The following is a 67,808-nucleotide window of genomic DNA, read 5'->3' on the forward strand; positions in this document are numbered from 1 at the left end:
CGGCCGCCCCGAAAGGCACTCGGAGCCTCCCCAGCCACCCTAAAAGGCACTCGGAGCCAGCCAGGCCGCCTCGAAATGCACTTTGAGGGGAAACAGCCACCTCGAAAGGCACTCGGAGCCTCGCCGGCCTCCCCGAAAGGCATTCAGAGCCTCGCCGGCCGCCCCGAAAGGCACTCGGAGGCGACCCAGCCGCCCCGAAAGGCACTCGGAGGCAGACCGGCCGCCCCGAAAGGCACTCGGAGCCGTCCTGGCCGCCCCGAAAGGCACTCGGAGCCGTCCTGGCCGCCCCGAAAGGCACTCGGAGCCTCCCCGGCCGCCCCGAAAGGCACTCGGAGCCTCTCCGTCCGCCCCGAAAGGTACTCAGAGCCTCCCCGGCCTCCCCGAAAGGCACTCGGAGCCTCCCCAGCCGCCCCAAAAAGGCACTCGGAGCCTCCCCGGCCGCCCACAAAGGCACTCAGAGCCTCGCCGGCCGCCCCAAAAGGCACTCGGAGGCAGCGCGACCGCCCTGAAAGGGACTCGGAGGCTTCCCGGCTGCCCCGAAAGGCACTCAGAGCCTCCCTGGGCGCCCCCAAAGGCACTTGGAGGCGGTCCGGCTGACCCGAAAGGCACTGGGAGGCGACACGGCCTCCCCAAAAGGCACTCGGAGCCTGCCCGGCCGCCCCGAAAGGCACTCGGAGGCGGCCCGGCCGCCCACAAAGGCACTCGGAGCCTCCCCGGCCGCCCCGAAAGGCACTCAGAGCCTCCCCGGCCGCCCCGAAAGGCACTCAGAGCCTGCCCGGCCGCCCCGAAAGGCACTTGGAGCCTGCCCGGCCACCCCAAAAGGCACTCGGAGCCTCCCTGGCCGCCCAAAAAGGCACTCGTAGGCGGCCCGCCTGCCCCAAAAGGCACTCGGAGCCTCCCCGGCCACCCCGAAAGGCACTCGGAGGCGGCCCAGCCTCCCCGAAAGGCACTCAGAGGCGGCCCAGCCTCCCCCAAAGGCACTCGGAGCCTCCCCGACCACCCCGAAAGGCACTCGGAGGCGACCGGCTGCCCCGAAAGGCACTCGGAGCCGGCCCGGCCGCCCCGAAAGGCACTCGGAGCCTCCCCGGCCGCCCCCAAAGGCACTCGGAGCCTCCCCGGCCGCCCCCAAAGGCACTTGGAGGCGGTTCGGCTGCCCCGAAAGGCACTCGGAGGCGACACGGCCTACCAGAAAGGCACTCGGAGCCTCCCCGGCCACTCCGAAAGGCACTTGGAGCATCCCTGGCCGCCCCGAAAGGCACTCGGAGCCTCCCTGGCCACCCCGAAAGGCACTCGGAGACTCACCGGCCTCCCTGAAAGGCACTCGGAGGCAGCCCGGCCACCCCGAAAGGCACTCGGAGCCTCCCCGGCCGCCCCGAAAGGCACTCAGAGGCAACCCGGCTGCCCCGAAAGGCACTCGGAGGCAGACCGGCCTCCCCGAAAGGCACTCGGAGGCGGCCCGGCCTCCCTAAAAGGCACTCGGAGCCTCTCCGGCCGCCCCGAAAGGCACTCGGAGCCTGCCCGGCCGCCCCGAAAGGCACTCAGAGCCTCCACGGCCGCCCCGAAAGGCACTCGGAGCTTCCCCAGCCACCCCGAAAGGCACTCGGAGCCTCCGTGGCCACCCACAAAGGCAGTCGGAGCCTGCACGGCCGCCCCGAAAGGCACTCGGAGCCTCCCTGGCCGCCCCGAAAGACACTCGGAGCCTGCCCAGCCTCCCCGAAAGGCACTCGGAGCCTCCCCGGCCGCCCCGAAAGGCACTCGGAGCCTCCCCAGCCACCCTAAAAGGCACTCGGAGCCAGCCAGGCCGCCTCGAAATGCACTTTGAGGGGAAACAGCCACCTCGAAAGGCACTCGGAGCCTCGCCGGCCTCCCCGAAAGGCATTCAGAGCCTCGCCGGCCGCCCCGAAAGACACTCGGAGGCGACCCAGCCGCCCCGAAAGGCACTCGGAGGCAGACCGGCCGCCCCGAAAGGCACTCGGAGCCGTCCTGGCCGCCCCGAAAGGCACTCGGAGCCTCCCCGGCCGCCCCGAAAGGCACTCGGAGCCTCTCCGTCCGCCCCGAAAGGTACTCAGAGCCTCCCCGGCCTCCCCGAAAGGCACTCGGAGCCTCGCCAGCCGCCCCAAAAAGGCACTCGGAGCCTCCCCGGCCGCCCACAAAGGCACTCAGAGCCTCGCCGGCCTCCCCAAAAGGCACTCGGAGCCTGCCCGGCCGCCCCGAAAGGCACTCGGAGGCGGCCCGGCCGCCCACAAAGGCACTCGGAGCCTCCCCGGCCGCCCCGAAAGGCACTCGGAGCCTCCCCGGCCGCCCCGAAAGGCACTCAGAGCTTGCCCGGACGCCCCGAAAGGCACTTGGAGCCTGCCCGGCCACCCCAAAAGGCACTCGGAGCCTCCCTGGCCGCCCAAAAAGGCACTCGTAGGCGGCCCGCCTGCCCCAAAAGGCACTCGGAGCCTCCCCGGCCACCCCGAAAGGCACTCGGAGGCGGCCCAGCCTCCCCGAAAGGCACTCAGAGGCGGCGCAGCCTCCCCCAAAGGCACTCGGAGCCTCCCCGACCACCCCGAAAGGCACTCGGAGGCGACCGGCCGCCCCGAAAGGCACTCGGAGCCGGCCCGGCCGCCCCGAAAGGCACTCGGAGCCTCCCCGGCCGCCCTGAAAGGCACTCGGAGCCTCCCCGACCACCCCGAAAGGCACTCGGAGGTGAACGGCCGCCCCGAAAGGCACTCGGAGCCTCCCCGGATGCCCCGAAAGGCACTCGGAGCCTCCGTGGCCACCCACAAAGGCACTCGGAGCCTCCCCGGCCGCCCCGAAAGGCACTCGGAGCCTCCCTGGCCGCCCCAAAAGGCACTCGGAGGCGGCCCAGCCTCCCCGAAAGGCACTCGGAGGCGGCCCGGCCTCCCCCAAAGGCACTCGGAGCCTCCCCGACCGCCCCCAAAGGCACTCGGAGGCGACCGGCCGCCCCGAAAGGCACTCGGAGCCTGCCCGGCCACCCCAAAAGGCACTCGGAGCCGGCCCAGCCGCCCCCAAAGGCACTGGGAGGCGGTCCGGCCGCCCCGAAAGGCACTCGGAGGCGGCCCGGCCTCCCCGAAAGGCAGTCAGAGCCTCGCCGGCTGCCCCGAAAGGCTCTGGGAGGCAGCCCGGCCTCCCCGAAAGGCACTCGGAGGGGGAACGGCTGCCCCCAAAGGCACTCGGAGCCTGCCCGGCCGCCCCGAAAGGCACTCGGAGCCGGCCCGGCCTCCCCGAAAGGCACTGAGAGGCTGCCCGGCCTCCCCGAAAGGCACTGGGACCGGCTCTGACGCCCCGAAAGGCACTCGGAGGGGGAAGGGCTGCCCCGAAAGGCACTCGGAGCCTCCCCAGACGCCCTGAAAGGCACTCGGAGCCTCCCCGGCCGCCCACAAAGGCACTCGGAGCCTCCCTGGCCGCCCCAAAAGGCACTCGGAGCCTTCCCAGCTGCCCCGAAAGGCACTCGGAGCCTCTCCGGCCGCCCCGAAAGGCACTCGGAGCCTCCCCAGCTGCCCGAAAAGGCACTCGGAGCCTCCCCAGCTGCCCCAAAAGGCACTCGGAGCCGGCCCGGCCGCCCACAAAGGCACTCGGAGCCTCGCTGGACGCCCCAAAGGGCACTCAGAGGTAGCCTGGCCGCCCCGAAAGGCACTCGGAGAAGGCCCGGCCACCCCAAAAGGCACTCGGAGCCTCCCCGGCCGCCTCGAAAGGCACTCATAGCCCCCCCGGCCGCCCCGAAAGGCACTCGGAGCCTCCCCGGCCGCCCCAAAAGGCACTCGGAGCCTGCCCAGCCACCCCGAAAGGCACTCAGAGCCTCCATGGCCACCCCGAAAGGCACTCGGAGCCTGCACGGACGCCCCGAAAGGCACTCGGAGCCTCCCCGGATGCCCCGAAAGGCACTCGGAGCCTCCGTGGCCACCCACAAAGGCACTCGGAGCCTCCCCGGCCGCCCCGAAAGGCACTCGGAGCCTCCCTGGCCGCCCCAAAAGGCACTCGGAGGCGGCCCAGCCTCCCCGAAAGGCACTCGGAGGCGGCCCGGCCTCCCCCAAAGGCACTCGGAGCCTCCCCGACCGCCCCGAAAGGCACTCGGAGGCGACCGGCCGCCCCGAAAGGCACTCGGAGCCTGCCCGGCCACCCCAAAAGGCACTCGGAGCCGGCCCAGCCGCCCCCAAAGGCACTGGGAGGCGGTCCGGCCGCCCCGAAAGGCACTCGGAGGCGGCCCGGCCTCCCCGAAAGGCAGTCAGAGCCTCGCCGGCTGCCCCGAAAGGCACTCGGAGGCAGCCCGGCCGCCCCGAAAAGCACTCGGAGCCTCCCCGGCCTCCCCGAAAGGCACTCGGAGCCTCGCCGGCTGCCCCCAAAGGCACTCGGAGCCTCCCCGGCCGTCCCGAAAGGCACTGGGAGGCGACCCGGCCTCCCTGAAAGGCACTCGGAGGCTCCCCGGCCTCCCCGAAAGGCACACAGAGCCGGCCCGGCCGCCCCGAAAGGCAGTGGGACCGGCCCAGCCGCCCCGAAAGGCACTCGGAGGGGGAACGGCTGCCCCGAAAGGCACTCGGAGCCTCGCCGGCCGCCCCGAAAGGCACTCGGAGGCTCCCCGGCCTCCCCGAAAAGGCACTCGGAGCCTCCCTAGCTGCCCCGAAAGGCACTCGGAGCCTCCCCGGCCTCCCCAAAAGGCACTCGGAGGCGGCCCGGCCACCCCAAAAGGCACTCGGAGCCTCCCCGACCTCCCCAAAAGGCACTCGGAGGCGGCCCGGCCTCCCCGAAAGGCATTCGGAGCCTCATCGGCCGCCCACAAAGGCACTCGGAGGCGGCCCGGCCTCCCCGAAAGGCACTCGGGAGGGCCGGCCGCCCCGAAAGGCACTCGGAGCCTCCCCGGCCGCCCCGAAAGGCACTCGGAGCCGGCCCGGCCTCCCCGAAAGGCACTCAGAGCCTCCGTGGCCACCCACAAAGGCACTCGGAGCCTCCCCGGCCTCCCCGAAAGGCACTCGGAGGCAGCCCGGCCGCCCCGAAAGGCACTCGCAGCCTCCCCGGCCTCCCCGAAAGGCACTCGGAGCCTCCCTGGCCGTCCACAAAGGCACTCGGAGCCTCCCCGGCCGCCCCGAAAGGCGCTCGAAGCCGTCCCGGCCGCCCGAAAAAGACACTCGGAGCCTCCCCGGCATCCCCAAAAGGCACTTGGAGCCTGCCCGGCCGCCCCGAAAGGTACTCGGAGCCTCCCCGGCCGCCCCCAAAGGCACTCGGAGCCTCCCCGGCCGCCCCGAAAGGCACTTGGAGGCGGTTCGGCTGCCCCGAAAGGCACTCGGAGGCGACACGGCCTACCAGAAAGGCACTCGGAGCCTCCCCGGCCACTCCGAAAGGCACTTGGAGCCTCCCTGGCCGCCCCGAAAGGCACTCGGAGCCTCCCTGGCCGTCCACAAAGGCACTCGGAGCCTCCCCGGCCGCCCCGAAAGGCGCTCGAAGCCGTCCCGGCCGCCCGAAAAAGACACTCGGAGCCTCCCCGGCATCCCCAAAAGGCACTTGGAGCCTGCCCGGCCGCCCCGAAAGGTACTCGGAGCCTCCCCGGCCGCCCCCAAAGGCACTCGGAGCCTCCCCGGCCGCCCCGAAAGGCACTCGGAGCCTCCCTGGCCGCCCCGAAAGGCACTCGGAGACTCACCGGCCTCCCTGAAAGGCACTCGGAGGCAGCCCGGCCACCCCGAAAGGCACTCGGAGCCTCCCCGGCCGCCCCGAAAGGCACTCAGAGGCAACCCGGCTGCCCCGAAAGGCACTCGGAGGCAGACCGGCCGCCCCGAAAGGCACTTGGAGGCGGCCCGGCCTCCCTAAAAGGCACTCGGAGCCTCCCCGGCCGCCCCGAAAGGCACTCGGAGCCTGCCCGGCCGCCCCGAAAGGCACTCAGAGCCTCCACGGCCGCCCCGAAAGGCACTCGGAGCCTCCCCAGCCACCCCGAAAGGCACTCGGAGCCTCCGTGGCCACCCACAAAGGCAGTCGGAGCCTGCACGGCCGCCCCGAAAGGCACTCGGAGCCTCCCTGGCCGCCCCGAAAGACACTCGGAGCCTGCCCAGCCTCCCCGAAAGGCACTCGGAGCCTCCCCGGCCGCCCCGAAAGGCACTCGGAGCCTCCCCAGCCACCCTAAAAGGCACTCGGAGCCAGCCAGGCCGCCTCGAAATGCACTTTGAGGGGAAACAGCCACCTCGAAAGGCACTCGGAGCCTCGCCGGCCTCCCCGAAAGGCATTCAGAGCCTCGCCGGCCGCCCCGAAAGGCACTCGGAGGCGACCCAGCCGCCCCGAAAGGCACTCGGAGGCAGACCGGCCGCCCCGAAAGGCACTCGGAGCCGTCCTGGCCGCCCCGAAAGGCACTCGGAGCCTCCCCGGCCGCCCCGAAAGGCACTCGGAGCCTCCCCAGCCGCCCCAAAAAGGCACTCGGAGCCTCCCCGGCCGCCCACAAAGGCACTCAGAGCCTCGCCGGCCGCCCCAAAAGGCACTCGGAGGCAGCGCGACCGCCCTGAAAGGGACTCGGAGGCTTCCCGGCTGCCCCAAAAGGCACTCAGAGCCTCCCTGGGCGCCCCCAAAGGCACTTGGAGGCGGTCCGGCTGACCCGAAAGGCACTGGGAGGCGACACGGCCTCCCCAAAAGGCACTCGGAGCCTGCCCGGCCGCCCCGAAAGGCACTCGGAGGCGGCCCGGCCGCCCACAAAGGCACTCGGAGCCTCGCCGACCGCCCACAAAGGCACTCGGAGCCTCCCCGGCCGCCCCCAAAGGCACTCGGAGCCTCCCTGGCCCCCCAAAAAGGCACTCGTAGGCGGCCCGGCCACCCCGAAAGGCACTCGGAGCCTCCCCGGCCACCCCGAAAGGCACTCGGAGCCTCCCCGGCCGACCCAAAAGGCACTCGGAGGCGGCCCAGCCTCCCCGAAAGGCACTCGGAGCCTGCCCGGCCTCCCCCAAAGGCACTCCGAGCCTCCCCGACCGCCCCGAAAGGCACTCGGAGGCGACTGGCCACCCCGAAAGGCACTCGGAGCCGGCCAGGCCGCCCCGAAAGGCACTCGGAACCGCCCCGGGCGCCCCGAAAGGCACTCGGAGCCTCCCCGGCCGCCCCGAAAGGCACTCGGAGCCTCCCCGGCCGTCCACAAAGGCACTCGGAGATCCCCAGCCGCCCCGAAAGGCGCTCGAAGCCGTCCCGGCCGCCCCAAAAAGACACTCGGAGCCTCCCCGGCATCCCCGAAAGGCACTCAGAGCCTGCCCGGCCACCCCGAAAGGCACTCGGAGCCGGCCCGAAGACCCCAAAAGGCACTCGGAGCCTGCCCAGCTGCCCCGAAAGGCACTCGGAGCCTCCCTGGCCGCCCCAAAAGGCACTCGGAGGTGGCCCAGCCTCCCCGAAAGGCACTCGGAGGCGGCCCGGCCTCCCCCAAAGGCACTCAGAGCCTCCCTGGCCGCCCCAAAAGGCACTCGGAGGCGACCGGCTGCCCCGAAAGGCACTCGGAGGCAGCCCGGCCGCCCCGAAAAGCACTCGGAGCCTCCCCGGCCTCCCCGAAAGGCACTCGGAGCCTCGCCGGCTGCCCCCAAAGGCACTCGGAGCCTCCCCGGCCGTCCCGAAAGGCACTGGGAGGCGACCCGGCCTCCCTGAAAGGCACTCGGAGGCTCCCCGGCCTCCCCGAAAGGCACACAGAGCCGGCCCGGCCGCCCCGAAAGGCAGTGGGAGCGGCCCAGCCGCCCCAAAAGGCACTCGGAGGGGGAACGGCTGCCCCGAAAGGCACTCGGAGCCTCGCCGGCCGCCCCGAAAGGCACTCGGAGGCTCCCCGGCCTCCCCGAAAAGGCACTCGGAGCCTCCCCGGCTGCCCACAAAGGCACTCGGAGCCTCCCCGGCCTCCCCAAAAGGCACTCGGAGGCGGCCCGGCCACCCCGAAAGGCACTCGGAGCCTCCCCGACCTCCCCAAAAGGCACTCGGAGGCGGCCCGGCCTCCCCGAAAGGCATTCGGAGCCTCATCGGCCGCCCACAAAGGCACTCGGAGGCGGCCCGGCCACCTCGAAAGGCACTCAGGAGGGCCGGCCGCCCCGAAAGGCACTCGGAGCCTCCCCGGCCGCCCCGAAAGGCACTCGGAGCCGGCCCGGCCTCCCCGAAAGGCACTCAGAGCCTCCGTGGCCACCCACAAAGGCACTCGGAGCCTCCCCGGCCTCCCCGAAAGGCACTCGGAGGCAGCCCGGCCGCCCCGAAAGGCACTCGCAGCCTCCCCGGCCTCCCCGAAAGGCACTCGGAGCCTCCCTGGCCGTCCACAAAGGCACTCGGAGCCTCCCCGGCCGCCCCGAAAGGCGCTCGAAGCCGTCCCGGCCGCCCGAAAAAGACACTCGGAGCCTCCCCGGCCACCCCGAAAGGCACTTGGAGCCTGCCCGGCCGCCCCGAAAGGTACTCGGAGCCTCCCCGGCCGCCCCCAAAGGCACTCGGAGCCTCCCCGGCCGCCCCGAAAGGCACTTGGAGGCGGTTCGGCTGCCCCGAAAGGCACTCGGAGGCGACACGGCCTACCAGAAAGGCACTCGGAGCCTCCCCGGCCACTCCGAAAGGCACTTGGAGCCTCCCTGGCCGCCCCGAAAGGCACTCGGAGCCTCCCTGGCCGTCCACAAAGGCACTCGGAGCCTCCCCGGCCGCCCCGAAAGGCGCTCGAAGCCGTCCCGGCCGCCCGAAAAAGACACTCGGAGCCTCCCCGGCATCCCCAAAAGGCACTTGGAGCCTGCCCGGCCGCCCCGAAAGGTACTCGGAGCCTCCCCGGCCGCCCCCAAAGGCACTCGGAGCCTCCCCGGCCGCCCCGAAAGGCACTTGGAGGCGGTTCGGCTGCCCCGAAAGGCACTCGGAGGCGACACGGCCTACCAGAAAGGCACTCGGAGCCTCCCCGGCCACTCCGAAAGGCACTCGGAGCCTCCCTGGCCGCCCCGAAAGGCACTCGGAGACTCACCGGCCTCCCTGAAAGGCACTCGGAGGCAGCCCGGCCACCCCGAAAGGCACTCGGAGCCTCCCCGGCCGCCCCGAAAGGCACTCAGAGGCAACCCGGCTGCCCCGAAAGGCACTCGGAGGCAGACCGGCCTCCCCGAAAGGCACTTGGAGGCGGCCCGGCCTCCCTAAAAGGCACTCGGAGCCTCCCCGGCCGCCCCGAAAGGCACTCGGAGCCTGCCCGGCCGCCCCGAAAGGCACTCAGAGCCTCCACGGCCGCCCCGAAAGGCACTCGGAGCTTCCCCAGCCACCCCGAAAGGCACTCGGAGGCGACACGGCCTACCAGAAAGGCACTCGGAGCCTCCCTGGCCGCCCCGAAAGACACTCGGAGCCTGCCCAGCCTCCCCGAAAGGCACTCGGAGCCTCCCCGGCCGCCCCGAAAGGCACTCGGAGCCTCCCCAGCCACCCTAAAAGGCACTCGGAGCCAGCCAGGCCGCCTCGAAATGCACTTTGAGGGGAAACAGCCACCTCGAAAGGCACTCGGAGCCTCGCCGGCCTCCCCGAAAGGCATTCAGAGCCTCGCCGGCCGCCCCGAAAGGCACTCGGAGGCGACCCAGCCGCCCCGAAAGGCACTCGGAGGCAGACCGGCCGCCCCGAAAGGCACTCGGAGCCGTCCTGGCCGCCCCGAAAGGCACTCGGAGCCTCCCCGGCCGCCCCGAAAGGCACTCGGAGCCTCTCCGTCCGCCCCGAAAGGTACTCAGAGCCTCCCCGGCCTCCCCGAAAGGCACTCGGAGCCTCCCCAGCCGCCCCAAAAAGGCACTCGGAGCCTCCCCGGCCGCCCACAAAGGCACTCAGAGCCTCGCCGGCCGCCCCAAAAGGCACTCGGAGGCAGCGCGACCGCCCTGAAAGGGACTCGGAGGCTTCCCGGCTGCCCCAAAAGGCACTCAGAGCCTCCCTGGGCGCCCCCAAAGGCACTTGGAGGCGGTCCGGCTGACCCGAAAGGCACTGGGAGGCGACACGGCCTCCCCAAAAGGCACTCGGAGCCTGCCCGGCCGCCCCGAAAGGCACTCGGAGGCGGCCCGGCCGCCCACAAAGGCACTCGGAGCCTCCCCGGCCGCCCCGAAAGGCACTCGGAGCCTCCCCGGCCGCCCCGAAAGGCACTCAGAGCCTGCCCGGCCGCCCCGAAAGGCACTTGGAGCCTGCCCGGCCACCCCAAAAGGCACTCGGAGCCTCCCTGGCCGCCCAAAAAGGCACTCGTAGGCGGCCCGCCTGCCCCAAAAGGCACTCGGAGCCTCCCCGGCCGCCCCGAAAGGCACTCGGAGGCGGCCCAGCCTCCCCGAAAGGCACTCAGAGGCGGCCCAGCCTCCCCCAAAGGCACTCGGAGCCTCCCCGACCACCCCGAAAGGCACTCGGAGGCGACCGGCCGCCCCGAAAGGCACTCGGAGCCGGCCCGGCCGCCCCGAAAGGCACTCGGAGCCTCCCCGGCCGTCCACAAAGGCACTCGGAGCCTCCCCGACCACCCCGAAAGGCACTCGGAGGTGAACGGCCGCCCCGAAAGGCACTCGGAGCCTCCCCGGATGCCCCGAAAGGCACTCGGAGCCTCCGTGGCCACCCACAAAGGCACTCGGAGCCTCCCCGGCCACCCCGAAAGGCACTCGGAGCCTCCCTGGCCGCCCCAAAAGGCACTCGGAGGCGGCCCAGCCTCCCCGAAAGGCACTCGGAGCCTGCCCGGCCTCCCCCAAAGGCACTCCGAGCCTCCCCGACCGCCCCGAAAGGCACTCGGAGGCGACTGGCCACCCCGAAAGGCACTCGGAGCCGGCCAGGCCGCCCCGAAAGGCACTCGGAACCGCCCCGGGCGCCCCGAAAGGCACTCGCAGCCTCCCCGGCCACCCCGAAAGGCACTCGGAGCCTCCCCGGCCGTCCACAAAGGCACTCGGAGATCCCCAGCCGCCCCGAAAGGCGCTCGAAGCCGTCCCGGCCGCCCCAAAAAGACACTCGGAGCCTCCCCGGCATCCCCGAAAGGCACTCAGAGCCTGCCCGGCCACCCCGAAAGGCACTCGGAGCCGGCCCGAAGACCCCAAAAGGCACTCGGAGCCTGCCCAGCTGCCCCGAAAGGCACTCGGAGCCTCCCTGGCCGCCCCAAAAGGCACTCGGAGGTGGCCCAGCCTCCCCGAAAGGCACTCGGAGGCGGCCCGGCCTCCCCCAAAGGCACTCAGAGCCTCCCTGGCCGCCCCAAAAGGCACTCGGAGGCGACCGGCTGCCCCGAAAGGCACTCGGAGGCAGCCCGGCCGCCCCGAAAAGCACTCGGAGCCTCCCCGGCCTCCCCGAAAGGCACTCGGAGCCTCGCCGGCTGCCCCCAAAGGCACTCGGAGCCTCCCCGGCCGTCCCGAAAGGCACTGGGAGGCGACCCGGCCTCCCTGAAAGGCACTCGGAGGCTCCCCGGCCTCCCCGAAAGGCACACAGAGCCGGCCCGGCCGCCCCGAAAGGCAGTGGGACCGGCCCAGCCACCCCGAAAGGCACTCGGAGGGGGAACGGCTGCCCCGAAAGGCACTCGGAGCCTCGCCGGCCGCCCCGAAAGGCACTCGGAGCCTCCCCGGCCTCCCCGAAAAGGCACTCGGAGCCTCCCCGGCTGCCCACAAAGGCACTCGGAGCCTCCCCGGCCTCCCCAAAAGGCACTCGGAGGCGGCCCGGCCACCCCAAAAGGCACTCGGAGCCTCCCCGACCTCCCCAAAAGGCACTCGGAGGCGGCCCGGCCTCCCCGAAAGGCATTCGGAGCCTCATCGGCCGCCCACAAAGGCACTCGGAGGCGGCCCGGCCACCTCGAAAGGCACTCAGGAGGGCCGGCCGCCCCGAAAGGCACTCGGAGCCTCACCGGCCGCCCCGAAAGGCACTCGGAGCCGGCCCGGCCTCCCCGAAAGGCACTCAGAGCCTCCGTGGCCACCCACAAAGGCACTCGGAGCCTCCCCGGCCTCCCCGAAAGGCACTCGGAGGCAGCCCGGCCGCCCCGAAAGGCACTCGCAGCCTCCCCGGCCTCCCCGAAAGGCACTCGGAGCCTCCCTGGCCGTCCACAAAGGCACTCGGAGCCTCCCCGGCCGCCCCGAAAGGCGCTCGAAGCCGTCCCGGCCGCCCGAAAAAGACACTTGGAGCCTCCCCGGCATCCCCAAAAGGCACTTGGAGCCTGCCCGGCCGCCCCGAAAGGTACTCGGAGCCTCCCCGGCCGCCCCCAAAGGCACTCGGAGCCTCCCCGGCCGCCCCGAAAGGCACTTGGAGGCGGTTCGGCTGCCCCGAAAGGCACTCGGAGGCGACACGGCCTACCAGAAAGGCACTCGGAGCCTCCCCGGCCACTCCGAAAGGCACTTGGAGCCTCCCTGGCCGCCCCGAAAGGCACTCGGAGCCTCCCTGGCCGTCCACAAAGGCACTCGGAGCCTCCCCGGCCGCCCCGAAAGGCGCTCGAAGCCGTCCCGGCCGCCCGAAAAAGACACTCGGAGCCTCCCCGGCATCCCCAAAAGGCACTTGGAGCCTGCCCGGCCGCCCCGAAAGGTACTCGGAGCCTCCCCGGCCGCCCCCAAAGGCACTCGGAGCCTCCCCGGCCGCCCCGAAAGGCACTTGGAGGCGGTTCGGCTGCCCCGAAAGGCACTCGGAGGCGACACGGCCTACCAGAAAGGCACTCGGAGCCTCCCCGGCCACTCCGAAAGGCACTCGGAGCCTCCCTGGCCGCCCCGAAAGGCACTCGGAGACTCACCGGCCTCCCTGAAAGGCACTCGGAGGCAGCCCGGCCACCCCGAAAGGCACTCGGAGCCTCCCCGGCCGCCCCGAAAGGCACTCAGAGGCAACCCGGCTGCCCCGAAAGGCACTCGGAGGCAGACCGGCCTCCCCGAAAGGCACTTGGAGGCGGCCCGGCCTCCCTAAAAGGCACTCGGAGCCTCCCCGGCCGCCCCGAAAGGCACTCGGAGGTGGCCCGGCCGCCCCGAAAGGCACTCAGAGCCTCCACGGCCGCCCCGAAAGGCACTCGGAGCTTCCCCAGCCACCCCGAAAGGCACTCGGAGCCTCCGTGGCCACCCACAAAGGCAGTCGGAGCCTGCACGGCCGCCCCGAAAGGCACTCGGAGCCTCCCTGGCCGCCCCGAAAGACACTCGGAGCCTGCCCAGCCTCCCCGAAAGGCACTCGGAGCCTCCCCGGCCGCCCCGAAAGGCACTCGGAGCCTCCCCAGCCACCCTAAAAGGCACTCGGAGCCAGCCAGGCCGCCTCGAAATGCACTTTGAGGGGAAACAGCCACCTCGAAAGGCACTCGGAGCCTCGCCGGCCTCCCCGAAAGGCATTCAGAGGCTCGCCGGCCGCCCCGAAAGGCACTCGGAGGCGACCCAGCCGCCCCGAAAGGCACTCGGAGGCAGACCGGCCGCCCCGAAAGGCACTCGGAGCCGTCCTGGCCGCCCCGAAAGGCACTCGGAGCCTCCCCGGCCGCCCCGAAAGGCACTCGGAGCCTCTCCGTCCGCCCCGAAAGGTACTCAGAGCCTCCCCGGCCTCCCCGAAAGGCACTCGGAGCCTCCCCAGCCGCCCCAAAAAGGCACTCGGAGCCTCCCCGGCCGCCCACAAAGGCACTCAGAGCCTCGCCGGCCGCCCCAAAAGGCACTCGGAGGCAGCGCGACCGCCCTGAAAGGGACTCGGAGGCTTCCCGGCTGCCCCAAAAGGCACTCAGAGCCTCCCTGGGCGCCCCCAAAGGCACTTGGAGGCGGTCCGGCTGACCCGAAAGGCACTGGGAGGCGACACGGCCTCCCCAAAAGGCACTCGGAGCCTGCCCGGCCGCCCCGAAAGGCACTCGGAGGCGGCCCGGCCGCCCACAAAGGCACTCGGAGCCTCCCCGGCCGCCCCGAAAGGCACTCGGAGCCTCCCCGGCCGCCCCGAAAGGCACTCAGAGCCTGCCCGGCCGCCCCGAAAGGCACTCGGAGCCTGCCCGGCCACCCCAAAAGGCACTCGGAGCCTCCCTGGCCGCCCAAAAAGGCACTCGTAGGCGGCCCGCCTGCCCCAAAAGGCACTCGGAGCCTCCCCGGCCACCCCGAAAGGCACTCGGAGGCGGCCCAGCCTCCCCGAAAGGCACTCAGAGGCGGCCCAGCCTCCCCCAAAGGCACTCGGAGCCTCCCCGACCACCCCGAAAGGCACTCGGAGGCGACCGGCCGCCCCGAAAGGCACTCGGAGCCGGCCCGGCCGCCCCGAAAGGCACTCGGAGCCTCCCCGGCCGTCCACAAAGGCACTCGGAGCCTCCCCGACCACCCCGAAAGGCACTCGGAGGTGAACGGCCGCCCCGAAAGGCACTCGGAGCCTCCCCGGATGCCCCGAAAGGCACTCGGAGCCTCCCTGGCCGCCCCAAAAGGCACTCGGAGGCGGCCCAGCCTCCCCCAAAGGCACTCAGAGCCTCCCCGACCGCCCCCAAAGGCACTCGGAGGCGACCGGCCGCCCCGAAAGGCACTCGGAGCCTGCCCGGCCACCCCAAAAGGCACTCGGAGCCGGCCCAGCCGCCCCCAAAGGCACTGGGAGGCGGTCCGGCCGCCCCGAAAGGCACTCGGAGGCGGCCCGGCCTCCCCGAAAGGCAGTCAGAGCCTCGCCGGCTGCCCCGAAAGGCTCTGGGAGGCAGCCCGGCCTCCCCGAAAGGCACTCGGAGTGGGAACGGCCGCCCCGAAAGGCACTCGGAGCCGGCCCGGCCTCCCTGAAAGGCACTGAGAGGCTGCCCGGCCTCCCCGAAAGGCACTGGGACCGGCTCTGACGCCCCGAAAGGCACTCGGAGGGGGAAGGGCTGCCCCGAAAGGCACTCGGAGCCTCCCCAGACGCCCTGAAAGGCACTCGGAGCCTCCCCGGCCGCCCACAAAGGCACTCGGAGCCTCCCTGGCCGCCCCAAAAGGCACTCGGAGCCTTCCCAGCTGCCCCGAAAGGCACTCGGAGCCTCTCCGGCCGCCCCGAAAGGCACTCGGAGCCTCCCCAGCTGCCCGAAAAGGCACTCGGAGCCTCCCCAGCTGCCCCAAAAGGCACTCGGAGCCGGCCCGGCCGCCCACAAAGGCACTCGGAGCCTCGCTGGACGCCCCAAAGGGCACTCAGAGGTAGCCTGGCCGCCCCGAAAGGCACTCGGAGAAGGCCCGGCCACCCCAAAAGGCACTCGGAGCCTCCCCGGCCGCCTCGAAAGGCACTCATAGCCCCCCCGGCCGCCCCGAAAGGCACTCGGAGCCTCCCCGGCCGCCCCAAAAGGCACTCGGAGCCTGCCCAGCCACCCCGAAAGGCACTCAGAGCCTCCATGGCCACCCCGAAAGGCACTCGGAGCCTGCACGGACGCCCCGAAAGGCACTCGGAGGCGGACCGGTCTCCCTGAAAGGCACTCGGAGCCTCGCCGACCGCCCACAAAGGCACTCGGAGCCTCCCCGGCCGCCCCGAAAGGCACTCGGAGCCTGCCCGGCCACCCCAAAAGGCACTCGGAGCCTCCCTGGCCCCCCAAAAAGGCACTCGTAGGCGGCCCGGCCACCCCGAAAGGCACTCGGAGCCTCCCCGGCCACCCCAAAAGGCACTCGGAGCCTCCCTGGCCGCCCAAAAAGGCACTCGGAGGCGGCCCAGCCTCCCCGAAAGGCACTCGGAGCCTGCCCGGCCTCCCCCAAAGGCACTCCGAGCCTCCCCGACCGCCCCGAAAGGCACTCGGAGGCGACTGGCCACCCCGAAAGGCACTCGGAGCCGGCCAGGCCGCCCCGAAAGGCACTCGGAACCGCCCCGGGCGCCCCGAAAGGCACTCGCAGCCTCCCCGGCCGCCCCGAAAGGCACTCGGAGCCTCCCCGGCCGTCCACAAAGGCACTCGGAGCCTCCCCAGCCGCCCCGAAAGGCGCTCGAAGCCGTCCCGGCCGCCCCAAAAAGACACTCGGAGCCTCCCCGGCATTCCCGAAAGGCACTCGGAGCCTGCCCGGCCACCCCGAAAGGCACTCGGAGCCGGCCCGAAGACCCCAAAAGGCACTCGGAGCCTGCCCAGCTGCCCCGAAAGGCACTCGGAGCCTCCCTGGCCGCCCCAAAAGGCACTCGGAGGCGGCCCAGCCTCCCCGAAAGGCACTCGGAGGCGGCCCGGCCACCCCGAAAGGCACTCGGAGCCTCCCCGGCCGCCCCGAAAGGCACTCAGAGGCAACCCGGCTGCCCCGAAAGGCACTCGGAGGCAGACCGGCCTCCCCGAAAGGCACTTGGAGGCGGCCCGGCCTCCCTAAAAGGCACTCGGAGCCTCCCCGGCCGCCCCGAAAGGCACTCGGAGCCTGCCCGGCCGCCCCGAAAGGCACTCAGAGCCTCCACGGCCGCCCCGAAAGGCACTCGGAGCTTCCCCAGCCACCCCGAAAGGCACTCGGAGGCGACACGGCCTACCAGAAAGGCACTCGGAGCCTCCCTGGCCGCCCCGAAAGACACTCGGAGCCTGCCCAGCCTCCCCGAAAGGCACTCGGAGCCTCCCCGGCCTCCCCGAAAAGGCACTCGGAGCCTCCCCGGCTGCCCACAAAGGCACTCGGAGCCTCCCCGGCCTCCCCAAAAGGCACTCGGAGGCGGCCCGGCCACCCCGAAAGGCACTCGGAGCCTCCCCGACCTCCCCAAAAGGCACTCGGAGGCGGCCCGGCCTCCCCGAAAGGCATTCGGAGCCTCATCGGCCGCCCACAAAGGCACTCGGAGGCGGCCCGGCCACCTCGAAAGGCACTCGGGAGGGCCGGCCGCCCCGAAAGGCACTCGGAGCCTCCCCGGCCGCCCCGAAAGGCACTCGGAGCCGGCCCGGCCTCCCCGAAAGGCACTCAGAGCCTCCGTGGCCACCCACAAAGGCACTCGGAGCCTCCCCGGCCTCCCCGAAAGGCACTCGGAGGCAGCCCGGCCGCCCCGAAAGGCACTCGCAGCCTCCCCGGCCTCCCCGAAAGGCACTCGGAGCCTCCCTGGCCGTCCACAAAGGCACTCGGAGCCTCCCCGGCCGCCCCGAAAGGCGCTCGAAGCCGTCCCGGCCGCCCGAAAAAGACACTCGGAGCCTCCCCGGCATCCCCAAAAGGCACTTGGAGCCTGCCCGGCCGCCCCGAAAGGTACTCGGAGCCTCCCCGGCCGCCCCCAAAGGCACTCGGAGCCTCCCCGGCCGCCCCGAAAGGCACTTGGAGGCGGTTCGGCTGCCCCGAAAGGCACTCGGAGGCGACACGGCCTACCAGAAAGGCACTCGGAGCCTCCCCGGCCACTCCGAAAGGCACTTGGAGCCTCCCTGGCCGCCCCGAAAGGCACTCGGAGCCTCCCTGGCCGTCCACAAAGGCACTCGGAGCCTCCCCGGCCGCCCCGAAAGGCGCTCGAAGCCGTCCCGGCCGCCCGAAAAAGACACTCGGAGCCTCCCCGGCATCCCCAAAAGGCACTTGGAGCCTGCCCGGCCGCCCCGAAAGGTACTCGGAGCCTCCCCGGCCGCCCCCAAAGGCACTCGGAGCCTCCCCGGCCGCCCCGAAAGGCACTTGGAGGCGGTTCGGCTGCCCCGAAAGGCACTCGGAGGCGACACGGCCTACCAGAAAGGCACTCGGAGCCTCCCCGGCCACTCCGAAAGGCACTCGGAGCCTCCCTGGCCGCCCCGAAAGGCACTCGGAGACTCACCGGCCTCCCTGAAAGGCACTCGGAGGCAGCCCGGCCACCCCGAAAGGCACTCGGAGCCTCCCCGGCCGCCCCGAAAGGCACTCAGAGGCAACCCGGCTGCCCCGAAAGGCACTCGGAGGCAGACCGGCCTCCCCGAAAGGCACTTGGAGGCGGCCCGGCCTCCCTAAAAGGCACTCGGAGCCTCCCCGGCCGCCCCGAAAGGCACTCGGAGCCTGCCCGGCCGCCCCGAAAGGCACTCAGAGCCTCCACGGCCGCCCCGAAAGGCACTCGGAGCTTCCCCAGCCACCCCGAAAGGCACTCGGAGCCTCCGTGGCCACCCACAAAGGCAGTCGGAGCCTGCACGGCCGCCCCGAAAGGCACTCGGAGCCTCCCTGGCCGCCCCGAAAGACACTCGGAGCCTGCCCAGCCTCCCCGAAAGGCACTCGGAGCCTCCCCGGCCGCCCCGAAAGGCACTCGGAGCCTCCCCAGCCACCCTAAAAGGCACTCGGAGCCAGCCAGGCCGCCTCGAAATGCACTTTGAGGGGAAACAGCCACCTCGAAAGGCACTCGGAGCCTCGCCGGCCTCCCCGAAAGGCATTCAGAGGCTCGCCGGCCGCCCCGAAAGGCACTCGGAGGCGACCCAGCCGCCCCGAAAGGCACTCGGAGGCAGACCGGCCGCCCCGAAAGGCACTCGGAGCCGTCCTGGCCGCCCCGAAAGGCACTCGGAGCCTCCCCGGCCGCCCCGAAAGGCACTCGGAGCCTCTCCGTCCGCCCCGAAAGGTACTCAGAGCCTCCCCGGCCTCCCCGAAAGGCACTCGGAGCCTCCCCAGCCGCCCTAAAAAGGCACTCGGAGCCTCCCCGGCCGCCCACAAAGGCACTCAGAGCCTCGCCGGCCGCCCCAAAAGGCACTCGGAGGCAGCGCGACCGCCCTGAAAGGGACTCGGAGGCTTCCCGGCTGCCCCAAAAGGCACTCAGAGCCTCCCTGGGCGCCCCCAAAGGCACTTGGAGGCGGTCCGGCTGACCCGAAAGGCACTGGGAGGCGACACGGCCTCCCCAAAAGGCACTCGGAGCCTGCCCGGCCGCCCCGAAAGGCACTCGGAGGCGGCCCGGCCGCCCACAAAGGCACTCGGAGCCTCCCCGGCCGCCCCGAAAGGCACTCGGAGCCTCCCCGGCCGCCCCGAAAGGCACTCAGAGCCTGCCCGGCCGCCCCGAAAGGCACTCGGAGCCTGCCCGGCCACCCCAAAAGGCACTCGGAGCCTCCCTGGCCGCCCAAAAAGGCACTCGTAGGCGGCCCGCCTGCCCCAAAAGGCACTCGGAGCCTCCCCGGCCACCCCGAAAGGCACTCGGAGGCGGCCCAGCCTCCCCGAAAGGCACTCAGAGGCGGCCCAGCCTCCCCCAAAGGCACTCGGAGCCTCCCCGACCACCCCGAAAGGCACTCGGAGGCGACCGGCCGCCCCAAAAGGCACTCGGAGCCGGCCCGGCCGCCCCGAAAGGCACTCGGAGCCTCCCCGGCCGTCCACAAAGGCACTCGGAGCCTCCCCGACCACCCCGAAAGGCACTCGGAGGTGAACGGCCGCCCCGAAAGGCACTCGGAGCCTCCCCGGATGCCCCGAAAGGCACTCGGAGCCTCCGTGGCCACCCACAAAGGCACTCGGAGCCTCCCCGGCCGCCCCGAAAGGCACTCGGAGCCTCCCTGGCCGCCCCAAAAGGCACTCGGAGGCGGCCCAGCCTCCCCCAAAGGCACTCAGAGCCTCCCCGACCGCCCCGAAAGGCACTCGGAGGCGACCGGCCGCCCCGAAAGGCACTCGGAGCCTGCCCGGCCACCCCAAAAGGCACTCGGAGCCGGCCCAGCCGCCCCCAAAGGCACTGGGAGGCGGTCCGGCCGCCCCGAAAGGCACTCGGAGGCGGCCCGGCCTCCCCGAAAGGCAGTCAGAGCCTCGCCGGCTGCCCCGAAAGGCTCTGGGAGGCAGCCCGGCCTCCCCGAAAGGCACTCGGAGGGGGAACGGCTGCCCCCAAAGGCACTCGGAGCCTGCCCGGCCGCCCCGAAAGGCACTCGGAGCCGGCCCGGCCTCCCCGAAAGGCACTGAGAGGCTGCCCGGCCTCCCCGAAAGGCACTGGGACCGGCTCTGACGCCCCGAAAGGCACTCGGAGGGGGAAGGGCTGCCCCGAAAGGCACTCGGAGCCTCCCCAGACGCCCTGAAAGGCACTCGGAGCCTCCCCGGCCGCCCACAAAGGCACTCGGAGCCTCCCTGGCCGCCCCAAAAGGCACTCGGAGCCTTCCCAGCTGCCCCGAAAGGCACTCGGAGCCTCTCCGGCCGCCCCGAAAGGCACTCGGAGCCTCCCCAGCTGCCCGAAAAGGCACTCGGAGCCTCCCCAGCTGCCCCAAAAGGCACTCGGAGCCGGCCCGGCCGCCCACAAAGGCACTCGGAGCCTCGCTGGACGCCCCAAAGGGCACTCAGAGGTAGCCTGGCCGCCCCGAAAGGCACTCGGAGAAGGCCCGGCCACCCCAAAAGGCACTCGGAGCCTCCCCGGCCGCCTCGAAAGGCACTCATAGCCCCCCCGGCCGCCCCGAAAGGCACTCGGAGCCTCCCCGGCCGCCCCAAAAGGCACTCGGAGCCTGCCCAGCCACCCCGAAAGGCACTCAGAGCCTCCATGGCCACCCCCAAAGGCACTCGGAGCCTGCACGGACGCCCCGAAAGGCACTCGGAGGCGGACCGGTCTCCCTGAAAGGCACTCGGAGCCTCGCCGACCGCCCACAAAGGCACTCGGAGCCTGCCCGGCCGCCCCGAAAGGCACTCGGAGCCTGCCCGGCCACCCCAAAAGGCACTCGGAGCCTCCCTGGCCCCCCAAAAAGGCACTCGTAGGCGGCCCGGCCACCCCGAAAGGCACTCGGAGCCTCCCCGGCCACCCCAAAAGGCACTCGGAGCCTCCCTGGCCGCCCAAAAAGGCACTCGGAGGCGGCCCAGCCTCCCCGAAAGGCACTCGGAGCCTGCCCGGCCTCCCCCAAAGGCACTCCGAGCCTCCCCGACCGCCCCGAAAGGCACTCGGAGGCGACTGGCCACCCCGAAAGGCACTCGGAGCCGGCCAGGCCGCCCCGAAAGGCACTCGGAACCGCCCCGGGCGCCCCGAAAGGCACTCGCAGCCTCCCCGGCCGCCCCGAAAGGCACTCGGAGCCTCCACGGCCGTCCACAAAGGCACTCGGAGCCTCCCCAGCCGCCCCGAAAGGCGCTCGAAGCCGTCCCGGCCGCCCCAAAAAGACACTCGGAGCCTCCCCGGCATTCCCGAAAGGCACTCGGAGCCTGCCCGGCCACCCCGAAAGGCACTCGGAGCCGGCCCGAAGACCCCAAAAGGCACTCGGAGCCTGCCCAGCTGCCCCGAAAGGCACTCGGAGCCTCCCTGGCCGCCCCAAAAGGCACTCGGAGGCGGCCCAGCCTCCGCGAAAGGCACTCGGAGGCGGCCCGGCCTCCCCCAAAGGCACTCAGAGCCTCCCTGGCCGCCCCAAAAGGCACTCGGAGGCGACCGGCTGCCCCGAAAGGCACTCGGAGGCAGCCCGGCCGCCCCGAAAAGCACTCGGAGCCTCCCCGGCCTCCCCGAAAAGCACTCGGAGCCTCCCCGGCCGTCCCGAAAGGCACTGGGAGGCGACCCGGCCTCCCTGAAAGGCACTCGGAGGCTCCCCGGCCTCCCCGAAAGGCACACAGAGCCGGCCCGGCCGCCCCGAAAGGCAGTGGGACCGGCCCAGCCACCCCGAAAGGCACTCGGAGGGGGAACGGCTGCCCCGAAAGGCACTCGGAGCCTCGCCGGCCGCCCCGAAAGGCACTCGGAGCCTCCCCGGCCTCCCCGAAAAGGCACTCGGAGCCTCCCCGGCTGCCCACAAAGGCACTCGGAGCCTCCCCGGCCTCCCCAAAAGGCACTCGGAGGCGGCCCGGCCACCCCGAAAGGCACTCGGAGCCTCCCCGACCTCCCCAAAAGGCACTCGGAGGCGGCCCGGCCTCCCCGAAAGGCATTCGGAGCCTCATCGGCCGCCGACAAAGGCACTCGGAGGCGGCCCGGCCACCTCGAAAGGCACTCGGGAGGGCCGGCCGCCCCGAAAGGCACTCGGAGCCTCCCCGGCCGCCCCGAAAGGCACTCGGAGCCGGCCCGGCCTCCCCGAAAGGCACTCAGAGCCTCCGTGGCCACCCACAAAGGCACTCGGAGCCTCCCCGGCCTCCCCGAAAGGCACTCGGAGGCAGCCCGGCCGCCCCGAAAGGCACTCGCAGCCTCCCCGGCCTCCCCGAAAGGCACTCGGAGCCTCCCTGGCCGTCCACAAAGGCACTCGGAGCCTCCCCGGCCGCCCCGAAAGGCGCTCGAAGCCGTCCCGGCCGCCCGAAAAAGACACTCGGAGCCTCCCCGGCATCCCCAAAAGGCACTTGGAGCCTGCCCGGCCTCCCCGAAAGGTACTCGGAGCCTCCCCGGCCGCCCCCAAAGGCACTCGGAGCCTCCCCGGCCGCCCCGAAAGGCACTTGGAGCCTGCCCGGCCGCCCCGAAGGGCACTCGGAGGCGGCCCGGCCGCCCACAAAGGCACTCGGAGCCTCCCCGGCCGCCCCGAAAGGCACTCGGAGCCTCGCCGGCCGCCCCGAAAGGCACTCAGAGCCTCCACGGCCGCCCCGAAAGGCACTCGGAGCTTCCCCAGCCACCCCGAAAGGCACTCGGAGCCTCCGTGGCCACCCACAAAGGCAGTCGGAGCCTGCACGGCCGCCCCGAAAGGCACTCGGAGCCTCCCTGGCCGCCCCGAAAGACACTCGGAGCCTGCCCAGCCTCCCCGAAAGGCACTCGGAGCCTCCCCGGCCGCCCCGAAAAGCACTCGGAGCCTCCCCAGCCACCCTAAAAGGCACTCGGAGCCAGCCAGGACGCCTCGAAATGCACTTTGAGGGGAAACAGCCACCTCGAAAGGCACTCGGAGCCTCGCCGGCCTCCCCGAAAGGCATTCAGAGCCTCGCCGGCCGCCCCGAAAGGCACTCGGAGGCGACCCAGCCGCCCCGAAAGGCACTCGGAGGCAGACCGGCCGCCCCGAAAGGCACTCGGAGGCAGACCGGCCGCCCCGAAAGGCACTCGGAGCCGTCCTGGCCGCCCCGAAAGGCACTCGGAGCCTCGCCGGCCGCCCCGAAAGGCACTCGGAGCCTCTCCGTCCGCCCCGAAAGGTACTCAGAGCCTCCCCGGCCTCCCCGAAAGGCACTCGGAGCCTCGCCAGCCGCCCCAAAAAGGCACTCGGAGCCTCCCCGGCCGCCCACAAAGGCACTCAGAGCCTCGCCGGCCGCCCCAAAAGGCACTCGGAGGCAGCGCGACCGCCCTGAAAGGGACTCGGAGGCTTCCCGGCTGCCCCGAAAGGCACTCAGAGCCTCCCTGGGCGCCCCCAAAGGCACTTGGAGGCGGTCCGGCTGACCCGAAAGGCACTGGGAGGCGACACGGCCTCCCCAAAAGGCACTCGGAGCCTGCCCGGCCGCCCCGAAAGGCACTCGGAGGCGGCCCGGCCGCCCACAAAGGCACTCGGAGCCTCCCCGGCCGCCCCGAAAGGCACTCGGAGCCTCGCCGGCCGCCCCGAAAGGCACTCAGAGCCTCCATGGCCGCCCCGAAAGGCACTCGGAGCTTCCCCAGCCACCCCGAAAGGCACTCGGAGCCTCCGTGGCCACCCACAAAGGCAGTCGGAGCCTGCACGGCCGCCCCGAAAGGCACTCGGAGCCTCCCTGGCCGCCCCGAAAGACACTCGGAGCCTGCCCAGCCTCCCCGAAAGGCACTCGGAGCCTCCCCGGCCGCCCCGAAAGGCACTCGGAGCCTCCCCAGCCACCCTAAAAGGCACTCGGAGCCAGCCAGGACGCCTCGAAATGCACTTTGAGGGGAAACAGCCACCTCGAAAGGCACTCGGAGCCTCGCCGGCCTCCCCGAAAGGCATTCAGAGCCTCGCCGGCCGCCCCGAAAGGCACTCGGAGGCGACCCAGCCGCCCCGAAAGGCACTCGGAGCCGTCCTGGCCGCCCCGAAAGGCACTCGGAGCCGTCCTGGCCGCCCCGAAAGGCACTCGGAGCCTCCCCGTCCACCCCGAAAGGCACTCGGAGCCTCTCTGTCCGCCCCGAAAGGTACTCAGAGCCTCCCCGGCCTCCCCGAAAGGTACTCAGAGCCTCCCCGGCCGCCCACAAAGGCACTCAGAGCCTCGCCGGCCGCCCCAAAAGGCACTCGGAGGCAGCGCGACCGCCCTGAAAGGGACTCGGAGGCTTCCCGGCTGCCCCAAAAGGCACTCAGAGCCTCCCTGGGCGCCCCCAAAGGCACTCGGAGGCGGTCCGGCTGACCCGAAAGGCACTGGGAGGCGACACGGCCTCCCCAAAAGGCACTCGGAGCCTGCCCGGCCGCCCCGAAAGGCACTCGGAGGCGGCCCGGCCGCCCACAAAGGCACTCGGAGCCTCCCCGGCCGCCCCGAAAGGCACTCGGAGCCTCCCCGGCCACCCCAAAAGGCACTCAGAGGCGACCTGGCTGCCCCGAAAGGCACTCGGAGCTTCCCCAGCCACCCCAAAAGGCACTCGGAGCCTCCCTGGCCGCCCAAAAAGGCACTCGTAGGCGGCCCGCCTGCCCCAAAAGGCACTCGGAGCCTCCCCGGCCACCCCGAAAGGCACTCGGAGGCGGCCCAGCCTCCCCGAAAGGCACTCAGAGGCGGCCCAGCCTCCCCCAAAGGCACTCGGAGCCTCCCCGACCACCCCGAAAGGCACTCGGAGGCGACCGGCCGCCCCGAAAGGCACTCGGAGCTGGCCCGGCCGCCCCGAAAGGCACTCGGAGCCTCCCCGGCCGTCCACAAAGGCACTCGGAGCCTCCCCGACCACCCCGAAAGGCACTCGGAGGTGAACGGCCGCCCCGAAAGGCACTCGGAGCCTCCCCGGCCGTCCACAAAGGCACTCGGAGCCTCCCCGGCCGCCCCGAAAGGCACTCGGAGCCATCCCAGCCGCCCCAAAAAGACACTCGGAGCCTCCCCGGCATCCCCGAAAGGCACTCGGAGGCAGCCCGGCCGCCCCGAAAGGTACTCGGAGCCTCCCCGGCCGCCCCCAAAGGCACTCGGAGCCTCCCCGGCCGCCCCGAAAGGCACTTGGAGGCGGTTCGGCTGCCCCGAAAGGCACTCGGGAGGGCCGGCCGCCCCGAAAGGCACTCGGAGCCTGCCCGGCCGCCCACAAAGGCACTCGGAGCCGGCCCGGCCTCCCCGAAAGGCACTGACAGGCTTCCCGGCCGCCCCGAAAGGCACTGGGACCGGCCAAGACGCCCCGAAAGGCACTCGGAGGGGGAAGGGCTGCCCCGAAAGGCACTCGGAGCCTCCCCAGACGCCCCGAAAGGCACTCAGAGCCTCCCTAGCTGCCCCAAAAGGCACTCGGAGGCGGCCTGGCCACCCCAAAAGGCACTGGGAGCCATCCTGGCCGCCCCCAAAGGCACTCGGAGCCGTCCCGGCCGCCCCAAAAGGCACTCGGAGACTCCCCGGACGCCCCGAAAGGTACTCAGAGCCTCCCCAGACGCCCCCAAAGGCACTCGGAGACTCCCGGGCCTCCCCGAAAGGCACTCGGAGCCTCCCCGGCCGCCCCAAAAAGGCACTCGGAGCCTCCCCGGCCGCCCACAATGGCACTCAGAGCATCGCCGGCCGCCCCGAAAGGCACTCAGAGCCTCCACGGCCGCCCCGAAAGGCACTCGGAGCTTCCCCAGCCACACCGAAAGGCACTCAGAGCCTCCGTGGCCACCCACAAAGGCAGTCGGAGCCTGCACGGCCGCCCCAAAAGACACTCGGAGCCTGCCCAGCCTCCCCGAAAGGCACTCGGAGGCGGCCCGGCCTCCCCCAAAGGCACTCGGAGCCTCCCCGACCGCCCCGAAAGGCACTCGGAGGCAACCGGCCGCCCCGAAAGGCACTCGGAGCCGGCCCGGCCTCCCCGAAAGGCACTCGGAGCCTCGCCGGCTGCCCCGAAAGGCTCTGGGAGGCAGCCCTGCCTCCCCAAAAGTCACTCGGAGGGGGAACGGCTGCCCCCAAAGGCACTCGGAGCCTGTCCGGCCGCCCCGAAAGGCACTCGGAGCCGGCCCGGCCTCCCCGAAAGGCACTGAGAGGCTGCCCGGCCGCCCCGAAAGGCACTGGGACCGGCTCTGACGCCCCGAAAGGCACTCGGAGGGGGAAGGGCTGCGCCGAAAGGCACTCGGAGCCTCCCCAGACGCCCCCAAAGGCACTCGGAGCCTCCCCGGCCGCCCACAAAGGCACTCGGAGCCTCCCTGGCCGCCCCAAAAGGCACTCGGAGCCTTCCCAGCTGCCCCGAAAGGCACTCGGAGGCAGCCCGGCCGCCCCGAAAGGCACTCGGAGCCTCCCCGGCCTCCCCGAAAGGCACTCTGAGCCTCCCCGGCCGCCCCGAAAGGCACTCGGAGCCCCCCCGGCCGCCCCGAAAGGCACTCGGAGCCTCCCCGGCCACCCCAAAAGGCACTCGGAGCCTCCCTAGCTGCCCCGAAAGGCACTCGGAGGGGGAAGGGCTGCCCCGAAAGGCACTCGGAGCCTCCCCAGACGCCCCCAAAGGCACTCAGAGCCTCTCCAGCCTCCCCGAAAGGCACTCGGAGCCTGCCCGGCCGCCCCGAAAGGCACTCGGAGCCTCCCTAGCTGCCCCAAAAGGCACTCGGAGACTCCCCGGCCACCCCGAAAGGCACTGGGAGCCGTCCTGGCCGCCCCCAAAGGCACTCGGAGCCGTCCCGGCCGCCCCGAAAGGCACTCGGAGACTCCCCGGATGCCCCGAAAGGTACTCAGAGCCTCCCCGGCCGCCCACAAAGGCACTCGGAGACTCCCCGGCCTCCCCGAAAGGCACTCGGAGGCGACACGGCCTACCAAAAAGGCACTCGGAGCCTCCCCGGCCGCCCACAATGGCACTCAGAGCATCGCCGGCCGCCCCGAAAGGCACTCGGAGCCTCCCCGGCCGCCCCGAGAGGCACTCAGAGGCGACCCGGCTGCCCCGAAAGGCACTCGGAGGCGGACCGGCCTCCCCGAAAGGCACTCGGAAGTGGCCTGGCTGCCCACAAAGGCACTCGGAGCCTCGCCGTCCGCCCCGAAAGGCACTCGGAGCCTGCCCGGCCACCCCGAAAGGCACTCGGAGCCTCCCTGGCCGCCCAAAAAGGCACTCGGAGCCGGCCCGGCCTCCCCGAAAGGCACTGAGAGGCCGCCCGGCCGCCCCGAAAGGCACTCGGACCGGCCCTGACGCCCCGAAAGGAACTCGGAGGGGGAAGGGCTGCCCCGAAAGGCACTCGGAGCCTCCCCAGACGCCCCGAAAGGCACTCGGAGGCGACACGGCCTCCCTGAAAGGCACTCGGAGCCTCCCCGGACGCCCCGAAAGGCACTCAGAGCCTCCCCGGCCGCCCACAAAGGCACTCGGAGCCTCCCCGGCCTCCCCGAAAGGCACTGAGAGGCCGCCCGGCCGCCCCGAAAGGCACTCGGACCGGCCCTGACGCCCCGAAAGGCACTCGGAGGGGGAAGGGCTGCCCCGAAAGGCACTCGGAGCCTCCCCAGACGCCCCGAAAGGCACTCGGAGGCGACACGGCCTCCCTGAAAGGCACTCGGAGCCTCCCCGGACGCCCCGAAAGGCACTCAGAGCCTCCCCGGCCGCCCACAAAGGCACTCGGAGCCTCCCCGGCCACCCCGAAAGGCACTCGGAGCCTCTCCAGCTGCCCGAAAAGGCACTCGGAGCCTCCCCAGCTACCCCAAAAGGCACTCGGAGGCGGCCCGGCCGCCCACAAAGGCACTCGGAGCCTCGCTGGCCGTCCCAAAAGGCACTCGGAGGTAGCCTGGCCGCCCCAAAAGGTACTCGGAGGCAGCCCGGCCACCCCAAAAGGCACTCGGAGGCTCCCCGGCCGTCCCGAAAGGCACTGGGAGGCGACCCGGCCTCCCTGAAAGGCACTCGGAGGCTCCCCGGCCTCCCCGAAAGGCACACAGAGCCGGCCCGGACGCCCCAAAAGGCAGTGGGACCGGCCCAGCCGCCCCGAAAGGCACTCGGAGGGGGAACGGCTGCCCCGAAAGGCACTCGGAGCCTCGCCGGCCGCCCCGAAAGGCACTCGGAGCCTCCCCGGCCTCCCCGAAAAGGCACTCGGAGCCTCCCCGGCTGCCCACAAAGGCACTCGGAGCCTCCCCGGCCTCCCCAAAAGGCACTCGGAGGCGGCCCGCCTGCCCCAAAAGGCACTCGGAGCCTCCCCGACCTCCCCAAAAGGCACTCGGAGGCGGCCCGGCCTCCCCGAAAAGCATTCGGAGCCTCATCGGCCGCCCACAAAGGCACTCGGAGGCGGCCCGGCCACCTCGAAAGGCACTCGGGAGGGCCGGCCGCCCCGAAAGGCACTCGGAGCCTCACCGGCCGCCCCGAAAGGCACTCGGAGCCGGCCCGGCCTCCCCGAAAGGCACTCAGAGCCTCCGTGGCCACCCACAAAGGCACTCGGAGCCTCCCCGGCCTCCCCGAAAGGCACTCGGAGGCAGCCCGGCCGCCCCGAAAGGCACTCGCAGCCTCCCCGGCCTCCCCGAAAGGCACTCGGAGCCTCCCTGGCCGTCCACAAAGGCACTCGGAGCCTCCCCGGCCGCCCCGAAAGGCGCTCGAAGCCGTCCCGGCCGCCCGAAAAAGACACTCGGAGCCTCCCCGGCATCCCCAAAAGGCACTTGGAGCCTGCCCGGCCTCCCCGAAAGGCACTCGGAGCCTCCCCGGCCGCCCCCAAAGGCACTCGGAGCCTCCCCGGCCGCCCCCAAAGGCACTTGGAGGCGGTTCGGCTGCCCCGAAAGGCACTCGGAGGCGACACGGCCTACCAGAAAGGCACTCGGAGCCTCCCCGGCCACTCCGAAAGGCACTTGGAGCCTCCCTGGCCGCCCCGAAAGGCACTCGGAGCCTCCCTGGCCGCCCCGAAAGGCACTCGGAGACTCACCGGCCTCCCTGAAAGGCACTCGGAGGCAGCCCGGCCACCCCGAAAGGCACTCAGAGCCTCCCCGGCCGCCCCGAAAGGCACTCAGAGGCAACCCGGCTGCCCCGAAAGGCACTCGGAGGCAGACCGGCCGCCCCGAAAGGCACTCGGAGGCGGCCCGGCCTCCCTAAAAGGCACTCGGAGCCTCCCCGGCCGCCCCGAAAGGCACTCGGAGCCTGCCCGGCCGCCCCGAAAGGCACTCAGAGCCTCCACGGCCGCCCCGAAAGGCACTCGGAGCTTCCCCAGCCACCCCGAAAGGCACTCGGAGCCTCCGTGGCCACCCACAAAGGCAGTCGGAGCCTGCACGGCCGCCCCGAAAGGCACTCGGAGCCTCCCTGGCCGCCCCGAAAGACACTCGGAGCCTGCCCAGCCTCCCCGAAAGGCACTCGGAGCCTCCCCGGCCGCCCCGAAAGGCACTCGGAGCCTCCCCAGCCACCCTAAAAGGCACTCGGAGCCAGCCAGGCCGCCTCGAAATGCACTTTGAGGGGAAACAGCCACCTCGAAAGGCACTCGGAGCCTCGCCGGCCTCCCCGAAAGGCATTCAGAGCCTCGCCGGCCGCCCCGAAAGGCACTCGGAGGCGACCCAGCCGCCCCGAAAGGCACTCGGAGGCAGACCCGCCGCCCCGAAAGGCACTCGGAGGCAGACCGGCCGCCCCGAAAGGCACTCGGAGCCGTCCTGGCCGCCCCGAAAGGCACTCGGAGCCTCCCCGGCCGCCCCGAAAGGCACTCGGAGCCTCTCTGTCCGCCCCGAAAGGTACTCAGAGCCTCCCCGGCCTCCCCGAAAGGCACTCGGAGCCTCGCCAGCCGCCCCAAAAAGGCACTCGGAGCCTCCCCGGCCGCCCACAAAGGCACTCAGAGCCTCGCCGGCCGCCCCAAAAGGCACTCGGAGGCAGCGCGACCGCCCTGAAAGGGACTCGGAGGCTTCCCGGCTGCCCCGAAAGGCACTCAGAGCCTCCCTGGGCGCCCCCAAAGGCACTTGGAGGCGGTCCGGCTGACCCGAAAGGCACTGGGAGGCGACACGGCCTCCCCAAAAGGCACTCGGAGCCTGCCCGGCCGCCCCGAAAGGCACTCGGAGGCGGCCCGGCCGCCCACAAAGGCACTCGGAGCCTCCCCGGCCGCCCCGAAAGGCACTCGGAGCCTCCCCGGCCGCCCCGAAAGGCACTCAGAGCTTGCCCGGCCGCCCCGAAAGGCACTTGGAGCCTGCCCGGCCACCCAAAAAGGCACTCGGAGCCTCCCTGGCCGCCCAAAAAGGCACTCGTAGGCGGCCCGCCTGCCCCAAAAGGCACTCGGAGCCTCCCCGGCCACCCCGAAAGGCACTCGGAGGCGGCCCAGCCTCCCCGAAAGGCACTCAGAGGCGGCCCAGCCTCCCCCAAAGGCACTCGGAGCCTCCCCGACCACCCCGAAAGGCACTCGGAGGCGACCGGCCGCCCCGAAAGGCACTCGGAGCTGGCCCGGCCGCCCCGAAAGGCACTCGGAGCCTCCCCGGCCGCCCCGAAAGGCACTCGGAGCCTCCCCGGCCGTCCACAAAGGCACTCGGAGCCTCCCCGGCCACCCCGAAAGGCATTCGGAGCCTCCCTGGCCGCCCCGAAAGACACTCGGAGCCTGCCCAGCCTCCCCGAAAGGCACTCGGAGCCTCACCGGCCGCCCCGAAAGGCACTTGGAGGCGGTTCGGCTGCCCCGAAAGGCACTCGGGAGGGCCGGCCGCCCCGAAAGGCACTCGGAGCCTGCCCGGCAGCCCACAAAGGCACTCGGAGCCGGCCCGGCCTCCCCGAAAGGCACTGACAGGCTGCCCGGCCGCCCCGAAAGGCACTGGGACCGGCCAAGACGCCCCGAAAGGCACTCGGAGGGGGAAGGGCTGCCCCGAAAGGCACTCGGAGCCTCCCCAGACGCCCCGAAAGGCACTCAGAGCCTCTCCAGCCTCCCCGAAAGGCACTCGGAGCCTCCCCGGCCGCCCCGAAAGGCACTCGGAGCCTCCCTAGCTGCCCCGAAAGGCACTCGGAGGCAGCCCGGCCACCCCGAAAGGCACTGGGAGCCATCCTGGCCGCCCCCAAAGGCACTCGGAGCCGTCCCGGCCGCCCCGAAAGGCACTCGGAGACTCCCCGGACGCCCCGAAAGGTACTCAGAGCCTCCCCAGACGCCCCCAAAGGCACTCGGAGACTCCCGGGCCTCCACGAAAGGCACTCGGAGCCTCCCCGGCCGCCCCAAAAAGGCACTCGGAGCCTCCCCGGCCGCCCACAATGGCACTCAGAGCATCGCCGGCCGCCCCGAAAGGCACTCAGAGCCTCCACGGCCGCCCCGAAAGGCACTCGGAGCCTCCCCGGCCGCCCACAAAGGCACTCGGAGCCTCCCTGGCCGCCCCAAAAGGCACTCGGAGCCTTCCCAGCTGCCCCGAAAGGCACTCGGAGGCAGCCCGGCCGCCCCGAAAGGCACTCGGAGCCTCCCCGGCCTCCCCGAAAGGCACTCAGAGCCCCCCCGGCGGCCCGGAAAGGCACTCGGAGCCTCCCCGGCCACCCCAAAAGGCACTCGGAGCCTGCCCGGCCGCCCCGAAAGGCACTCGGAGCCTGCCCGGCCACCCCGAAAGGCACTCAGAGCCTCCATGGCCACCCCGAAAGGCACTCGGAGCCTGCACGAACGCCCCGAAAGGCACTCGGAGGCGGACCGGTCTCCCTGAAAGGCACTCGGAGCCTCGCCGACCGCCCACAAAGGCACTCGGAGCCTCCCCGGCCGCCCCGAAAGGCACTCGGAGCCTGCCCGGCCTCCCCAAAAGGCACTCGGAGCCTCGCCGACCGCCCAAAAAGGCACTCGTAGGCGGCCCGGCCACCCCGAAAGGCACTCGGAGCCTCCCCGGCCACCCCAAAAGGCACTCGGAGCCTCCCTGGCCGCCCCAAAAGGCACTCGTTGGCGGCCCAGCCTCCCACAAAGGCACTCGGAGCCTGCCCGGCCTCCCCCAAAGGCACTCCGAGCCTCCCCGACCGCCCCGAAAGGCACTCGAAGGCGACTGGCCACCCCGAAAGGCACTCGGAGCCTCCCTGGCCGTCCACAAAGACACTCGGAGCCTCCCCGGTCTCCCCGAAAGGCACTCAGAGCCTACCCGGCCGCCCCGAAAGACACTCGGAGCCTGCCCAGCCTCCCCGAAAGGCAGTCGGAGGCGGCCCGGCCTCCCCCAAAGGCACTCGGAGCCTCCCCAACCGCCCCGAAAGGCCCTCGGAGCCTCACCGGCCACCCCGAAAGGCACTCGGAGCCGGCCCGAAGACCCCAAAAGGCACTCGGAGCCGTCCCGGCTGCCCCGAAAGGCACTCGGAGCCTCCCTGGCCGCTCCAAAAGGCACTCGGAGGCGGCCCAGCCTCCCCGAAAGGCACTCAGAGGCGGCCCGGCCTCCCCCAAAGGCACTCGGAGCCTCCCCGACCACCCCGAAAGGCACTCGGAGGCGACCGGCCGCCCCGAAAGGCACTCGGAGCCGGCCCGGCCGCCCCGAAAGGCACTCGGAGCCTCCCCGGCCGCCCCCAAAGGCACTCGGAGCCTCCCCGGCCGCCCCCAAAGGCACTTGGAGGCGGTTCGGCTGCCCCGAAAGGCACTCGGAGGCGACACGGCCTACCAGAAAGGCACTCGGAGCCTCCCCGGCCACTCCGAAAGGCACTTGGAGCATCCCTGGCCGCCCCGAAAGGCACTCGGAGCCTCCCTGGCCACCCCGAAAGGCACTCGGAGACTCACCGGCCTCCCTGAAAGGCACTCGGAGGCAGCCCGGCCACCCCGAAAGGCACTCGGAGCCTCCCCGGCCGCCCCGAAAGGCACTCAGAGGCAACCCGGCTGCCCCGAAAGGCACTCGGAGGCAGACCGGCCTCCCCGAAAGGCACTCGGAGGCGGCCCGGCCTCCCTAAAAGGCACTCGGAGCCTCTCCGGCCGCCCCGAAAGGCACTCGGAGGTGGCCCGGCCGCCCCGAAAGGCACTCAGAGCCTCCACGGCCGCCCCGAAAGGCACTCGGAGCTTCCCCAGCCACCCCGAAAGGCACTCGGAGCCTCCGTGGCCACCCACAAAGGCAGTCGGAGCCTGCACGGCCGCCCCGAAAGGCACTCGGAGCCTCCCTGGCCGCCCCGAAAGACACTCGGAGCCTGCCCAGCCTCCCCGAAAGGCACTCGGAGCCTCCCCGGCCGCCCCGAAAGGCACTCGGAGCCTCCCCAGCCACCCTAAAAGGCACTCGGAGCCAGCCAGGCCGCCTCGAAATGCACTTTGAGGGGAAACAGCCACCTCGAAAGGCACTCGGAGCCTCGCCGGCCTCCCCGAAAGGCATTCAGAGCCTCGCCGGCCGCCCCGAAAGGCACTCGGAGGCGACCCAGCCGCCCCGAAAGGCACTCGGAGGCAGACCGGCCGCCCCGAAAGGCACTCGGAGCCGTCCTGGCCGCCCCGAAAGGCACTCGGAGCCTCCCCGGCCGCCCCGAAAGGCACTCGGAGCCTCTCCGTCCGCCCCGAAAGGTACTCAGAGCCTCCCCGGCCTCCCCGAAAGGCACTCGGAGCCTCGCCAGCCGCCCCAAAAAGGCACTCGGAGCCTCCCCGGCCGCCCACAAAGGCACTCAGAGCCTCGCCGGCCTCCCCAAAAGGCACTCGGAGCCTGCCCGGCCGCCCCGAAAGGCACTCGGAGGCGGCCCGGCCGCCCACAAAGGCACTCGGAGCCTCCCCGGCCGCCCCAAAAGGCACTCGGAGCCTCCCGGGCCGCCCCGAAAGGCACTCAGAGCTTGCCCGGCCGCCCCGAAAGGCACTTGGAGCCTGCCCGGCCACCCCAAAAGGCACTCGGAGCCTCCCTGGCCGCCCAAAAAGGCACTCGTAGGCGGCCCGCCTGCCCCAAAAGGCACTCGGAGCCTCCCCGGCCACCCCGAAAGGCACTCGGAGGCGGCCCAGCCTCCCCGAAAGGCACTCAGAGGCGGCCCAGCCTCCCCCAAAGGCACTCGGAGCCTCCCCGACCACCCCGAAAGGCACTCGGAGGCGACCGGCCGCCCCGAAAGGCACTCGGAGCCGGCCCGGCCGCCCCGAAAGGCACTCGGAGCCTCCCCGGCCGTCCACAAAGGCACTCGGAGCCTCCCCGACCACCCCGAAAGGCACTCGGAGGTGAACGGCCGCCCCGAAAGGCACTCGGAGCCTCCCCGGATGCCCCGAAAGGCACTCGGAGCCTCCGTGGCCACCCACAAAGGCACTCGGAGCCTCCCCGGCCGCCCCGAAAGGCACTCGGAGCCTCCCTGGCCGCCCCAAAAGGCACTCGGAGGCGGCCCAGCCTCCCCGAAAGGCACTCGGAGGCGGCCCGGCCTCCCCCAAAGGCACTCGGAGCCTCCCCGACCGCCCCCAAAGGCACTCGGAGGCGACCGGCCGCCCCGAAAGGCACTCGGAGCCTGCCCGGCCACCCCAAAAGGCACTCGGAGCCGGCCCAGCCGCCCCCAAAGGCACTGGGAGGCGGTCCGGCCGCCCCGAAAGGCACTCGGAGGCGGCCCGGCCTCCCCGAAAGGCAGTCAGAGCCTCGCCGGCTGCCCCGAAAGGCTCTGGGAGGCAGCCCGGCCTCCCCGAAAGGCACTCGGAGGGGGAACGGCTGCCCCCAAAGGCACTCGGAGCCTGCCCGGCCGCCCCGAAAGGCACTCGGAGCCGGCCCGGCCTCCCCGAAAGGCACTGAGAGGCTGCCCGGCCTCCCCGAAAGGCACTGGGACCGGCTCTGACGCCCCGAAAGGCACTCGGAGGGGGAAGGGCTGCCCCGAAAGGCACTCGGAGCCTCCCCAGACGCCCTGAAAGGCACTCGGAGCCTCCCCGGCCGCCCACAAAGGCACTCGGAGCCTCCCTGGCCGCCCCAAAAGGCACTCGGAGCCTTCCCAGCTGCCCCGAAAGGCACTCGGAGCCTCTCCGGCCGCCCCGAAAGGCACTCGGAGCCTCCCCAGCTGCCCGAAAAGGCACTCGGAGCCTCCCCAGCTGCCCCAAAAGGCACTCGGAGCCGGCCCGGCCGCCCACAAAGGCACTCGGAGCCTCGCTGGACGCCCCAAAGGGCACTCAGAGGTAGCCTGGCCGCCCCGAAAGGCACTCGGAGAAGGCCCGGCCACCCCAAAAGGCACTCGGAGCCTCCCCGGCCGCCTCGAAAGGCACTCATAGCCCCCCCGGCCGCCCCGAAAGGCACTCGGAGCCTCCCCGGCCGCCCCAAAAGGCACTCGGAGCCTGCCCAGCCACCCCGAAAGGCACTCAGAGCCTCCATGGCCACCCCGAAAGGCACTCGGAGCCTGCACGGACGCCCCGAAAGGCACTCGGAGGCGGACCGGTCTCCCTGAAAGGCACTCGGAGCCTCGCCGACCGCCCACAAAGGCACTCGGAGCCTCCCCGGCCGCCCCGAAAGGCACTCGGAGCCTGCCCGGCCACCCCAAAAGGCACTCGGAGCCTCCCTGGCCCCCCAAAAAGGCACTCGTAGGCGGCCCGGCCACCCCGAAAGGCACTCGGAGCCTCCCCGGCCACCCCAAAAGGCACTCGGAGCCTCCCTGGCCGCCCAAAAAGGCACTCGGAGGCGGCCCAGCCTCCCCGAAAGGCACTCGGAGCCTCCCCGGCCGCCCCGAAAGGCACTCGGAGCCTCCCCAGCCACCCTAAAAGGCACTCGGAGCCAGCCAGGCCGCCTCGAAATGCACTTTGAGGGGAAACAGCCACCTCGAAAGGCACTCGGAGCCTCGCCGGCCTCCCCGAAAGGCATTCAGAGCCTCGCCGGCCGCCCCGAAAGGCACTCGGAGGCGACCCAGCCGCCCCGAAAGGCACTCGGAGGCAGACCGGCCGCCCCGAAAGGCACTCGGAGCCGTCCTGGCCGCCCCGAAAGGCACTCGGAGCCTCCCCGGCCGCCCCGAAAGGCACTCGGAGCCTCTCCGTCCGCCCCGAAAGGTACTCAGAGCCTCCCCGGCCTCCCCGAAAGGCACTCGGAGCCTCGCCAGCCGCCCCAAAAAGGCACTCGGAGCCTCCCCGGCCGCCCACAAAGGCACTCAGAGCCTCGCCGGCCTCCCCAAAAGGCACTCGGAGCCTGCCCGGCCGCCCCGAAAGGCACTCGGAGGCGGCCCGGCCGCCCACAAAGGCACTCGGAGCCTCCCCGGCCGCCCCGAAAGGCACTCGGAGCCTCCCCGGCCGCCCCGAAAGGCACTCAGAGCCTGCCCGGCCGCCCCGAAAGGCACTTGGAGCCTGCCCGGCCACCCCAAAAGGCACTCGGAGCCTCCCTGGCCGCCCAAAAAGGCACTCGTAGGCGGCCCGCCTGCCCCAAAAGGCACTCGGAGCCTCCCCGGCCACCCCGAAAGGCACTCGGAGGCGGCCCAGCCTCCCCGAAAGGCACTCAGAGGCGGCCCAGCCTCCCCCAAAGGCACTCGGAGCCTCCCCGACCACCCCGAAAGGCACTCGGAGGCGACCGGCCGCCCCGAAAGGCACTCGGAGCCGGCCCGGCTGCCCCGAAAGGCACTCGGAGCCTCCCCGGCCGTCCACAAAGGCACTCGGAGCCTCCCCGACCACCCCGAAAGGCACTCGGAGGTGAACGGCCGCCCCGAAAGGCACTCGGAGCCTCCCCGGATGCCCCGAAAGGCACTCGGAGCCTCCGTGGCCACCCACAAAGGCACTCGGAGCCTCCCCGGCCGCCCCGAAAGGCACTCGGAGCCTCCCTGGCCGCCCCAAAAGGCACTCGGAGGCGGCCCAGCCTCCCCGAAAGGCACTCGGAGGCGGCCCGGCCTCCCCGAAAGGCACTCGGAGCCTCCCCGACCGCCCCGAAAGGCACTCGGAGGCGACCGGCCGCCCCGAAAGGCACTCGGAGCCTGCCCGGCCACCCCAAAAGGCACTCGGAGCCGGCCCAGCCGCCCCCAAAGGCACTGGGAGGCGGTCCGGCCGCCCCGAAAGGCACTCGGAGGCGGCCCGGCCTCCCCGAAAGGCAGTCAGAGCCTCGCCGGCTGCCCCGAAAGGCTCTGGGAGGCAGCCCGGCCTCCCCGAAAGGCACTCGGAGGGGGAACGGCTGCCCCCAAAGGCACTCGGAGCCTGCCCGGCCGCCCCGAAAGGCACTCGGAGCCGGCCCGGCCTCCCCGAAAGGCACTGAGAGGCTGCCCGGCCTCCCCGAAAGGCACTGGGACCGGCTCTGACGCCCCGAAAGGCACTCGGAGGGGGAAGGGCTGCCCCGAAAGGCACTCGGAGCCTCCCCAGACGCCCTGAAAGGCACTCGGAGCCTCCCCGGCCGCCCACAAAGGCACTCGGAGCCTCCCTGGCCGCCCCAAAAGGCACTCGGAGCCTTCCCAGCTGCCCCGAAAGGCACTCGGAGCCTCTCCGGCCGCCCCGAAAGGCACTCGGAGCCTCCCCAGCTGCCCGAAAAGGCACTCGGAGCCTCCCCAGCTGCCCCAAAAGGCACTCGGAGCCGGCCCGGCCGCCCACAAAGGCACTCGGAGCCTCGCTGGACGCCCCAAAGGGCACTCAGAGGTAGCCTGGCCGCCCCGAAAGGCACTCGGAGAAGGCCCGGCCACCCCAAAAGGCACTCGGAGCCTCCCCGGCCGCCTCGAAAGGCACTCATAGCCCCCCCGGCCGCCCCGAAAGGCACTCGGAGCCTCCCCGGCCGCCCCAAAAGGCACTCGGAGCCTGCCCAGCCACCCCGAAAGGCACTCAGAGCCTCCATGGCCACCCCCAAAGGCACTCGGAGCCTGCACGGACGACCCGAAAGGCACTCGGAGGCGGACCGGTCTCCCTGAAAGGCACTCGGAGCCTCGCCGACCGCCCACAAAGGCACTCGGAGCCTCCCCGGCCGCCCCGAAAGGCACTCGGAGCCTGCCCGGCCACCCCAAAAGGCACTCGGAGCCTCCCTGGCCCCCCAAAAAGGCACTCGTAGGCGGCCCGGCCACCCCGAAAGGCACTCGGAGCCTCCCCGGCCACCCCAAAAGGCACTCGGAGCCTCCCTGGCCGCCCAAAAAGGCACTCGGAGGCGGCCCAGCCTCCCCGAAAGGCACTCGGAGCCTGCCCGGCCTCCCCCAAAGGCACTCCGAGCCTCCCCGACCGCCCCGAAAGGCACTCGGAGGCGACTGGCCACCCCGAAAGGCACTCGGAGCCGGCCAGGCCGCCCCGAAAGGCACTCGGAACCGCCCCGGGCGCCCACAAAGGCACTCGCAGCCTCCCCGGCCGCCCCGAAAGGCACTCGCAGCCTCCCCGGCCGTCCACAAAGGCACTCGGAGCCTCCCCAGCCGCCCCGAAAGGCGCTCGAAGCCGTCCCGGCCGCCCCAAAAAGACACTCAGAGCCTCCCCGGCATCCCCGAAAGGCACTCAGAGCCTGCCCGGCCACCCCGAAAGGCACTCGGAGCCGGCCCGAAGACCCCAAAAGGCACTCGGAGCCTGCCCAGCTGCCCCGAAAGGCACTCGGAGCCTCCCTGGCCGCCCCAAAAGGCACTCGGAGGCGGCCCAGCCTCCCCGAAAGGCACTCGGAGGCGGCCCGGCCTCCCCCAAAGGCACTCAGAGCCTCCCTGGCCGCCCCAAAAGGCACTCGGAGGCGACCGGCTGCCCCGAAAGGCACTCGGAGGCAGCCCGGCCGCCCCGAAAAGCACTCGGAGCCTCCCCGGCCTCCCCGAAAGGCACTCGGAGCCTCGCCGGCTGCCCCCAAAGGCACTCGGAGCCTCCCCGGCCGTCCCGAAAGGCACTGGGAGGCGACCCGGCCTCCCTGAAAGGCACTCGGAGGCTCCCCGGCCTCCCCGAAAGGCACACAGAGCCGGCCCGGCCGCCCCGAAAGGCAGTGGGACCGGCCCAGCCGCCCCGAAAGGCACTCGGAGGGGGAACGGCTGCCCCGAAAGGCACTCGGAGCCTCGCCGGCCGCCCCGAAAGGCACTCGGAGCCTCCCCGGCCTCCCCGAAAAGGCACTCGGAGCCTCCCTAGCTGCCCCGAAAGGCACTCGGAGCCTCCCCGGCCTCCCCAAAAGGCACTCGGAGGCGGCCCGGCCACCCCAAAAGGCACTCGGAGCCTCCCCGACCTCCCCAAAAGGCACTCGGAGGCGGCCCGGCCTCCCCGAAAGGCATTCGGAGCCTCATCGGCCGCCCACAAAGGCACTCGGAGGCGGCCCGGCCTCCCCGAAAGGCACTCGGGAGGGCCGGCCGCCCCGAAAGGCACTCGGAGCCTCACCGGCCGCCCCGAAAGGCACTCGGAGCCTCCCCGGCCTCCCCGAAAGGCACTCAGAGCCTCCGTGGCCACCCACAAAGGCACTCGGAGCCTCCCCGGCCTCCCCGAAAGGCACTCGGAGGCAGCCCGGCCGCCCCGAAAGGCACTCGCAGCCTCCCCGGCCTCCCCGAAAGGCACTCGGAGCCTCCCTGGCCGTCCACAAAGGCACTCGGAGCCTCCCCGGCCGCCCCGAAAGGCGCTCGAAGCCGTCCCGGCCGCCCGAAAAAGACACTCGGAGCCTCCCCGGCATCCCCAAAAGGCACTTGGAGCCTGCCCGGCCGCCCCGAAAGGTACTCGGAGCCTCCCCGGCCGCCCCCAAAGGCACTCGGAGCCTCCCCGGCCGCCCCGAAAGGCACTTGGAGGCGGTTCGGCTGCCCCGAAAGGCACTCGGAGGCGACACGGCCTACCAGAAAGGCACTCGGAGCCTCCCCGGCCACTCCGAAAGGCACTTGGAGCCTCCCTGGCCGCCCCGAAAGGCACTCGGAGCCTCCCTGGCCGTCCACAAAGGCACTCGGAGCCTCCCCGGCCGCCCCGAAAGGCGCTCGAAGCCGTCCCGGCCGCCCGAAAAAGACACTCGGAGCCTCCCCGGCATCCCCAAAAGGCACTTGGAGCCTGCCCGGCCGCCCCGAAAGGTACTCGGAGCCTCCCCGGCCGCCCCCAAAGGCACTCGGAGCCTCCCCGGCCGCCCCGAAAGGCACTCGGAGCCTCCCCGGCCGCCCCGAAAGGCACTCGGAGACTCACCGGCCTCCCTGAAAGGCACTCGGAGGCAGCCCGGCCACCCCGAAAGGCACTCGGAGCCTCCCCGGCCGCCCCGAAAGGCACTCAGAGGCAACCCGGCTGCCCCGAAAGGCACTCGGAGGCAGACCGGCCGCCCCGAAAGGCACTTGGAGGCGGCCCGGCCTCCCTAAAAGGCACTCGGAGCCTCCCCGGCCGCCCCGAAAGGCACTCGGAGCCTGCCCGGCCGCCCCGAAAGGCACTCAGAGCCTCCACGGCCGCCCCGAAAGGCACTCGGAGCCTCCCCAGCCACCCCGAAAGGCACTCGGAGCCTCCGTGGCCACCCACAAAGGCAGTCGGAGCCTGCACGGCCGCCCCGAAAGGCACTCGGAGCCTCCCTGGCCGCCCCGAAAGACACTCGGAGCCTGCCCAGCCTCCCCGAAAGGCACTCGGAGCCTCCCCGGCCGCCCCGAAAGGCACTCGGAGCCTCCCCAGCCACCCTAAAAGGCACTCGGAGCCAGCCAGGCCGCCTCGAAATGCACTTTGAGGGGAAACAGCCACCTCGAAAGGCACTCGGAGCCTCGCCGGCCTCCCCGAAAGGCATTCAGAGCCTCGCCGGCCGCCCCGAAAGGCACTCGGAGGCGACCCAGCCGCCCCGAAAGGCACTCGGAGGCAGACCGGCCGCCCCGAAAGGCACTCGGAGCCGTCCTGGCCGCCCCGAAAGGCACTCGGAGCCTCCCCGGCCGCCCCGAAAGGCACTCGGAGCCTCTCCGTCCGCCCCGAAAGGTACTCAGAGCCTCCCCGGCCTCCCCGAAAGGCACTCGGAGCCTCCCCAGCCGCCCCAAAAAGGCACTCGGAGCCTCCCCGGCCGCCCACAAAGGCACTCAGAGCCTCGCCGGCCGCCCCAAAAGGCACTCGGAGGCAGCGCGACCGCCCTGAAAGGGACTCGGAGGCTTCCCGGCTGCCCCGAAAGGCACTCAGAGCCTCCCTGGGCGCCCCGAAAGGCACTCGGAGGCGGCCCAGCCACCCCGAAAGGCACTCAGAGCCTCCATGGCCACCCCGAAAGGCACTCGGAGCCTGCACGGACGCCCCGAAAGGCACTCGGAGGCGGACCGGTCTCCCTGAAAGGCACTCGGAGCCTCGCCGACCGCCCACAAAGGCACTCGGAGCCTCCCCGGCCGCCCCGAAAGGCACTCGGAGCCTGCCCGGCCACCCCAAAAGGCACTCGGAGCCTCCCTGGCCCCCCAAAAAGGCACTCGGAGCCTCCGTGGCCACCCACAAAGGCACTCGGAGCCTCCCCGGCCGCCCCGAAAGGCACTCGGAGCCTCCCTGGCCGCCCCAAAAGGCACTCGGAGGCGGCCCAGCCTCCCCGAAAGGCACTCGGAGCCTGCCCGGCCTCCCCCAAAGGCACTCCGAGCCTCCCCGACCGCCCCGAAAGGCACTCGGAGGCGACTGGCCACCCCGAAAGGCACTCGGAGCCGGCCAGGCCGCCCCGAAAGGCACTCGGAACCGCCCCGGGCGCCCCGAAAGGCACTCGCAGCCTCCCCGGCCGCCCCGAAAGGCACTCGGAGCCTCCCCGGCCGTCCACAAAGGCACTCGGAGATCCCCAGCCGCCCCGAAAGGCGCTCGAAGCCGTCCCGGCCGCCCCAAAAAGACACTCGGAGCCTCCCCGGCCGCCCCGAAAGGCACTCAGAGCCTGCCCGGCCACCCCGAAAGGCACTCGGAGCCGGCCCGAAGACCCCAAAAGGCACTCGGAGCCTGCCCAGCTGCCCCGAAAGGCACTCGGAGCCTCCCTGGCCGCCCCAAAAGGCACTCGGAGGTGGCCCAGCCTCCCCGAAAGGCACTCGGAGGCGGCCCGGCCTCCCCCAAAGGCACTCAGAGCCTCCCTGGCCGCCCCAAAAGGCACTCGGAGGCGACCGGCTGCCCCGAAAGGCACTCGGAGGCAGCCCGGCCGCCCCGAAAAGCACTCGGAGCCTCCCCGGCCTCCCCGAAAGGCACTCGGAGCCTCGCCGGCTGCCCCCAAAGGCACTCGGAGCCTCCCCGGCCGTCCCGAAAGGCACTGGGAGGCGACCCGGCCTCCCTGAAAGGCACTCGGAGGCTCCCCGGCCTCCCCGAAAGGCACACAGAGCCGGCCCGGCCGCCCCGAAAGGCAGTGGGAGCGGCCCAGCCGCCCCAAAAGGCACTCGGAGGGGGAACGGCTGCCCCGAAAGGCACTCGGAGCCTCGCCGGCCGCCCCGAAAGGCACTCGGAGGCTCCCCGGCCTCCCCGAAAAGGCACTCGGAGCCTCCCCGGCTGCCCACAAAGGCACTCGGAGCCTCCCCGGCCTCCCCAAAAGGCACTCGGAGGCGGCCCGGCCACCCCGAAAGGCACTCGGAGCCTCCCCGACCTCCCCAAAAGGCACTCGGAGGCGGCCCGGCCTCCCCGAAAGGCATTCGGAGCCTCATCGGCCGCCCACAAAGGCACTCGGAGGCGGCCCGGCCACCTCGAAAGGCACTCAGGAGGGCCGGCCGCCCCGAAAGGCACTCGGAGCCTCCCCGGCCGCCCCGAAAGGCACTCGGAGCCGGCCCGGCCTCCCCGAAAGGCACTCAGAGCCTCCGTGGCCACCCACAAAGGCACTCGGAGCCTCCCCGGCCTCCCCGAAAGGCACTCGGAGGCAGCCCGGCCGCCCCGAAAGGCACTCGCAGCCTCCCCGGCCTCCCCGAAAGGCACTCGGAGCCTCCCTGGCCGTCCACAAAGGCACTCGGAGCCTCCCCGGCCGCCCCGAAAGGCGCTCGAAGCCGTCCCGGCCGCCCGAAAAAGACACTCGGAGCCTCCCCGGCATCCCCAAAAGGCACTTGGAGCCTGCCCGGCCGCCCCGAAAGGTACTCGGAGCCTCCCCGGCCGCCCCCAAAGGCACTCGGAGCCTCCCCGGCCGCCCCGAAAGGCACTTGGAGGCGGTTCGGCTGCCCCGAAAGGCACTCGGAGGCGACACGGCCTACCAGAAAGGCACTCGGAGCCTCCCCGGCCACTCCGAAAGGCACTTGGAGCCTCCCTGGCCGCCCCGAAAGGCACTCGGAGCCTCCCTGGCCGTCCACAAAGGCACTCGGAGCCTCCCCGGCCGCCCCGAAAGGCGCTCGAAGCCGTCCCGGCCGCCCGAAAAAGACACTCGGAGCCTCCCCGGCATCCCCAAAAGGCACTTGGAGCCTGCCCGGCCGCCCCGAAAGGTACTCGGAGCCTCCCCGGCCGCCCCCAAAGGCACTCGGAGCCTCCCCGGCCGCCCCGAAAGGCACTTGGAGGCGGTTCGGCTGCCCCGAAAGGCACTCGGAGGCGACACGGCCTACCAGAAAGGCACTCGGAGCCTCCCCGGCCACTCCGAAAGGCACTCGGAGCCTCCCTGGCCGCCCCGAAAGGCACTCGGAGACTCACCGGCCTCCCTGAAAGGCACTCGGAGGCAGCCCGGCCACCCCGAAAGGCACTCGGAGCCTCCCCGGCCGCCCCGAAAGGCACTCAGAGGCAACCCGGCTGCCCCGAAAGGCACTCGGAGGCAGACCGGCCTCCCCGAAAGGCACTTGGAGGCGGCCCGGCCTCCCTAAAAGGCACTCGGAGCCTCCCCGGCCGCCCCGAAAGGCACTCGGAGCCTGCCCGGCCGCCCCGAAAGGCACTCAGAGCCTCCACGGCCGCCCCGAAAGGCACTCGGAGCTTCCCCAGCCACCCCGAAAGGCACTCGGAGCCTCCGTGGCCACCCACAAAGGCAGTCGGAGCCTGCACGGCCGCCCCGAAAGGCACTCGGAGCCTCCCTGGCCGCCCCGAAAGACACTCGGAGCCTGCCCAGCCTCCCCGAAAGGCACTCGGAGCCTCCCCGGCCGCCCCGAAAGGCACTCGGAGCCTCCCCAGCCACCCTAAAAGGCACTCGGAGCCAGCCAGGCCGCCTCGAAATGCACTTTGAGGGGAAACAGCCACCTCGAAAGGCACTCGGAGCCTCGCCGGCCTCCCCGAAAGGCATTCAGAGCCTCGCCGGCCGCCCCGAAAGGCACTCGGAGGCGACCCAGCCGCCCCGAAAGGCACTCGGAGGCAGACCGGCCGCCCCGAAAGGCACTCGGAGCCGTCCTGGCCGCCCCGAAAGGCACTCGGAGCCTCCCCGGCCGCCCCGAAAGGCACTCGGAGCCTCTCCGTCCGCCCCGAAAGGTACTCAGAGCCTCCCCGGCCTCCCCGAAAGGCACTCGGAGCCTCCCCAGCCGCCCCAAAAAGGCACTCGGAGCCTCCCCGGCCGCCCACAAAGGCACTCAGAGCCTCGCCGGCCGCCCCAAAAGGCACTCGGAGGCAGCGCGACCGCCCTGAAAGGGACTCGGAGGCTTCCCGGCTGCCCCAAAAGGCACTCAGAGCCTCCCTGGGCGCCCCCAAAGGCACTTGGAGGCGGTCCGGCTGACCCGAAAGGCACTGGGAGGCGACACGGCCTCCCCAAAAGGCACTCGGAGCCTGCCCGGCCGCCCCGAAAGGCACTCGGAGGCGGCCCGGCCGCCCACAAAGGCACTCGGAGCCTCCCCGGCCGCCCCGAAAGGCACTCGGAGCCTCCCCGGCCGCCCCGAAAGGCACTCAGAGCCTGCCCGGCCGCCCCGAAAGGCACTTGGAGCCTGCCCGGCCACCCCAAAAGGCACTCGGAGCCTCCCTGGCCGCCCAAAAAGGCACTCGTAGGCGGCCCGCCTGCCCCAAAAGGCACTCGGAGCCTCCCCGGCCACCCCGAAAGGCACTCGGAGGCGGCCCAGCCTCCCCGAAAGGCACTCAGAGGCGGCCCAGCCTCCCCCAAAGGCACTCGGAGCCTCCCCGACCACCCCGAAAGGCACTCGGAGGCGACCGGCCGCCCCGAAAGGCACTCGGAGTCGGCCCGGCCGCCCCGAAAGGCACTCGGAGCCTCCCCGGCCGTCCACAAAGGCACTCGGAGCCTCCCCGACCACCCCGAAAGGCACTCGGAGGTGAACGGCCGCCCCGAAAGGCACTCGGAGCCTCCCCGGATGTCCCGAAAGGCACTCGGAGCCTCCGTGGCCACCCACAAAGGCACTCGGAGCCTCCCCGGCCGCCCCGAAAGGCACTCGGAGCCTCCCTGGCCGCCCCAAAAGGCACTCGGAGGCGGCCCAGCCTCCCCGAAAGGCACTCGGAGCCTGCCCGGCCTCCCCCAAAGGCACTCCGAGCCTCCCCGACCGCCCCGAAAGGCACTCGGAGGCGACTGGCCACCCCGAAAGGCACTCGGAGCCGGCCAGGCCGCCCCGAAAGGCACTCGGAACCGCCCCGGGCGCCCCGAAAGGCACTCGCAGCCTCCCCGGCCGCCCCGAAAGGCACTCGGAGCCTCCCCGGCCGTCCACAAAGGCACTCGGAGATCCCCAGCCGCCCCGAAAGGCGCTCGAAGCCGTCCCGGCCGCCCCAAAAAGACACTCGGAGCCTCCCCGGCATCCCCGAAAGGCACTCAGAGCCTGCCCGGCCACCCCGAAAGGCACTCGGAGCCGGCCCGAAGACCCCAAAAGGCACTCGGAGCCTGCCCAGCTGCCCCGAAAGGCACTCGGAGCCTCCCTGGCCGCCCCAAAAGGCACTCGGAGGTGGCCCAGCCTCCCCGAAAGGCACTCGGAGGCGGCCCGGCCTCCCCCAAAGGCACTCAGAGCCTCCCTGGCCGCCCCAAAAGGCACTCGGAGGCGACCGGCTGCCCCGAAAGGCACTCGGAGGCAGCCTGGCCGCCCCGAAAAGCACTCGGAGCCTCCCCGGCCTCCCCGAAAGGCACTCGGAGCCTCGCCGGCTGCCCCCAAAGGCACTCGGAGCCTCCCCGGCCGTCCCGAAAGGCACTGGGAGGCGACCCGGCCTCCCTGAAAGGCACTCGGAGGCTCCCCGGCCTCCCCGAAAGGCACACAGAGCCGGCCCGGCCGCCCCGAAAGGCAGTGGGAGCGGCCCAGCCGCCCCAAAAGGCACTCGGAGGGGGAACGGCTGCCCCGAAAGGCACTCGGAGCCTCGCCGGCCGCCCCGAAAGGCACTCGGAGGCTCCCCGGCCTCCCCGAAAAGGCACTCGGAGCCTCCCCGGCTGCCCACAAAGGCACTCGGAGCCTCCCCGGCCTCCCCAAAAGGCACTCGGAGGCGGCCCGGCCACCCCGAAAGGCACTCGGAGCCTCCCCGACCTCCCCAAAAGGCACTCGGAGGCGGCCCGGCCTCCCCGAAAGGCATTCGGAGCCTCATCGGCCGCCCACAAAGGCACTCGGAGGCGGCCCGGCCACCTCGAAAGGCACTCAGGAGGGCCGGCCGCCCCGAAAGGCACTCGGAGCCTCCCCGGCCGCCCCGAAAGGCACTCGGAGCCGGCCCGGCCTCCCCGAAAGGCACTCAGAGCCTCCGTGGCCACCCACAAAGGCACTCGGAGCCTCCCCGGCCTCCCCGAAAGGCACTCGGAGGCAGCCCGGCCGCCCCGAAAGGCACTCGCAGCCTCCCCGGCCTCCCCGAAAGGCACTCGGAGCCTCCCTGGCCGTCCACAAAGGCACTCGGAGCCTCCCCGGCCGCCCCGAAAGGCGCTCGAAGCCGTCCCGGCCGCCCGAAAAAGACACTCGGAGCCTCCCCGGCATCCCCAAAAGGCACTTGGAGCCTGCCCGGCCGCCCCGAAAGGTACTCGGAGCCTCCCCGGCCGCCCCCAAAGGCACTCGGAGCCTCCCCGGCCGCCCCGAAAGGCACTTGGAGGCGGTTCGGCTGCCCCGAAAGGCACTCGGAGGCGACACGGCCTACCAGAAAGGCACTCGGAGCCTCCCCGGCCACTCCGAAAGGCACTTGGAGCCTCCCTGGCCGCCCCGAAAGGCACTCGGAGCCTCCCTGGCCGTCCACAAAGGCACTCGGAGCCTCCCCGGCCGCCCCGAAAGGCGCTCGAAGCCGTCCCGGCCGCCCGAAAAAGACACTCGGAGCCTCCCCGGCATCCCCAAAAGGCACTTGGAGCCTGCCCGGCCGCCCCGAAAGGTACTCGGAGCCTCCCCGGCCGCCCCCAAAGGCACTCGGAGCCTCCCCGGCCGCCCCGAAAGGCACTTGGAGGCGGTTCGGCTGCCCCGAAAGGCACTCGGAGGCGACACGGCCTACCAGAAAGGCACTCGGAGCCTCCCCGGCCACTCCGAAAGGCACTCGGAGCCTCCCTGGCCGCCCCGAAAGGCACTCGGAGACTCACCGGCCTCCCTGAAAGGCACTCGGAGGCAGCCCGGCCACCCCGAAAGGCACTCGGAGCCTCCCCGGCCGCCCCGAAAGGCACTCAGAGGCAACCCGGCTGCCCCGAAAGGCACTCGGAGGCAGACCGGCCTCCCCGAAAGGCACTCGGAGGCGGCCCGGCCTCCCTAAAAGGCACTCGGAGCCTCCCCGGCCGCCCCGAAAGGCACTCGGAGCCTGCCCGGCCGCCCCGAAAGGCACTCAGAGCCTCCACGGCCGCCCCGAAAGGCACTCGGAGCTTCCCCAGCCACCCCGAAAGGCACTCGGAGCCTCCGTGGCCACCCACAAAGGCAGTCGGAGCCTGCACGGCCGCCCCGAAAGGCACTCGGAGCCTCCCTGGCCGCCCCGAAAGACACTCGGAGCCTGCCCAGCCTCCCCGAAAGGCACTCGGAGCCTCCCCGGCCGCCCCGAAAGGCACTCGGAGCCTCCCCAGCCACCCTAAAAGGCACTCGGAGCCAGCCAGGCCGCCTCGAAATGCACTTTGAGGGGAAACAGCCACCTCGAAAGGCACTCGGAGCCTCGCCGGCCTCCCCGAAAGGCATTCAGAGCCTCGCCGGCCGCCCCGAAAGGCACTCGGAGGCGACCCAGCCGCCCCGAAAGGCACTCGGAGGCAGACCGGCCGCCCCGAAAGGCACTCGGAGCCGTCCTGGCCGCCCCGAAAGGCACTCGGAGCCTCCCCGGCCGCCCCGAAAGGCACTCGGAGCCTCTCCGTCCGCCCCGAAAGGTACTCAGAGCCTCCCCGGCCTCCCCGAAAGGCACTAGGAGCCTCCCCGACCGCCCCCAAAGGCACTCGGAGCCTCCCCAGACGCCCCCAAAGGCACTCGGAGCCTCCCCGGCCGCCCACAAAGGCACTCGGAGCCTCCCTGGCCGCCCCAAAAGGCACTGGGAGCCTTCCCAGCTGCCCCGAAAGGCACTCGGAGGCAGCCCGGCCGCCCCGAAAGGCACTCGGAGCCTCCCCGGCCTCCCCGAAAGGCACTCTGAGCCTCCCCGGCCACCCCGAAAGGCACTCAGAGCCCCCCCGGCGGCCCCGAAAGGCACTCGGAGCCTCCCCGGCCACCCCAAAAGGCACTCGGAGCCTGCCCGGCCGCCCCGAAAGGCACTCGGAGCCTGCCCGGCCACCCCGAAAGGCACTCAGAGCCTCCATGGCCACCCCGAAAGGCACTCGGAGCCTGCACGGACGCCCCGAAAGGCACTCGGAGGCGGACCGGTCTCCCTGAAAGGCACTCGGAGCCTCGCCGACCGCCCACAAAGGCACTCGGAGCCTCCCCGGCCGCCCCGAAAGGCACTCGGAGCCTGCCCGGCCTCCCCAAAAGGCACTCGGAGCCTCGCCGACCGCCCAAAAAGGCACTCGTAGGCGGCCCGGCCACCCCGAAAGGCACTCGGAGCCTCCCCGGCCACCCCAAAAGGCACTCGGAGCCTCCCTGGCCGCCCCAAAAGGCACTCGTTGGCGGCCCAGCCTCCCACAAAGGCACTCGGAGCCTGCCCGGCCTCCCCCAAAGGCACTCCGAGCCTCCCCGACCGCCCCGAAAGGCACTCGAAGGCGACTGGCCACCCCGAAAGGCACTCGGAGCCTCCCTGGCCGTCCACAAAGACACTCGGAGCCTCCCCGGCCTCCCCGAAAGGCACTCAGAGCCTACCCGGCCGCCCCGAAAGACACTCGGAGCCTGCCCAGCCTCCCCGAAAGGCAGTCGGAGGCGGCCCGGCCTCCCCCAAAGGCACTCGGAGCCTCCCCAACCGCCCCGAAAGGCCCTCGGAGCCTCACCGGCCACCCCGAAAGGCACTCGGAGCCGGCCCGAAGACCCCAAAAGGCACTCGGAGCCGTCCCGGCTGCCCCGAAAGGCACTCGGAGCCTCCCTGGCCGCTCCAAAAGGCACTCGGAGGCGGCCCAGCCTCCCCGAAAGGCACTCAGAGGCGGCCCGGCCTCCCCCAAAGGCACTCGGAGCCTCCCCGACCACCCCGAAAGGCACTCGGAGGCGACCGGCCGCCCCGAAAGGCACTCGGAGCCGGCCCGGCCGCCCCGAAAGGCACTCGGAGCCTCCCCGGCCGCCCCCAAAGGCACTCGGAGCCTCCCCGGCCGCCCCCAAAGGCACTTGGAGGCGGTTCGGCTGCCCCGAAAGGCACTCGGAGGCGACACGGCCTACCAGAAAGGCACTCGGAGCCTCCCCGGCCACTCCGAAAGGCACTTGGAGCATCCCTGGCCGCCCCGAAAGGCACTCGGAGCCTCCCTGGCCACCCCGAAAGGCACTCGGAGACTCACCGGCCTCCCTGAAAGGCACTCGGAGGCAGCCCGGCCACCCCGAAAGGCACTCGGAGCCTCCCCGGCCGCCCCGAAAGGCACTCAGAGGCAACCCGGCTGCCCCGAAAGGCACTCGGAGGCAGACCGGCCTCCCCGAAAGGCACTCGGAGGCGGCCCGGCCTCCCTAAAAGGCACTCGGAGCCTCTCCGGCCGCCCCGAAAGGCACTCGGAGCCTGCCCGGCCGCCCCGAAAGGCACTCAGAGCCTCCACGGCCGCCCCGAAAGGCACTCGGAGCTTCCCCAGCCACCCCGAAAGGCACTCGGAGCCTCCGTGGCCACCCACAAAGGCAGTCGGAGCCTGCACGGCCGCCCCGAAAGGCACTCGGAGCCTCCCTGGCCGCCCCGAAAGACACTCGGAGCCTGCCCAGCCTCCCCGAAAGGCACTCGGAGCCTCCCCGGCCGCCCCGAAAGGCACTCGGAGCCTCCCCAGCCACCCTAAAAGGCACTCGGAGCCAGCCAGGCCGCCTCGAAATGCACTTTGAGGGGAAACAGCCACCTCGAAAGGCACTCGGAGCCTCGCCGGCCTCCCCGAAAGGCATTCAGAGCCTCGCCGGCCGCCCCGAAAGGCACTCGGAGGCGACCCAGCCGCCCCGAAAGGCACTCGGAGGCAGACCGGCCGCCCCGAAAGGCACTCGGAGCCGTCCTGGCCGCCCCGAAAGGCACTCGGAGCCTCCCCGGCCGCCCCGAAAGGCACTCGGAGCCTCTCCGTCCGCCCCGAAAGGTACTCAGAGCCTCCCCGGCCTCCCCGAAAGGCACTCGGAGCCTCGCCAGCCGCCCCAAAAAGGCACTCGGAGCCTCCCCGGCCGCCCACAAAGGCACTCAGAGCCTCGCCGGCCTCCCCAAAAGGCACTCGGAGCCTGCCCGGCCGCCCCGAAAGGCACTCGGAGGCGGCCCGGCCGCCCACAAAGGCACTCGGAGCCTCCCCGGCCGCCCCGAAAGGCACTCGGAGCCTCCCGGGCCGCCCCGAAAGGCACTCAGAGCTTGCCCGGCCGCCCCGAAAGGCACTTGGAGCCTGCCCGGCCACCCCAAAAGGCACTCGGAGCCTCCCTGGCCGCCCAAAAAGGCACTCGTAGGCGGCCCGCCTGCCCCAAAAGGCACTCGGAGCCTCCCCGGCCACCCCGAAAGGCACTCGGAGGCGGCCCAGCCTCCCCGAAAGGCACTCAGAGGCGGCCCAGCCTCCCCCAAAGGCACTCGGAGCCTCCCCGACCACCCCGAAAGGCACTCGGAGGCGACCGGCCGCCCCGAAAGGCACTCAGAGCCGGCCCGGCCGCCCCGAAAGGCACTCGGAGCCTCCCCGGCCGTCCACAAAGGCACTCGGAGCCTCCCCGACCACCCCGAAAGGCACTCGGAGGTGAACGGCCGCCCCGAAAGGCACTCGGAGCCTCCCCGGATGTCCCGAAAGGCACTCGGAGCCTCCGTGGCCACCCACAAAGGCACTCGGAGCCTCCCCGGCCGCCCCGAAAGGCACTCGGAGCCTCCCTGGCCGCCCCAAAAGGCACTCGGAGGCGGCCCAGCCTCCCCGAAAGGCACTCGGAGGCGGCCCGGCCTCCCCCAAAGGCACTCGGAGCCTCCCCGACCGCCCCCAAAGGCACTCGGAGGCGACCGGCCGCCCCGAAAGGCACTCGGAGCCTGCCCGGCCACCCCAAAAGGCACTCGGAGCCGGCCCAGCCGCCCCCAAAGGCACTGGGAGGCGGTCCGGCCGCCCCGAAAGGCACTCGGAGGCGGCCCGGCCTCCCCGAAAGGCAGTCAGAGCCTCGCCGGCTGCCCCGAAAGGCTCTGGGAGGCAGCCCGGCCTCCCCGAAAGGCACTCGGAGGGGGAACGGCTGCCCCCAAAGGCACTCGGAGCCTGCCCGGCCGCCCCGAAAGGCACTCGGAGCCGGCCCGGCCTCCCCGAAAGGCACTGAGAGGCTGCCCGGCCTCCCCGAAAGGCACTGGGACCGGCTCTGACGCCCCGAAAGGCACTCGGAGGGGGAAGGGCTGCCCCGAAAGGCACTCGGAGCCTCCCCAGACGCCCTGAAAGGCACTCGGAGCCTCCCCGGCCGCCCACAAAGGCACTCGGAGCCTCCCTGGCCGCCCCAAAAGGCACTCGGAGCCTTCCCAGCTGCCCCGAAAGGCACTCGGAGCCTCTCCGGCCGCCCCGAAAGGCACTCGGAGCCTCCCCAGCTGCCCGAAAAGGCACTCGGAGCCTCCCCAGCTGCCCCAAAAGGCACTCGGAGCCGGCCCGGCCGCCCACAAAGGCACTCGGAGCCTCGCTGGACGCCCCAAAGGGCACTCAGAGGTAGCCTGGCCGCCCCGAAAGGCACTCGGAGAAGGCCCGGCCACCCCAAAAGGCACTCGGAGCCTCCCCGGCCGCCTCGAAAGGCACTCATAGCCCCCCCGGCCGCCCCGAAAGGCACTCGGAGCCTCCCCGGCCGCCCCAAAAGGCACTCGGAGCCTGCCCAGCCACCCCGAAAGGCACTCAGAGCCTCCATGGCCACCCCGAAAGGCACTCGGAGCCTGCACGGACGCCCCGAAAGGCACTCGGAGCCTCCCCGGATGCCCCGAAAGGCACTCGGAGCCTCCGTGGCCACCCACAAAGGCACTCGGAGCCTCCCCGGCCGCCCCGAAAGGCACTCGGAGCCTCCCTGGCCGCCCCAAAAGGCACTCGGAGCCTGCCCAGCCACCCCGAAAGGCACTCAGAGCCTCCATGGCCACCCCCAAAGGCACTCGGAGCCTGCACGGACGCCCCGAAAGGCACTCGGAGGCGGACCGGTCTCCCTGAAAGGCACTCGGAGCCTCGCCGACCGCCCACAAAGGCACTCGGAGCCTCCCCGGCCGCCCCGAAAGGCACTCGGAGCCTGCCCGGCCACCCCAAAAGGCACTCGGAGCCTCCCTGGCCCCCCAAAAAGGCACTCGTAGGCGGCCCGGCCACCCCGAAAGGCACTCGGAGCCTCCCCGGCCACCCCAAAAGGCACTCGGAGCCTCCCTGGCCGCCCAAAAAGGCACTCGGAGGCGGCCCAGCCTCCCCGAAAGGCACTCGGAGCCTGCCCGGCCTCCCCCAAAGGCACTCCGAGCCTCCCCGACCGCCCCGAAAGGCACTCGGAGGCGACTGGCCACCCCGAAAGGCACTCGGAGCCGGCCAGGCCGCCCCGAAAGGCACTCGGAACCGCCCCGGGCGCCCACAAAGGCACTCGCAGCCTCCCCGGCCGCCCCGAAAGGCACTCGGAGCCTCCCCGGCCGTCCACAAAGGCACTCGGAGCCTCCCCAGCCGCCCCGAAAGGCGCTCGAAGCCGTCCCGGCCGCCCCAAAAAGACACTCGGAGCCTCCCCGGCATCCCCGAAAGGCACTCGGAGCCTGCCCGGCCACCCCGAAAGGCACTCGGAGCCGGCCCGAAGACCCCAAAAGGCACTCGGAGCCTGCCCAGCTGCCCCGAAAGGCACTCGGAGCCTCCCTGGCCGCCCCAAAAGGCACTCGGAGGCGGCCCAGCCTCCCCGAAAGGCACTCGGAGGCGGCCCGGCCTCCCCCAAAGGCACTCAGAGCCTCCCTGGCCGCCCCAAAAGGCACTCGGAGGCGACCGGCTGCCCCGAAAGGCACTCGGAGGCAGCCCGGCCGCCCCGAAAAGCACTCGGAGCCTCCCCGGCCTCCCCGAAAAGCACTCGGAGCCTCCCCGGCCGTCCCGAAAGGCACTGGGAGGCGACCCGGCCTCCCTGAAAGGCACTCGGAGGCTCCCCGGCCTCCCCGAAAGGCACACAGAGCCGGCCCGGCCGCCCCGAAAGGCAGTGGGACCGGCCCAGCCACCCCGAAAGGCACTCGGAGGGGGAACGGCTGCCCCGAAAGGCACTCGGAGCCTCGCCGGCCGCCCCGAAAGGCACTCGGAGCCTCCCCGGCCGCCCCGAAAGGCACTTGGAGGCGGTTCGGCTGCCCCGAAAGGCACTCGGAGGCGACACGGCCTACCAGAAAGGCACTCGGAGCCTCCCCGGCCACTCCGAAAGGCACTCGGAGCCTCCCTGGCCGCCCCGAAAGGCACTCGGAGACTCACCGGCCTCCCTGAAAGGCACTCGGAGGCAGCCCGGCCACCCCGAAAGGCACTCGGAGCCTCCCCGGCCGCCCCGAAAGGCACTCAGAGGCAACCCGGCTGCCCCGAAAGGCACTCGGAGGCAGACCGGCCTCCCCGAAAGGCACTTGGAGGCGGCCCGGCCTCCCTAAAAGGCACTCGGAGCCTCCCCGGCCGCCCCGAAAGGCACTCGGAGCCTGCCCGGCCGCCCCGAAAGGCACTCAGAGCCTCCACGGCCGCCCCGAAAGGCACTCGGAGCTTCCCCAGCCACCCCGAAAGGCACTCGGAGCCTCCGTGGCCACCCACAAAGGCAGTCGGAGCCTGCACGGCCGCCCCGAAAGGCACTCGGAGCCTCCCCAGCCGCCCCGAAAGACACTCGGAGCCTGCCCAGCCTCCCCGAAAGGCACTCGGAGCCTCCCCGGCCGCCCCGAAAGGCACTCGGAGCCTCCCCAGCCACCCTAAAAGGCACTCGGAGCCAGCCAGGCCGCCTCGAAATGCACTTTGAGGGGAAACAGCCACCTCGAAAGGCACTCGGAGCCTCGCCGGCCTCCCCGAAAGGCATTCAGAGCCTCGCCGGCCGCCCCGAAAGGCACTCGGAGGCGACCCAGCCGCCCCGAAAGGCACTCGGAGGCAGACCGGCCGCCCCGAAAGGCACTCGGAGCCGTCCTGGCCGCCCCGAAAGGCACTCGGAGCCTCCCCGGCCGCCCCGAAAGGCACTCGGAGCCTCTCCGTCCGCCCCGAAAGGTACTCAGAGCCTCCCCGGCCTCCCCGAAAGGCACTAGGAGCCTCCCCGACCGCCCCCAAAGGCACTCGGAGCCTCCCCAGACGCCCCCAAAGGCACTCGGAGCCTCCCCGGCCGCCCACAAAGGCACTCGGAGCCTCCCTGGCCGCCCCAAAAGGCACTGGGAGCCTTCCCAGCTGCCCCGAAAGGCACTCGGAGGCAGCCCGGCCGCCCCGAAAGGCACTCGGAGCCTCCCCGGCCTCCCCGAAAGGCACTCTGAGCCTCCCCGGCCACCCCGAAAGGCACTCAGAGCCCCCCCGGCGGCCCCGAAAGGCACTCGGAGCCTCCCCGGCCACCCCAAAAGGCACTCGGAGCCTGCCCGGCCGCCCCGAAAGGCACTCGGAGCCTGCCCGGCCACCCCGAAAGGCACTCAGAGCCTCCATGGCCACCCCCAAAGGCACTCGGAGCCTGCACGGACGCCCCGAAAGGCACTCGGAGGCGGACCGGTCTCCCTGAAAGGCACTCGGAGCCTCGCCGACCGCCCACAAAGGCACTCGGAGCCTCCCCGGCCGCCCCGAAAGGCACTCGGAGCCTGCCCGGCCTCCCCAAAAGGCACTCGGAGCCTCGCCGACCGCCCAAAAAGGCACTCGTAGGCGGCCCGGCCACCCCGAAAGGCACTCGGAGCCTCCCCGGCCACCCCAAAAGGCACTCGGAGCCTCCCTGGCCGCCCCAAAAGGCACTCGTTGGCGGCCCAGCCTCCCACAAAGGCACTCGGAGCCTGCCCGGCCTCCCCCAAAGGCACTCCGAGCCTCCCCGACCGCCCCGAAAGGCACTCGAAGGCGACTGGCCACCCCGAAAGGCACTCGGAGCCTCCCTGGCCGTCCACAAAGACACTCGGAGCCTCCCCGGCCTCCCCGAAAGGCACTCAGAGCCTACCCGGCCGCCCCGAAAGACACTCGGAGCCTGCCCAGCCTCCCCGAAAGGCAGTCGGAGGCGGCCCGGCCTCCCCCAAAGGCACTCGGAGCCTCCCCAACCGCCCCGAAAGGCCCTCGGAGCCTCACCGGCCACCCCGAAAGGCACTCGGAGCCGGCCCGAAGACCCCAAAAGGCACTCGGAGCCGTCCCGGCTGCCCCGAAAGGCACTCGGAGCCTCCCTGGCCGCTCCAAAAGGCACTCGGAGGCGGCCCAGCCTCCCCGAAAGGCACTCAGAGGCGGCCCGGCCTCCCCCAAAGGCACTCGGAGCCTCCCCGACCACCCCGAAAGGCACTCGGAGGCGACCGGCCGCCCCGAAAGGCACTCGGAGCCGGCCCGGCCGCCCCGAAAGGCACTCGGAGCCTCCCCGGCCGCCCCCAAAGGCACTCGGAGCCTCCCCGGCCGCCCCCAAAGGCACTTGGAGGCGGTTCGGCTGCCCCGAAAGGCACTCGGAGGCGACACGGCCTACCAGAAAGGCACTCGGAGCCTCCCCGGCCACTCCGAAAGGCACTTGGAGCATCCCTGGCCGCCCCGAAAGGCACTCGGAGCCTCCCTGGCCACCCCGAAAGGCACTCGGAGACTCACCGGCCTCCCTGAAAGGCACTTGGAGGCAGCCCGGCCACCCCGAAAGGCACTCGGAGCCTCCCCGGCCGCCCCGAAAGGCACTCAGAGGCAACCCGGCTGCCCCGAAAGGCACTCGGAGGCAGACCGGCCTCCCCGAAAGGCACTCGGAGGCGGCCCGGCCTCCCTAAAAGGCACTCGGAGCCTCTCCGGCCGCCCCGAAAGGCACTCAGAGCCTGCCCGGCCGCCCCGAAAGGCACTCAGAGCCTCCACGGCCGCCCCGAAAGGCACTCGGAGCTTCCCCAGCCACCCCGAAAGGCACTCGGAGCCTCCGTGGCCACCCACAAAGGCAGTCGGAGCCTGCACGGCCGCCCCGAAAGGCACTCGGAGCCTCCCTGGCCGCCCCGAAAGACACTCGGAGCCTGCCCAGCCTCCCCGAAAGGCACTCGGAGCCTCCCCGGCCGCCCCGAAAGGCACTCGGAGCCTCCCCAGCCACCCTAAAAGGCACTCGGAGCCAGCCAGGCCGCCTCGAAATGCACTTTGAGGGGAAACAGCCACCTCGAAAGGCACTCGGAGCCTCGCCGGCCTCCCCGAAAGGCATTCAGAGCCTCGCCGGCCGCCCCGAAAGGCACTCGGAGGCGACCCAGCCGCCCCGAAAGGCACTCGGAGGCAGACCGGCCGCCCCGAAAGGCACTCGGAGCCGTCCTGGCCGCCCCGAAAGGCACTCGGAGCCTCCCCGGCCGCCCCGAAAGGCACTCGGAGCCTCTCCGTCCGCCCCGAAAGGTACTCAGAGCCTCCCCGGCCTCCCCGAAAGGCACTCGGAGCCTCGCCAGCCGCCCCAAAAAGGCACTCGGAGCCTCCCCGGCCGCCCACAAAGGCACTCAGAGCCTCGCCGGCCTCCCCAAAAGGCACTCGGAGCCTGCCCGGCCGCCCCGAAAGGCACTCGGAGGCGGCCCGGCCGCCCACAAAGGCACTCGGAGCCTCCCCGGCCGCCCCGAAAGGCACTCGGAGCCTCCCGGGCCGCCCCGAAAGGCACTCAGAGCTTGCCCGGCCGCCCCGAAAGGCACTTGGAGCCTGCCCGGCCACCCCAAAAGGCACTCGGAGCCTCCCTGGCCGCCCAAAAAGGCACTCGTAGGCGGCCCGCCTGCCCCAAAAGGCACTCGGAGCCTCCCCGGCCGCCCCGAAAGGCACTCGGAGGCGGCCCAGCCTCCCCGAAAGGCACTCAGAGGCGGCCCAGCCTCCCCCAAAGGCACTCGGAGCCTCCCCGACCACCCCGAAAGGCACTCGGAGGCGACCGGCCGCCCCGAAAGGCACTCGGAGCCGGCCCGGCCGCCCCGAAAGGCACTCGGAGCCTCCCCGGCCGTCCACAAAGGCACTCGGAGCCTCCCCGACCACCCCGAAAGGCACTCGGAGGTGAACGGCCGCCCCGAAAGGCACTCGGAGCCTCCCCGGATGTCCCGAAAGGCACTCGGAGCCTCCGTGGCCACCCACAAAGGCACTCGGAGCCTCCCCGGCCGCCCCGAAAGGCACTCGGAGCCTCCCTGGCCGCCCCAAAAGGCACTCGGAGGCGGCCCAGCCTCCCCGAAAGGCACTCGGAGGCGGCCCGGCCTCCCCCAAAGGCACTCGGAGCCTCCCCGACCGCCCCGAAAGGCACTCGGAGGCGACCGGCCGCCCCGAAAGGCACTCGGAGCCTGCCCGGCCACCCCAAAAGGCACTCGGAGCCGGCCCAGCCGCCCCCAAAGGCACTGGGAGGCGGTCCGGCCGCCCCGAAAGGCACTCGGAGGCGGCCCGGCCTCCCCGAAAGGCAGTCAGAGCCTCGCCGGCTGCCCCGAAAGGCTCTGGGAGGCAGCCCGGCCTCCCCGAAAGGCACTCGGAGGGGGAACGGCTGCCCCCAAAGGCACTCGGAGCCTGCCCGGCCGCCCCGAAAGGCACTCGGAGCCGGCCCGGCCTCCCCGAAAGGCACTGAGAGGCTGCCCGGCCTCCCCGAAAGGCACTGGGACCGGCTCTGACGCCCCGAAAGGCACTCGGAGGGGGAAGGGCTGCCCCGAAAGGCACTCGGAGCCTCCCCAGACGCCCTGAAAGGCACTCGGAGCCTCCCCGGCCGCCCACAAAGGCACTCGGAGCCTCCCTGGCCGCCCCAAAAGGCACTCGGAGCCTTCCCAGCTGCCCCGAAAGGCACTCGGAGCCTCTCCGGCCGCCCCGAAAGGCACTCGGAGCCTCCCCAGCTGCCCGAAAAGGCACTCGGAGCCTCCCCAGCTGCCCCAAAAGGCACTCGGAGCCGGCCCGGCCGCCCACAAAGGCACTCGGAGCCTCGCTGGACGCCCCAAAGGGCACTCAGAGGTAGCCTGGCCGCCCCGAAAGGCACTCGGAGAAGGCCCGGCCACCCCAAAAGGCACTCGGAGCCTCCCCGGCCGCCTCGAAAGGCACTCATAGCCCCCCCGGCCGCCCCGAAAGGCACTCGGAGCCTCCCCGGCCGCCCCAAAAGGCACTCGGAGCCTGCCCAGCCACCCCGAAAGGCACTCAGAGCCTCCATGGCCACCCCGAAAGGCACTCGGAGCCTGCACGGACGCCCCGAAAGGCACTCGGAGCCTCCCCGGATGCCCCGAAAGGCACTCGGAGCCTCCGTGGCCACCCACAAAGGCACTCGGAGCCTCCCCGGCCGCCCCGAAAGGCACTCGGAGCCTCCCTGGCCGCCCCAAAAGGCACTCGGAGCCTGCCCAGCCACCCCGAAAGGCACTCAGAGCCTCCATGGCCACCCCCAAAGGCACTCGGAGCCTGCACGGACGCCCCGAAAGGCACTCGGAGGCGGACCGGTCTCCCTGAAAGGCACTCGGAGCCTCGCCGACCGCCCACAAAGGCACTCGGAGCCTCCCCGGCCGCCCCGAAAGGCACTCGGAGCCTGCCCGGCCACCCCAAAAGGCACTCGGAGCCTCCCTGGCCCCCCAAAAAGGCACTCGTAGGCGGCCCGGCCACCCCGAAAGGCACTCGGAGCCTCCCCGGCCACCCCAAAAGGCACTCGGAGCCTCCCTGGCCGCCCAAAAAGGCACTCGGAGGCGGCCCAGCCTCCCCGAAAGGCACTCGGAGCCTGCCCGGCCTCCCCCAAAGGCACTCCGAGCCTCCCCGACCGCCCCGAAAGGCACTCGGAGGCGACTGGCCACCCCGAAAGGCACTCGGAGCCGGCCAGGCCGCCCCGAAAGGCACTCGGAACCGCCCCGGGCGCCCACAAAGGCACTCGCAGCCTCCCCGGCCGCCCCGAAAGGCACTCGCAGCCTCCCCGGCCGTCCACAAAGGCACTCGGAGCCTCCCCAGCCGCCCCGAAAGGCGCTCGAAGCCGTCCCGGCCGCCCCAAAAAGACACTCGGAGCCTCCCCGGCATCCCCGAAAGGCACTCGGAGCCTGCCCGGCCACCCCGAAAGGCACTCGGAGCCGGCCCGAAGACCCCAAAAGGCACTCGGAGCCTGCCCAGCTGCCCCGAAAGGCACTCGGAGCCTCCCTGGCCGCCCCAAAAGGCACTCGGAGGCGGCCCAGCCTCCCCGAAAGGCACTCGGAGGCGGCCCGGCCTCCCCCAAAGGCACTCAGAGCCTCCCTGGCCGCCCCAAAAGGCACTCGGAGGCGACCGGCTGCCCCGAAAGGCACTCGGAGGCAGCCCGGCCGCCCCGAAAAGCACTCGGAGCCTCCCCGGCCTCCCCGAAAAGCACTCGGAGCCTCCCCGGCCGTCCCGAAAGGCACTGGGAGGCGACCCGGCCTCCCTGAAAGGCACTCGGAGGCTCCCCGGCCTCCCCGAAAGGCACACAGAGCCGGCCCGGCCGCCCCGAAAGGCAGTGGGACCGGCCCAGCCACCCCGAAAGGCACTCGGAGGGGGAACGGCTGCCCCGAAAGGCACTCGGAGCCTCGCCGGCCGCCCCGAAAGGCACTCGGAGCCTCCCCGGCCTCCCCGAAAAGGCACTCGGAGCCTCCCCGGCTGCCCACAAAGGCACTCGGAGCCTCCCCGGCCTCCCCAAAAGGCACTCGGAGGCGGCCCGGCCACCCCGAAAGGCACTCGGAGCCTCCCCGACCTCCCCAAAAGGCACTCGGAGGCGGCCCGGCCTCCCCGAAAGGCATTCGGAGCCTCATCGGCCGCCCACAAAGGCACTCGGAGGCGGCCCGGCCACCTCGAAAGGCACTCGGGAGGGCCGGCCGCCCCGAAAGGCACTCGGAGCCTCCCCGGCCGCCCCGAAAGGCACTCGGAGCCGGCCCGGCCTCCCCGAAAGGCACTCAGAGCCTCCGTGGCCACCCACAAAGGCACTCGGAGCCTCCCCGGCCTCCCCGAAAGGCACTCGGAGGCAGCCCGGCCGCCCCGAAAGGCACTCGCAGCCTCCCCGGCCTCCCCGAAAGGCACTCGGAGCCTCCCTGGCCGTCCACAAAGGCACTCGGAGCCTCCCCGGCCGCCCCGAAAGGCGCTCGAAGCCGTCCCGGCCGCCCGAAAAAGACACTCGGAGCCTCCCCGGCATCCCCAAAAGGCACTTGGAGCCTGCCCGGCCGCCCCGAAAGGTACTCGGAGCCTCCCCGGCCGCCCCCAAAGGCACTCGGAGCCTCCCCGGCCGCCCCGAAAGGCACTTGGAGGCGGTTCGGCTGCCCCGAAAGGCACTCGGAGGCGACACGGCCTACCAGAAAGGCACTCGGAGCCTCCCCGGCCACTCCGAAAGGCACTTGGAGCCTCCCTGGCCGCCCCGAAAGGCACTCGGAGCCTCCCTGGCCGTCCACAAAGGCACTCGGAGCCTCCCCGGCCGCCCCGAAAGGCGCTCGAAGCCGTCCCGGCCGCCCGAAAAAGACACTCGGAGCCTCCCCGGCATCCCCAAAAGGCACTTGGAGCCTGCCCGGCCGCCCCGAAAGGTACTCGGAGCCTCCCCGGCCGCCCCCAAAGGCACTCGGAGCCTCCCCGGCCGCCCCGAAAGGCACTTGGAGGCGGTTCGGCTGCCCCGAAAGGCACTCGGAGGCGACACGGCCTACCAGAAAGGCACTCGGAGCCTCCCCGGCCACTCCGAAAGGCACTCGGAGCCTCCCTGGCCGCCCCGAAAGGCACTCGGAGCCTCCCCGGCCGCCCCGAAAGGCACTCAGAGGCAACCCGGCTGCCCCGAAAGGCACTCGGAGGCAGACCGGCCACCCCGAAAGGCACTCGGAGCCTCCCCGGCCGCCCCGAAAGGCACTCAGAGGCAACCCGGCTGCCCCGAAAGGCACTCGGAGGCAGACCGGCCTCCCCGAAAGGCACTTGGAGGCGGCCCGGCCTCCCTAAAAGGCACTCGGAGCCTCCCCGGCCGCCCCGAAAGGCACTCGGAGCCTGCCCGGCCGCCCCGAAAGGCACTCAGAGCCTCCACGGCCGCCCCGAAAGGCACTCGGAGCTTCCCCAGCCACCCCGAAAGGCACTCGGAGCCTCCGTGGCCACCCACAAAGGCAGTCGGAGCCTGCACGGCCGCCCCGAAAGGCACTCGGAGCCTCCCTGGCCGCCCCGAAAGACACTCGGAGCCTGCCCAGCCTCCCCGAAAGGCACTCGGAGCCTCCCCGGCCGCCCCGAAAGGCACTCGGAGCCTCCCCAGCCACCCTAAAAGGCACTCGGAGCCAGCCAGGCCGCCTCGAAATGCACTTTGAGGGGAAACAGCCACCTCGAAAGGCACTCGGAGCCTCGCCGGCCTCCCCGAAAGGCATTCAGAGCCTCGCCGGCCGCCCCGAAAGGCACTCGGAGGCGACCCAGCCGCCCCGAAAGGCACTCGGAGGCAGACCGGCCGCCCCGAAAGGCACTCGGAGCCGTCCTGGCCGCCCCGAAAGGCACTCGGAGCCTCCCCGGCCGCCCCGAAAGGCACTCGGAGCCTCTCCGTCCGCCCCGAAAGGTACTCAGAGCCTCCCCGGCCTCCCCGAAAGGCACTCGGAGCCTCCCCAGCCGCCCTAAAAAGGCACTCGGAGCCTCCCCGGCCGCCCACAAAGGCACTCAGAGCCTCGCCGGCCGCCCCAAAAGGCACTCGGAGGCAGCGCGACCGCCCTGAAAGGGACTCGGAGGCTTCCCGGCTGCCCCAAAAGGCACTCAGAGCCTCCCTGGGCGCCCCCAAAGGCACTTGGAGGCGGTCCGGCTGACCCGAAAGGCACTGGGAGGCGACACGGCCTCCCCAAAAGGCACTCGGAGCCTGCCCGGCCGCCCCGAAAGGCACTCGGAGGCGGCCCGGCCGCCCACAAAGGCACTCGGAGCCTCCCCGGCCGCCCCGAAAGGCACTCGGAGCCTCCCCGGCCGCCCCGAAAGGCACTCAGAGCCTGCCCGGCCGCCCCGAAAGGCACTCGGAGCCTGCCCGGCCACCCCAAAAGGCACTCGGAGCCTCCCTGGCCGCCCAAAAAGGCACTCGTAGGCGGCCCGCCTGCCCCAAAAGGCACTCGGAGCCTCCCCGGCCACCCCGAAAGGCACTCGGAGGCGGCCCAGCCTCCCCGAAAGGCACTCAGAGGCGGCCCAGCCTCCCCCAAAGGCACTCGGAGCCTCCCCGACCACCCCGAAAGGCACTCGGAGGCGACCGGCCGCCCCAAAAGGCACTCGGAGCCGGCCCGGCCGCCCCGAAAGGCACTCGGAGCCTCCCCGGCCGTCCACAAAGGCACTCGGAGCCTCCCCGACCACCCCGAAAGGCACTCGGAGGTGAACGGCCGCCCCGAAAGGCACTCGGAGCCTCCCCGGATGCCCCGAAAGGCACTCGGAGCCTCCGTGGCCACCCACAAAGGCACTCGGAGCCTCCCCGGCCGCCCCGAAAGGCACTCGGAGCCTCCCTGGCCGCCCCAAAAGGCACTCGGAGGCGGCCCAGCCTCCCCCAAAGGCACTCAGAGCCTCCCCGACCGCCCCGAAAGGCACTCGGAGGCGACCGGCCGCCCCGAAAGGCACTCGGAGCCTGCCCGGCCACCCCAAAAGGCACTCGGAGCCGGCCCAGCCGCCCCCAAAGGCACTGGGAGGCGGTCCGGCCGCCCCGAAAGGCACTCGGAGGCGGCCCGGCCTCCCCGAAAGGCAGTCAGAGCCTCGCCGGCTGCCCCGAAAGGCTCTGGGAGGCAGCCCGGCCTCCCCGAAAGGCACTCGGAGGGGGAACGGCTGCCCCCAAAGGCACTCGGAGCCTGCCCGGCCGCCCCGAAAGGCACTCGGAGCCGGCCCGGCCTCCCCGAAAGGCACTGAGAGGCTGCCCGGCCTCCCCGAAAGGCACTGGGACCGGCTCTGACGCCCCGAAAGGCACTCGGAGGGGGAAGGGCTGCCCCGAAAGGCACTCGGAGCCTCCCCAGACGCCCTGAAAGGCACTCGGAGCCTCCCCGGCCGCCCACAAAGGCACTCGGAGCCTCCCTGGCCGCCCCAAAAGGCACTCGGAGCCTTCCCAGCTGCCCCGAAAGGCACTCGGAGCCTCTCCGGCCGCCCCGAAAGGCACTCGGAGCCTCCCCAGCTGCCCGAAAAGGCACTCGGAGCCTCCCCAGCTGCCCCAAAAGGCACTCGGAGCCGGCCCGGCCGCCCACAAAGGCACTCGGAGCCTCGCTGGACGCCCCAAAGGGCACTCAGAGGTAGCCTGGCCGCCCCGAAAGGCACTCGGAGAAGGCCCGGCCACCCCAAAAGGCACTCGGAGCCTCCCCGGCCGCCTCGAAAGGCACTCATAGCCCCCCCGGCCGCCCCGAAAGGCACTCGGAGCCTCCCCGGCCGCCCCAAAAGGCACTCGGAGCCTGCCCAGCCACCCCGAAAGGCACTCAGAGCCTCCATGGCCACCCCGAAAGGCACTCGGAGCCTGCACGGACGCCCCGAAAGGCACTCGGAGGCGGACCGGTCTCCCTGAAAGGCACTCGGAGCCTCGCCGACCGCCCACAAAGGCACTCGGAGCCTCCCCGGCCGCCCCGAAAGGCACTCGGAGCCTGCCCGGCCACCCCAAAAGGCACTCGGAGCCTCCCTGGCCCCCCAAAAAGGCACTCGTAGGCGGCCCGGCCACCCCGAAAGGCACTCGGAGCCTCCCCGGCCACCCCAAAAGGCACTCGGAGCCTCCCTGGCCGCCCAAAAAGGCACTCGGAGGCGGCCCAGCCTCCCCGAAAGGCACTCGGAGCCTGCCCGGCCTCCCCCAAAGGCACTCCGAGCCTCCCCGACCGCCCCGAAAGGCACTCGGAGGCGACTGGCCACCCCGAAAGGCACTCGGAGCCGGCCAGGCCGCCCCGAAAGGCACTCGGAACCGCCCCGGGCGCCCCGAAAGGCACTCGCAGCCTCCCCGGCCGCCCCGAAAGGCACTCGCAGCCTCCCCGGCCGTCCACAAAGGCACTCGGAGCCTCCCCAGCCGCCCCGAAAGGCGCTCGAAGCCGTCCCGGCCGCCCCAAAAAGACACTCGGAGCCTCCCCGGCATCCCCGAAAGGCACTCGGAGCCTGCCCGGCCACCCCGAAAGGCACTCGGAGCCGGCCCGAAGACCCCAAAAGGCACTCGGAGCCTGCCCAGCTGCCCCGAAAGGCACTCGGAGCCTCCCTGGCCGCCCCAAAAGGCACTCGGAGGCGGCCCAGCCTCCCCGAAAGGCACTCGGAGGCGGCCCGGCCTCCCCCAAAGGCACTCAGAGCCTCCCTGGCCGCCCCAAAAGGCACTCGGAGGCGACCGGCTGCCCCGAAAGGCACTCGGAGGCAGCCCGGCCTCCCCGAAAAGCACTCGGAGCCTCCCCGGCCTCCCCGAAAAGCACTCGGAGCCTCCCCGGCCGTCCCGAAAGGCACTGGGAGGCGACCCGGCCTCCCTGAAAGGCACTCGGAGGCTCCCCGGCCTCCCCGAAAGGCACACAGAGCCGGCCCGGCCGCCCCGAAAGGCAGTGGGACCGGCCCAGCCACCCCGAAAGGCACTCGGAGGGGGAACGGCTGCCCCGAAAGGCACTCGGAGCCTCGCCGGCCGCCCCGAAAGGCACTCGGAGCCTCCCCGGCCTCCCCGAAAAGGCACTCGGAGCCTCCCCGGCTGCCCACAAAGGCACTCGGAGCCTCCCCGGCCTCCCCAAAAGGCACTCGGAGGCGGCCCGGCCACCCCGAAAGGCACTCGGAGCCTCCCCGACCTCCCCAAAAGGCACTCGGAGGCGGCCCGGCCTCCCCGAAAGGCATTCGGAGCCTCATCGGCCGCCCACAAAGGCACTCGGAGGCGGCCCGGCCACCTCGAAAGGCACTCGGGAGGGCCGGCCGCCCCGAAAGGCACTCGGAGCCTCCCCGGCCGCCCCGAAAGGCACTCGGAGCCGGCCCGGCCTCCCCGAAAGGCACTCAGAGCCTCCGTGGCCACCCACAAAGGCACTCGGAGCCTCCCCGGCCTCCCCGAAAGGCACTCGGAGGCAGCCCGGCCGCCCCGAAAGGCACTCGCAGCCTCCCCGGCCTCCCCGAAAGGCACTCGGAGCCTCCCTGGCCGTCCACAAAGGCACTCGGAGCCTCCCCGGCCGCCCCGAAAGGCGCTCGAAGCCGTCCCGGCCGCCCGAAAAAGACACTCGGAGCCTCCCCGGCATCCCCAAAAGGCACTTGGAGCCTGCCCGGCCGCCCCGAAAGGTACTCGGAGCCTCCCCGGCCGCCCCCAAAGGCACTCGGAGCCTCCCCGGCCGCCCCGAAAGGCACTTGGAGGCGGTTCGGCTGCCCCGAAAGGCACTCGGAGGCGACACGGCCTACCAGAAAGGCACTCGGAGCCTCCCCGGCCACTCCGAAAGGCACTTGGAGCCTCCCTGGCCGCCCCGAAAGGCACTCGGAGCCTCCCTGGCCGTCCACAAAGGCACTCGGAGCCTCCCCGGCCGCCCCGAAAGGCGCTCGAAGCCGTCCCGGCCGCCCGAAAAAGACACTCGGAGCCTCCCCGGCATCCCCAAAAGGCACTTGGAGCCTGCCCGGCCGCCCCGAAAGGTACTCGGAGCCTCCCCGGCCGCCCCCAAAGGCACTCGGAGCCTCCCCGGCCGCCCCGAAAGGCACTTGGAGGCGGTTCGGCTGCCCCGAAAGGCACTCGGAGGCGACACGGCCTACCAGAAAGGCACTCGGAGCCTCCCCGGCCACTCCGAAAGGCACTCGGAGCCTCCCTGGCCGCCCCGAAAGGCACTCGGAGACTCACCGGCCTCCCTGAAAGGCACTCGGAGGCAGCCCGGCCACCCCGAAAGGCACTCGGAGCCTCCCCGGCCGCCCCGAAAGGCACTCAGAGGCAACCCGGCTGCCCCGAAAGGCACTCGGAGGCAGACCGGCCTCCCCGAAAGGCACTTGGAGGCGGCCCGGCCTCCCTAAAAGGCACTCGGAGCCTCCCCGGCCGCCCCGAAAGGCACTCGGAGCCTGCCCGGCCGCCCCGAAAGGCACTCAGAGCCTCCACGGCCGCCCCGAAAGGCACTCGGAGCTTCCCCAGCCACCCCGAAAGGCACTCGGAGCCTCCGTGGCCACCCACAAAGGCAGTCGGAGCCTGCACGGCCGCCCCGAAAGGCACTCGGAGCCTCCCTGGCCGCCCCGAAAGACACTCGGAGCCTGCCCAGCCTCCCCGAAAGGCACTCGGAGCCTCCCCGGCCGCCCCGAAAGGCACTCGGAGCCTCCCCAGCCACCCTAAAAGGCACTCGGAGCCAGCCAGGCCGCCTCGAAATGCACTTTGAGGGGAAACAGCCACCTCGAAAGGCACTCGGAGCCTCGCCGGCCTCCCCGAAAGGCATTCAGAGCCTCGCCGGCCGCCCCGAAAGGCACTCGGAGGCGACCCAGCCGCCCCGAAAGGCACTCGGAGGCAGACCGGCCGCCCCGAAAGGCACTCGGAGCCGTCCTGGCCGCCCCGAAAGGCACTCGGAGCCTCCCCGGCCGCCCCGAAAGGCACTCGGAGCCTCTCCGTCCGCCCCGAAAGGTACTCAGAGCCTCCCCGGCCTCCCCGAAAGGCACTCGGAGCCTCCCCAGCCGCCCTAAAAAGGCACTCGGAGCCTCCCCGGCCGCCCACAAAGGCACTCAGAGCCTCGCCGGCCGCCCCAAAAGGCACTCGGAGGCAGCGCGACCGCCCTGAAAGGGACTCGGAGGCTTCCCGGCTGCCCCAAAAGGCACTCAGAGCCTCCCTGGGCGCCCCCAAAGGCACTTGGAGGCGGTCCGGCTGACCCGAAAGGCACTGGGAGGCGACACGGCCTCCCCAAAAGGCACTCGGAGCCTGCCCGGCCGCCCCGAAAGGCACTCGGAGGCGGCCCGGCCGCCCACAAAGGCACTCGGAGCCTCCCCGGCCGCCCCGAAAGGCACTCGGAGCCTCCCCGGCCGCCCCGAAAGGCACTCAGAGCCTGCCCGGCCGCCCCGAAAGGCACTCGGAGCCTGCCCGGCCACCCCAAAAGGCACTCGGAGCCTCCCTGGCCGCCCAAAAAGGCACTCGTAGGCGGCCCGCCTGCCCCAAAAGGCACTCGGAGCCTCCCCGGCCACCCCGAAAGGCACTCGGAGGCGGCCCAGCCTCCCCGAAAGGCACTCAGAGGCGGCCCAGCCTCCCCCAAAGGCACTCGGAGCCTCCCCGACCACCCCGAAAGGCACTCGGAGGCGACCGGCCGCCCCAAAAGGCACTCGGAGCCGGCCCGGCCGCCCCGAAAGGCACTCGGAGCCTCCCCGGCCGTCCACAAAGGCACTCGGAGCCTCCCCGACCACCCCGAAAGGCACTCGGAGGTGAACGGCCGCCCCGAAAGGCACTCGGAGCCTCCCCGGATGCCCCGAAAGGCACTCGGAGCCTCCGTGGCCACCCACAAAGGCACTCGGAGCCTCCCCGGCCGCCCCGAAAGGCACTCGGAGCCTCCCTGGCCGCCCCAAAAGGCACTCGGAGGCGGCCCAGCCTCCCCCAAAGGCACTCAGAGCCTCCCCGACCGCCCCGAAAGGCACTCGGAGGCGACCGGCCGCCCCGAAAGGCACTCGGAGCCTGCCCGGCCACCCCAAAAGGCACTCGGAGCCGGCCCAGCCGCCCCCAAAGGCACTGGGAGGCGGTCCGGCCGCCCCGAAAGGCACTCGGAGGCGGCCCGGCCTCCCCGAAAGGCAGTCAGAGCCTCGCCGGCTGCCCCGAAAGGCTCTGGGAGGCAGCCCGGCCTCCCCGAAAGGCACTCGGAGGGGGAACGGCTGCCCCCAAAGGCACTCGGAGCCTGCCCGGCCGCCCCGAAAGGCACTCGGAGCCGGCCCGGCCTCCCCGAAAGGCACTGAGAGGCTGCCCGGCCTCCCCGAAAGGCACTGGGACCGGCTCTGACGCCCCGAAAGGCACTCGGAGGGGGAAGGGCTGCCCCGAAAGGCACTCGGAGCCTCCCCAGACGCCCTGAAAGGCACTCGGAGCCTCCCCGGCCGCCCACAAAGGCACTCGGAGCCTCCCTGGCCGCCCCAAAAGGCACTCGGAGCCTTCCCAGCTGCCCCGAAAGGCACTCGGAGCCTCTCCGGCCGCCCCGAAAGGCACTCGGAGCCTCCCCAGCTGCCCGAAAAGGCACTCGGAGCCTCCCCAGCTGCCCCAAAAGGCACTCGGAGCCGGCCCGGCCGCCCACAAAGGCACTCGGAGCCTCGCTGGACGCCCCAAAGGGCACTCAGAGGTAGCCTGGCCGCCCCGAAAGGCACTCGGAGAAGGCCCGGCCACCCCAAAAGGCACTCGGAGCCTCCCCGGCCGCCTCGAAAGGCACTCATAGCCCCCCCGGCCGCCCCGAAAGGCACTCGGAGCCTCCCCGGCCGCCCCAAAAGGCACTCGGAGCCTGCCCAGCCACCCCGAAAGGCACTCAGAGCCTCCATGGCCACCCCCAAAGGCACTCGGAGCCTGCACGGACG

This window comes from Struthio camelus, chromosome 33 (genome assembly GCF_040807025.1).
Source record: "Struthio camelus isolate bStrCam1 chromosome 33, bStrCam1.hap1, whole genome shotgun sequence".
NCBI lineage: Eukaryota > Metazoa > Chordata > Aves > Struthioniformes > Struthionidae > Struthio > Struthio camelus.